Here is a 72,089-nt window from a genome sequence, read left to right on the forward strand (position 1 = left end):
AAATAAATTTAGATTAATTAACAAACTATAATTACACAAAATTGAATTCTCGCCCTCTCTTCCGAAATTAATTGATTAAATTTGATTATTTTTTTTGATAAATTAACAGTATTAAATAAAGAATTTAAAATGTCGCGTCACATGTGACTTTCCGAAATTAATTGATTAAATTTGATTTTTTTTATAAATTAATAGTATTAAATAAAGAATTTAAAATATCACGTCACAGGAGATTCGAACCCAAGACCTTTGACCTTAGATATTAATTCCTTACCGCTTGGCTAACACACGCACACAATTTGAATGTTTTTTGAGATTTGAATTTTTTATTCTAATTTTAAAAATTTAGGTAGTTATATTTAACGAGTATTATTATACTGTGACTAGTTGTAATATTGATTTAGTAGCCCCAATACAAAACTTCCAAGAAACTTCTAAGAAACTGACGATCACATGTAAAGTGAAAGTTCAATATCCAAAAAGTCTTAACTTTGACCAACTTTAGCTCTCCATCTCCACTGACCCCTTCCACCGGCTTAAACGAAAAATTCATAGATGTATACTACATTTAAAAGGGAGTTCTAAATTTGAAATTAATTTGAATGACAATTTTATAAATTATGAAGAAATTATAATAATAATTTATAAAAAATATATTTGTTAACCGTTCATTGTTAGTGGCCACAACCATAAACTTTCTTACACGATTACACATTTACACTATTCATATAATTTTAAGTTCCTTACACACACCCTTCATATAATTTTATATAAGTATAACTTAAAATTTTTAAAATATAATTTTTTTTTCGTGCATCGCATGAATGACAAATCTAGTATTCTTGTAATAATTAGTATATACTTAATAAATTACTGTATAACTCGTCTAATAATTACTTTAACAGTCTTTATAGTTATAATAGTAATAAAAAAAATCTTTAATCGAAAACGATACATTCAAATTTAATATATAAATTACATTTTAAATTTATAAATATAATTTTTCATAGTAATTGACTATAATCATTTTGTCTAATTTAGATTTGAGGTTAAGATTGGAAATATTGTTCAAACATAAAAATTGTGATATATATTTAAAGAAAATTATAATATTAAATCATACTTATTTGAACAGTTATCTTGTTTTTCTTTCACTAAGTCCTAAAATTCCATAAATCAACTAATTACATGTATATAATGTGTTAAAAACTATATTGTGTAAAATAAGAGATGTGAGAAAAATATTTTATTTTGAAATTTCTAATTTGTATAACTTTCCTATTTTAAATGTATTATTAAATTAAAGTTCTTGTCATGATCTTTAATTTGATATATATACTAATGCACGCGTTTTTAAGAAAAAAGAAATATAAAAATGAGAGAAAAAAAATAAAGAAAATATTACCAATTATGAAAATTTTCTATAGGACCATGAATGCGTTCAATTTTGGCAAATATACCATTAATGAATATTCTTGTATATCTCTTTCTTATGTTTAATAAATCTATAATTTTGACAAATATGAGTATTTATTTTTATCATAAATTAATAGACTATTAATATGTTATCGATTCAAAGATTATCTATATATTTTATAATATATAGTAAAATAAATCATGACTTTTCAGAAACAGCAACTGTGATTATTTAGCCCATTTGAAAATTTTTATTTTTGAAAATTAATTTTACTGTTATTTCTATTTTTTGCAGTACAACTATGAATTTTATAGAAATAAACATTTTAAAACTTATATTATTATGTCATATTTTTTCTATATTAATTATACATACATATATTTATTTTTATGTTTTTGAATGGCATATATATTTAATTTAACTATAACTATTATGGTGTATAAGCAATAAACATAAGTAACCAGTATAGAAAATTATAAAGATACTATTGAAATCAAAATCGTAACCGTGTCACGAATTTTGACGCATGATTCAGTGAGTTGAAAATCAGCTTCTGGAGTGGTCGTCGCCAAGTCTATTTAACTGAAAACAATTTTAAGAATCCATCTCCATTCAAAACTCAAAGGGGAGTTTGGTTTATGAGCGAAAATGTCGGATTCACAGTCGCAGTCGAACCTGACGACGGCGAAGAACATGCTCTCCGCCGTGGGGTCGGTGGCGGCCACCATAATGGTGGTGCGCGGCGTGGCCCAAGAGTTCCTCCCCGCGGAATTCTATGACTACATCTTCTCCGGCGTCCGCGGCTTCTTGAGCCGCTTCTCGAACCAGCTGACTATGGTGATCGAGGAGTTCGAGGGGCTCGACGCCAACGAAATCTACGCCGCCGCGGATGCGTATCTGGGCCCCAAAGTGAGCCCTAATACCCGGCGGCTGAAGATCAGCAAGCCGGAAAAGGAGAAACACTTGAACATGAGCATGGAGCGCGACGAGGAGGTGGTGGACTTGTACAAGGGCCACAAATTCAAATGGGTGTGGGTTTGCCGACGAATCGAATCCCACGGTTTCTACAACCCCAGAGACATGAACTCCACGCTAAGATCGGAGGTCAGATCCTTCGAGCTCACCTTCCACAAGAGAAACAGAGAAATGGTGATCCACTCCTACCTTCCCCACATCGCAAACGAGGCCAAGATGAGGAAACAAGAAAACAAAACCATCAAGATCTTCACGGTGGATTACGAGAATATGTACAACATCAACGATATGTGGAAGCCCGTGACGCTGGATCACCCTGCTACATTCGCCACTCTGGCCATGGATGCCCATCAGAAAGATGTGATTTTGAAGGATGTGGACAGATTTCTGCAGCGGAGGGACTATTATCGCAAGGTCGGCAAGGCCTGGAAGAGAGGCTATCTGCTCTATGGCCCGCCGGGGACTGGCAAATCCAGCTTCATTGCCGCCATGGCCAATTATTTGAACTTTGATGTCTACGATTTGGAGCTCACGGAGCTGCGCCAGAACTCTGATCTGCGGAAGCTGCTGCTCGCCACCGCCAATAAGTCCATTTTGGTGGTCGAGGATATCGATTGCACCATTGATTTGCAGGACAAGCTTGCCACCAGGGATCAAACTTCTTTTCCCGGATTCAATAACCAGGAACAAAATAAGGTAACAATTGTCCTAGTTTGTTTTGGCACGGGAATTTAGGTCACTGTGATTAAAGAGTAAAAAAATAAAAAGTGGTTGTTATGGGATGGAGGGACTATTTAATTTCATTATTAGTTTATGTCATTTCTTGGAATGCTGTTATCTTTCTGGAATTTTTATCACATAAACACTCTAATAAGGATTAGAATGTAAGAAAGAAAATGATAAACGTATATTTGGACTATATTTGTATGAAAGCGTCATCATCCATTGATCAACTTCTCTAGTGGAGGAAAGAATTTTGACAAAACCAAAAGAGCAAATTAAGATTTGGAAATTCGTAGATTGAGACTTGTTACAAAAGGCCATTAATTCGTTTATTCTTTCCAATCTTTTAGTGCTGAGAAAACTTTTGGTTTTTTTTAAGCATGGACTAATGAAACACATGTAGAAATCAAGAATCTGATGTTGGCATTTTCCATCACCTGCATCAGATTCCAAACCTTAACCTTCTCACTATTCGCATGCATTCTTTAAACGACAAACCTTAATATCTGTATATGTGTTTGTATGAATATAGGTGACACTTTCTGGTCTGCTCAATTTCGTGGATGGCTTATGGTCAAGCTGTGGCGACGAGAGGATCATAATCTTCACGACAAACCACATAGAAAAGCTCGATCCAGCACTGCTCCGACCAGGCCGAATGGACGTGCACATCAACATGTCATACTGCACCCCTTGTGGATTCAGACTGCTGGCTTCTAACTATCTGGAGATTAAGGAGCATCCCATGTTTGAAGAGATCGAAGACTTACTCCAAAATGCGAAAGCAACGCCAGCTGAAGTGGCGGAGCAGCTGCTCAAGGAGGATGAACCTCATGATTCTCTGCAAGGCTTGATCGATTTCCTGCACAAGAAGATGAGAGAGAACGAGGAGGGCGAGGCAGAAAAGGCAAAAGCCGCAGCAGAGAAGCAAGAGGAGGAGAAGAAGGAAGAATGAAAACATCTTTACTAATATAGTATCACAAAATTAATTCACATGTATAAGAGTTGCAGACAATATGGAAAATATCAAACATGAGAATAGAATCTCATATATTACTCTGTAACTCAAACAAATACTTGTATTAACACACAGAAATGTTAGAATGCATTGTTTTGTCTCTCGGATTCTGACTATGGCTTTGAGCTGGGAGGGGATGAATACTCCTTATTTGCATGCCAGCTATGTCATGAGCCACTCTCAAATCTTGCAAAATTTGAACATAATTTGTGAGTAATCATAATCATGCCATTCTCCATCTGCTCAATAGTAAACGCCATTTCCTTTCTGCTACATCAATACAAATATTAATAGAGCCAAGGGTTCCTAATGGTCTTTTCTATCACCTTACATTCTATGCTATGTGTAATTCTCTTTCCATGAATTGAAAATTTGCATTTTCTCTATAATAAAAAATAAAGCTAAGTTACCCTCAAATTGATATCTATTAAGTGGTCGTGTGTGGTTCGAGTAGAGGAAAGGAAAGAGAATGGAATCAAATAAAGAGATGGAATGATAACAATAAGCATTACTTTTATTGAGTGCTTGATTTAACAATAAAAATGAATCATTAGTAAGGGATTCCCTTCTATTTTGAGGGGTAATAAATTGGGTGATTGGATTACCCCTAAGTAAGGGTAATGATTATCTTATTATCCAAATCAAACAATGAGTAATGAATTCAATTAATTGATTTCATTTCCAACCTCCAAAAACACCCAACCAAATATGGGCTAAAAGTATAGAGGCTCGTTAACAAATGAGCTTATCATTGATTCATCATCTTTAATTTCAGAGTTGATATCTTAATCAAACCACCTTTCCGTTTCCGTTACGGCTATAGGCAGTGGCGGATCAGGGGGGCTAGGGGGCTGAAGCCCACTCCCAAATTTGAGTTTTTTTTTTTAAATTGTATTATTCATGGTAAATATTAAATTACTCATTCTCATAACATCATATCAACAAAAATTTATGTTTGGGGCATGAAATTACAACCATGTACAATTTCGTGTTCTAGATTAAGAGCATCTGCAATGGGCTTATTTGATAGTGGGGGACCACATTGAATAAGTTGTGCTGCATTGGGGTTACTTGATAACCTACTTGATTTTTTTAGTTTTGATTTTTATGCTTTTCATTTAAATTAATTTTACTCAAATTTAAATAACACATTTTTCTAATAATTAAAAACTCCATTAAATTAAAAATCCTACAAATTACATAAAAATAAAAACCATCTAAAAACATCATTAAAATTACATAAATTCGAAATTTTCATTTTTTTTTTAAATTCAAGCGCGTGCAAAGCACGCGCCAATTCTCTCCCTCGCTCGTGTATACTCGAAGACTCGAGCAGGCCTCGAGTAAGCCCTCCCTGCCAATGTTTTAAAAAACGAAAAAAAACGCCGCTTAAACGCCGTTTCAAAGCGGTTCGGCAGAATCCCGTTCCTCAAGCGCCGTTTATCCCCCTCCCCCCTGAACGTGCGCCTCCATCTCGCCGAGGCGGTCCGAGGCGGTGAGGCGGCTCCTCACACCGCGAGGCGTGCGCCTCTACACTTTGTCAAATTTATGAGTTTTCTTACCTAATTGAGTATGTATGGGCTGCGAAAATTCATGGGCTTCATGAAATTTAGCCCTAAATTGAATGGGCTTTTACAATTTAGGAGTAATTAGTATTTTAATTAGAGAAAAAAGTTATAAAAATAAAAAAAAAACCTAGGATTCTCTACGCTCACGCACGCACGCACCCACCCAAGCTCTCCATCTCCTCCTCTCCTGTCCTCTCCATCTCTTGGCCTTGCCCTTCGCCATCTCAGATTCTCAGTTGAGGAGCAGACAGACGGCAACAACAGAACAAAGCATATAGCAGCAGTTAAGATTTTAAAGATGTATTAGTAGTTAAGATAGCAGAACAAAGACTTTCGACTTTAATAGCAGAACTTATTAGTAGTTAAGATAGCAGAACAAAGCTGAGAGCAGCAGTTAAGATTTTCGACTTTAATTTAAGATTTAAAAAACTTATTAGTAGTTAAGAACTTTTGTGTTTTGGAATAATTGTTATGTTTTTAAGTGTTTTGGAATATTTGTTATGTTTTTATGTGTTTTATGATATTAGGTATGATTTATGTGTGTTTATGAATTCCGTTTTTTTTTTCCGCCTCACCCCGTTTCGAAACTTACGCCTCGTGAGGCAGACGAAAAACGTTTCGCCTCACAAAACGTACTTTAAAACATTGCTCCCTGCAACGCCTTACTCGAGTGCAACGCTCTACTCGAGTAAGCGCTCGAGTAAGAGCGTTGCGGGTGCTCTAATAGCTTGTTAATGTGTTAACGTTTTTTTTTTTTTGATAAAAGTGATGCGTCGTTAAATTACACCAAAAATATCCGACAGTCAGTCGGTATGCCATATGCAGTAGCAAACAAAATCGTCTTCCAAGGGATCAACGAAAATTCTCCTAAAATTCAACATGCAAAGTAACTCAACAAACGAAATTAATGGATTAAATTGAGAAAATACTAAATCTAAAAATAAATAAATAAAATAAAGAATTGCAATGGTACTAATCCTAAAGAATAGATAGAAAATTATAACAATTAATAAAGAATTCCAGCAAGCAATTAAGTCCATCATAGCTTAATTATTCCGATCATTGATACAAATATAACTTTAATTCATACAAGCGAACTAGTTATAGTCACTGAAGACGCTTCTGACGTGATCTTATTTCTCATTAATTATTTGGTAACCAGGAAAACGCTTCACTAATTATGTGATCTTAATTATGTGATCTTATTTCTTCGTAATTATTCGGTAACCAGGAAAACGTATCACTAATTAGTACCCTAATCAACTGACAACAGTAAGAGACGCTCTATAGATTTAATGAGTCGACATCATTAATATCTAAAGAAACCCGATTCAAAATCAATAAATTCTTACACATGGTTATTGAATTAAGACTGTTTTTCTCTTGATCCTAGTGTGTCAATTTAGTACTAATAAAACCTAAACCGCAATTACGTATGACCGATTCAATTGACTATATAATTAATTCAAACCCACTAAATATTTGCAACTAACGAATTAAAATAATTAATAATTAAACATAGAGGATCGCAGTCGCAGATGCAAGCATAAAATAAAGTATAAGAAATAATTAGATTTCATAAAATAATATTGTTAGTGATTTCTTAATTGTTGGTAGAATAAAAAAAATTAGCTAAAACTCATAAATAATTAAATAAAAGAAAAATAAGGAAAAATAACGAGAGAAAGAATGATAAAACTTGATGAATTACTGAAGTTTACGTGCCGTTCCAATACCTAAAGTCTGCGTGCTCTTCCTTCATTTCTAATATGTCATCTCACGTTTTTACATAAACTGAATCAAAAGATAAACCTAATTCTAACGCAAGCAAAGCCTTAAGAAACAATTCCTCAAAAAAAAAAAGCCTTAAGAAACAACTTAAAGCCCAACCATGATAAGCCCACTAAGAAAAACAATAAAAGAAATTCAGCCCACGATAAAATCCCTAAGTCAACTTCTGTTCGGATTACATCCGACGGAATGGGCATACCGCTCAGCATCACGTGCACAACTTTTTCCTTTACAACTCAGGACTTCAAACTCTTCCTAAATTGAGTTTCTTCTCCAAAATCTATCAAAAACCATCAAAAATCATTTAACATATAAAATCATACCAAAAAAATTATAGGGTTAAGGTGCAGATAGGCCCCTGAAGTGTGAGCCCTTAGAGCGATTTGCTCCCTTTACTAACTGTGTGTGCAACTTACCCCCTAAACTACCAAAAATCGCACATTTAACCCCCTCCGCCCTAACTCCGTCAGTCCACCGTTAGTCAAACTTTTTTTTTTTTAATTCAATCCCTTCCTCCGGTGAGGCCAGCACCCTTTCTCCGGCGTCCGATGTCCCTCGAGAACGGCCAAGCAGCAGAACCGGTCGTCGAAGCTGCGCTGCCAGAATTCGGCCGTCGAAGCCGCGACACCAGGAGCAGCAGCTACTGTGACTCCCAAACCAACAGCAACATACAATCCAACCTCTCTCTCCTCACCCTCTCCTCCATCTCCCAAACCGGCCGCCGAAGCCGCGCTGCCAAAATTCGGCCGTCGAAGCCGTGACACCAGGAGCAGCAGCTACTCTGACTCCCAAACCAACAGCAACATGCCAACATACAATCCAACCTCTCTCTCCTCACCCGCCCCTCCATCTGCCTTCGTTTTCTCAGTTGGATTTGCAGCGGACTGGTTTGGAGATTCTTGCTCACCAGTTCTTGAATCTTGAGAGGGCAGATTGGATCTTAGTCCCAGTCCCCCATTGGCGTCATCTGCCTCTCCGACGCCCTCCTCCGCCGCATCATCTCCCTCCCCACCCCGCGCCCATTCCACGCCCTAATCTTCTTCGACGTGCACCAGCTCTACTCCAAACCCGAGCTCTCCTTCCCCACAATCAAATCTGAATTCGCCCTTTCCAATCTAATAACCCTGATTTCAAATCCAAACTCTTCTTCTTCGAAATCGATTTCCAGGAATCTCAATCTTCCTTCGCCCTATTCGGCGTCAACTCCCTTCCCCACATCCGCCTCATCCCGTTGTCCGCATCCGACGCCAAGACGGATTCCGTTCAAATGGACGCCGCCGATTACTCGAGACTGGCCGACTCCATGGTCGAATTCATCAAATCCATAGCTAAGCTCACCGTCAGCCCCATTTTTGAAATTAAAATAAATTTCTATTAAAAAAAAAGTTAGACTAATGGTGGACTAACGGAGTTAGGGCGGAGGGGGTTAAATGTGCGATTTTTGGTAGTTTAGGGGGTAAGTTGCACACACAGTTAGTAAAGGGAGCAAATCGCTCTAAGGGCTCACACTTCAGGGGCCTATCTGCACCTTAACCCAAAATTATATATAGCACTAATCAAGCATAAAATTTATACCAAAACACCAAAAATATATGCGTATAAATATGCCTAATCAAACTCCCCCACATTTAGATAATGCTCGCCTTGAGCATAAGAAAAACAAAAGGACAAGACTCTAAACAAAACAAGACAAGACTAAACTCACAAACTAGCAACGACTAGACATGGCAACAATCATAACAAGAAAATTTCAAAGTTAGGACAAGATACAATCATCATATTCCTCAAACCATTCTTGGAATCAACAATCATGTGCATTCACCCTTCATTCGAGTCAAAAGTGTGCAAATCAATCCAATCTCACCAAGTTCGGTCCAATCTCTCAATATCAAAAGGTAAGGTAAATTCACACACATATATATGCAACTCTACACTATCCATTATAAGTTTGCTACTATGTCAATATCTTCAATTCGAAAACTGAATTCATTCATGAATCAATAGGTCTATCCACAAGGTTGTAATGAGTCTAGGGTGCATAGGTATGATAACAAAACTGGATAAACAAAGCTAATAAAACCAACAAAATGCAAATAGCTCACCACATTCGAATTCCAAAATCAAACTGAATCAAATCAACCATCATTCCCAATACATAGACATTCAAACTCCAATATTCTCTTCTCATTCTCTCTCACTCTTTTTTGTTTTTTTTTTTGCAGATGGTACTGTTTACGTTTTTTTTTCTCTCACACACATTTAAAACATCATAACATCAACTAATTCTTAAACAACCACTTTTGTCAATTTCATTCATCAATCATTCTAACCAAAGCATCTTATCTCAATCAGCCTTATTCCTCCAACAATATAATATCACAAAATAAAACTACTTTGCATCATGTTGGAAAGGGACAAAATGAGGAAGGCTAATGGCTAAAAAATTTTAGACTTTCATCATATAAACAATAAAAATGGTCAAGGCTTCAAAATGACTCATTAGTGAATATTGAAAGGTAAGGCATTTTAAGGCTAATGAGGTTCATTCCTAATGCCTAAATCACTTTCACATATGAGTCCAATTAAAAAAAAATGATTATGACAACATGGCAAACCAAATATCAAAAAGTCAAACATGCATAACACTCATTAAAAAAAACAAAACAAAAAAAAACAGAGGCGTTTTGGGGGCATAAAGCAACCAAAATTGAAGACCAAAATTCTGAAGTGAAATAGTACCGCGCGAGATCCAGTAGCATTGGACGGAAGATCCGGGGCAGAAGACGACACAACAGACGAATGCAGTAGGATTGACGTGTAGGCGCTTGATCAGGTCAGAAGGTGATGATCATCCATGAAGAGGCCAATAGGTTAAACCTCTACCCTATCCACAAGAATTCGAATATCCAAGATTAGGTCCGAAGATATGGATGAATCGCGAGACTCCTCGCTCCAGCCGACTCTCTATGGGCTGGGTCTTCTCGAGCCCAAATCGCGCCTATAAATACCTGAAGGCTTCTCACTTGATGGTACAATTTAGTGACCATAAATGTGTTGTGCTGTAATTTGAAAATTACCGAGGAAAGCAAACATCGCTCGTCTGTGGGCATAAGTATTTTATTTTTAGTTGATGTTTTGAGCGATACTTTTGGTTGTAAGGACTCTTTTATTTTAAGTAAATTTTATTTTCGTTTTAGCATAATTTCTTTTATGTCTTTTGCGTTGTTTATTTTATTTATGTCTAGCTAAGTTTATTAACATCATGGTGGGAGGTTTTTGACAAACATGGTTTTCGGACCTCAATTCCACATGATTTGTTGTCAATTCTCTTCATGTTTTGCTTGTGAATGCTTGTTTGTGCCCTAATGTTTAGTTTTATGAAAATTTGATGCATTGGTGTAGTTTTGGAGTAATTTCAGGGAAAATCAAGGATCAATTGGAGGATTTTGAAGACATGAGATTGAAGTACAGCTCGAGAGGAATCCGTGAACGCAAACGACGACCAAATCGAAGTTCAGAGGAGGGAGAATGGAGCCGAGCAAGCGAACTATGCACAGAGCCCAGGACCCCGCGGTCCCGGTAGCGGCCGCGGGCATGACCGCAGGCCTCTGCTCCAAAATCGTCCAGAATGCACGAACGCACCCGCAGTCCGTGCCGCGGCCGCGGGCCCGACCGCAGGCCTCTCCAACAGCTCCCCCACGGTCACGGCCGTGACCGCGGGAGAAACACGGAATTGATGCTTTCGATGGGGCCCAGACGTGATTTTCAGCCCTTAACCCCTTTTTTCCTCTCATTTTTCACATCATCCACCACAAATCACCTCTCCAAACCCTAGCCTCCATTTTTTCTCCTCCAACCCATCATTTTCTTCTGCCATGTTCTCTCTTCCACACATTAGAACCAACATCAAAGAAAGAAGAGGAAGACTTGTAAAGAAGCTCATCAAGACTACATGATTGAAGATCAAGATTATAGGATTTGTCTATGAATCTCTATCTCTTTATATCTTTGTTTATGTTTTCTTATGACTTGGGATTTATTTTTATTATGAATATGCTTGGCTAAAATCCCTTATCTTAGGGATTAGATTAGATGGATTTGTAATATATTGATTTCTTTATTTAATATATATCTTGATTGTGCTTATTGTTATCTTTTCAAGCCCCTAGATTTATCTCTTGTATGATTGATTGGCCACCTTTTGTGCATTTCTAATTTGTGATTTGAATCGGGAGAGAATAATTACAATAGATTAAGAGTTTGATACATATCATCTCAATAAATCGGGAGGTTGAGAGTTGGGTGAGGGCTTGCTGATCTTTTGTGCTCTTGGGAGTTATAGGTTAGAAATTGACCGGGGACGGCAATTATGACCCGTAATCTACTGTTTTAGTCGTCCGGGAGGGGGCTAAAATTAGTGGGGAGATCGCCCTAGATAAGTAAGGTATATCAAGATTAATATTACTTTAGATTGAAATTCATGGCGATCCATTCAAATCTAGTCCCTAGGACAACTTTCCGTTGAGTCTTTTCCCAATTTATTAACTAAGTTTATGTTATTGCTATTTAGTTTACTTGTTTTAATTTAGCTTTGTTTTTGTTATCAACATCTCTTCATCTTTTGTTGTCTAAATAGGTTGAAAACAACTTATTAATGGTACTTAGAAGTTTAAATTCACCAATATTCCTTGTGGGATACGACCTTACTTCCACTTATAGCAACTACACCGTACACTTGCGGCGTAGCGAAAATAAATAGCGAACAGTTTTTCGCATGAAACATGAGAGAGAGAGAGAGAGAGAGAGAGTTTTGTAATACTCTCTTCGTCCCCCAAACATCTTCCTAAGGGAGAGTGTCACCAGTTTTAATGAAAGTTAGTTGTGTATTTAATGAGTGGAGAATGGTCCCAAAAAAAGTGAAGATTGTAAGAGTAATAGTGAATACAATATTTCCAAAAGAAGGTTAGAAAGATGTTTTGGGGACAACCCAAAATAAAAAGAGAGGAAGATGTTTGAGGGACGGAGAGAGTAATTATGTCTATAACTTCAATGAGGGAGTTGGTGGGAAAGAATAAATTCAGTCAAATATATGTGTACTTAAAAGGGGCATACAATTTGAAGAAAACATGTATGCTTCTGACAAATCAATTAAATATTTAAATGAGTATAGGATGTTGACAATTTAAAAAGTGGATGTTGAAGAAAACATGTATGCTTCAGAATTTTGAAATAGAAGTGTAGAATTGAGGATTTTGTGGAAAGGAGATTTAAGCACCAACTTAAAATTAATAAAGGGTTAGTTTTGTCTTTAAACCCTTTTACAGATTTCTAAGATTGTGTATCAAGCATAAAAATAATGTATCTATCAAGAGTGTCAAACACAATTTTGCTTACAATTTACAATCATAAAAGTTTTTAATAGTGAATGAACCATATTTTGTCTATATTTCAAAACTAGGAAATTTCTTAGTTGTGAATCAAGGCTAATTCTCATGTGAATTAAGGGAAAAACTATATTTTAAACCAAATATAATTGTTTTTTTTTTTTTGTTTTTTTTTGTTTTTTTTTTATTTTTTTATCTTTATAGCTATTTTTATTATCAATATAATGTCATAGCTTGAATTTTCCTGTTTTTGCATGGACTGCTGGAATGTGACATGTAATCACATGATGGAATTAAGAAAATGATGTGGAATTGACGAATTGTATACCTGTCAAGTATGCGGCCACCGTCGTTTTTCTTCATCCACTTTTTAATACATTAACTTTAAAAGAATTTTTAATTTCTTTATTTTCATTTTAGCTCTTCAATATTTTTAGAAAGGTGGTCCCAAGAAAAGATATTCGAGCCTAGAGAGAAAGACACAAACCCCATCGAAAACTCCCGGGGGAAAAAGTAGGAGCCTCATATCCTTAAACTTTATTTTTTATGTACTCATTAAATTGTCCTTTCATGTTTGTAATAAGTTTGAAAGTGAAATTAGATAAGAAAATGAAGGAAAAAAAAAAAAAAAACGAGAGAAGAAGATGAAAAAATAGGAGAAGAATGAAATGTTTGATGTAGAAAATGAGGATAGAATAATGGTACTTATAGAGGAGGAATTGAATAAAAAAAATCAAAAAAGGGTCGCTGCATGCAAAGGTCAAAATTTTAAAATAATAATAATAATAACTAAAATTGGATTTTCAAAATATCCACCATTTTTTAAAATATATATATATATATATATATATATATATATATATATATAAAGTGGACGTGTGTATAACATGCACCTCACTTTTCGGCCTTCGCACCCGGCTCTCTCCCTCGGCCCCGCTTCGAACTCCCCCGATGCCCCCAATGGGCGGCCGACTTAGACGCACGGCTCGAACCGGCGCTAGAGTCGGCCATTGAAGATGCTCTTACAACTTAAATCCTAAAAAATTAATATTATTAAAATGTATTTTGTTAGTTCTAATTCAATAAACGATCAAAAGGTTTGAGCACAAATATTAACAAATAGATAGTTTATATTAATTAGAAATAAAATAAGATCAAAAAAATAATTTTTTTAGAGACTATTTGTGAAGAAAAAAAAATAGGAGAGAGAAATGAATTATTCTTTTTAAAGTGAAAAGAGAGATAATTATTTGTGGGCAACAATGACATTTTGTATAAGTAACGAGTTATGTGGAGTGTTTATTATGCATTAATTTTTTTATTTTAGAAAGTAACTTATTGAAATGACGTCAACATAAAGAATGTGGCATAATAAATTATAACCGAGTGAGTAAATATCTACACATTTGAAATGTTTTGTTAAATTAAATGTAGTATACAATTTTTAATACTTCATCCGTCCCAATTAACTTGATCAATATTCTTTTTGGATCGTCCCAATTAAGTTGATCAATTTTCTTACATGAAATAAATATAAGTTAAAAAATATCTAAATCACTTATTTATTTTATTAGCAAACACATCTAAAATACATTTTTTTTTAATTTTGTGCCGAAAAAAATTGATTTAACTTAATTGAAATTTAATTGGGACGAGGGGAGTAATTAAACCATGGGAACAAGACATATAATTAAGAATATAATGGTGACTGTTTAATTGGTCAGTGACGCTTTGTTGGAAAGATTCATTAAATCAGAAAATCATAGAAATAAGGGTTAATTGCATCAAAATACCTGACATTTTTCCAAAATCTGGTTTTTTGACAATCTTTTTAATTGTAGCAAAAATTTCAACGAGCTTTCAATTTATTGCAATGTCCGTCCGGGGAAAATTTCCGGCCAAATTAAATCTGAGTTGGCATTTTTAATGCCAACGTGGTATCAAAAATGCCAAATCACACCCTTCTCCCCCTCCCACGTCACCCCCACGTCGCCATCTCTCTCTCTTCCCCCTCCTCCTCCCACGTCACCTTCTCTCTCTCCCTCTCTAGCTCTTCCCCATCCCCCTTCCCAGTTCCCCCTCTCCCTGTCGGCTCTCACCCTCTCTCTCACTTCCTCCAGATCTGCCACAACCGCCACACCATCGGCTCTCTCACCTCCGTCGGACGCTTCCCCTTCCCCCATCTCCCACCGAGAGAAAAAGAAATCGAGCGGCGGCTGCGAGTTCGCCTCAGCCAAGAGATCCCCTCTCTCTCACTTCCTCCACCGCCCTCACTGCGTACACTCCGCCGTCGGAAAACCTCGCGCGGTGAAGGTCCCATAAAAGGTCGGTCCTCGCTCGCCGGCAGTAGGGGATGGGGGAAGGGGAAGCGAGCAGACGGAGGTCCCAGAAAAGGGGATCTAGGGTTTCGTAGGAGGAATGGGGATGAAGTCTGCGGTGGTTTTGGGTTGTTTGCCGTTGAGTCAGAGAGAGAGAGGCCGAGAGAGAGAAGCAACGGAGGCTTCACCCGACCACTGTAGTCGCCGGATTTTAGATTGCAGCGGTGAGAGAGGTTGTGTTTGGGCGAGGAGTTCTTACTGTGTGTGTGTGCTGTGAGATGGTGAGATGTAGAGAGAGATGAGTCGGAGGAAGATGGTGGCGGTGGTTGCTGCCGCTGAAAAGGTGGGGTGCTTTGGAATTTTTTATGGTGGCGGTGGTTGCTGCCGCCGAGAGAGATGGGGGAAGAGAGAGAGAGAGAAGGTGACGTGGGAGGAGGAGGGGGAAGAGAGAGAAATGACGACGTGGGGGTGACATGGGAGGGGGAGAGGGTGTGATTTGCATTTCTGATGCTACATTGGCATTCTGGCTGCCAATTTAGATTTAATTTGACCAAATTTTTTTCCCGAACGGACATTGTAATAAATTAAAAGCTCATTGAAATTTTTATTACAATTAAAAATATTGTCAAAAAATTAAAATTTGGAAAAATGTCAAGTATTTTGATGCAATTAACCCAAGAAGTAATGATCTTTAATTATTCCACGTCCTAATCTCGCTGTCATATTTAGTGGAGCCAAATTTGAAATTGATCATTGAAGACTGAAGAGTACTATCTGCTGCAGTAACCAATTGTATTTCTCTTGCATTAGTTGTACTCTTCATTTAATGTTTTTTTTTTGTCATTAAATAAATAATTTTAAATTATCGGCTTCATGCATGAATTACACTATTATTAAACTAAAATGTGCACACATTTCATTCCATGTTATTGTACTATAACTTCAATTTTTATTTTATTTTTATAAATTACATAAGTAAACAAAGAAATTTAAAGACTGTGCGACGGAAAACTCGAATTCAGGACCTTAGATCTTGAACATTAACATTCTACCGTTAGACCAACACACGCACACTATAACTTAAAATTTTTGTTTGGGTTAATGGTTGTTTTTACCATTTCTCAAAAAGGAAAAAGAAAAAATAAAAAATAAACTAACTAATATTATAAAAGAAATAAAACAACAAATAAGAAGTTAAAGAAAAGGAAAATAAAAGGAAAAACAGAGTTGAAATATAAACTTTCAATTTTATTATAATTACAAAATTGACACTCAATTTTAAAATTGATTTCAAATTAGAAGTTGTCTTTTTAATATAGTATAGATATAGTAGATTTTAAAATGAACTCGTCGTATAATCAAAGAGATTAATTTCTTTTAATTGTAAAACTACAAAAAGCGGCAAACCGCTTTAGTAAAAAAGTAGTCGAGCGGTAAATGTTGGAGTTTCTTGAAAAGGGATAAACTATTATCTTAAAAAGAAAGGGGTTTTTGTAAATAAAATCACGAACAATTTTGAATTTGCAATTTTAACGCAACTTTTGAAGTGTGGCGAATTAAATCATAACTTTTTCAATTTTTGCAATTTCGTCCCCTCAATTTTTTCCGGCCACCGGAATGATGAGTTGGAGCTTATGTGGATTATTTTTTTTCCACGTAATTAATTTCTGACTATGATTAAAATAAAATCAAAACCTAATTCTTTTATTTTTCTTCTTTTTCGTCGAACTTATTTCAGTATCCCCCATTTTCCTTAAACTAGTACACCCTCTCGTACGATGCACGGCCACGATATATTTATTTATTTTTAAAATTTGAAATTATGTAAAAATATTATTATTTATGAATCAAATTAATTAATAACAAAAAAATATTAATTTAAATATTAGTATTTGATTTAAAATAGTGTATAGTAATAATTTTATCAACTTAATGAGTAGGAGTATAATATTAAGTTCAATGAGTATCGTATAATAATAATTAAATTTACCGAAAGTTTTTTGTTATTGATTATTATTTTTTATTAAAATTAAAATTAATAAATACTTTTATAATATTGTCTCGATTTTTGTTGATAATTGTGCATTATATTTTTTAATTAATATTTTAAATTTAAATATTTTTATGTATGCTTTGATAAAATAATTCAACAAATAAATATTATGTTTTTTTAATCAAAAGAGAAGAGAAGATATATAAATTTTGTAGGAGAAAGAGATACAAATAAAAATAATATAATAACAAAATAAGGAGAAAGGGGAAAAAATAAAGAATATTGTAAAAGAGATAGGAGGGAGAAAAACAATCACTTTAAAGTTTTAAATTATAATAAATTATTTATTTCAAATTCATATTTAATGAATTTTAAATCAAATTGAAGATCTTGTCATAATCTTTAACTTAAGATACACATAAAATATATTTTTATAAAAGACGAAAAAGAAGTAAAATAAAAGAATTAGGTTTTGATTTTGTTTTAATCTTAGTCAGCAATTTAATCTTAGTTAGAAATTAATTACGTGGAAAAAAATAATCCACATAAGCTCCAACTCATCACTCTGGTGGCCGGAAAAAATTAAGGGGACGAAATTGCAAAAATTGAAAAGGTTATGATTTAATTTGCCACACTTCAAAAGTCACATTAAAATTACAAATTTAAAATTGTTCGTGATTTTATTTGCAAAAATCCCTAAAAGAAACTTTGAAGTTAGAAATGTTGGAGTTTCTTGAAAAGGGGTAAGCTATTATCTTTAAAAAAAAAAAAAAACTTTAAAGTTAAAACGTATATAAGAGAATAGGTTTCATGTAAAAAAAATAGGTTTAGCAAAAGTGGGGAATTTAAGTAAGAAATGTGCAATAAAAACATATAGTGAAACATAAAACGAAATGGAGAAGCTAGAAGCCAAATATCTCAAATAGAAAATGATGATTTGCAATTTTTATTTTGAAACTCAGTAAGAGTAGGGGGCTCATGATTGATCTAAGTGGAGCCTTCTATTATGTTGGTATATATTTGCCTCCTTATGTTTGATGGAATGAATAGCTTCCGATAATAATTCGGAATGATCAATCATACAACTACCAGGGCCATGATCCAACTCCTTCGATTGATCGATGTTTCTTCATGCTTTTGTTTTTTTGAATTGTAATAATCTCGTCTTGCAACCACTCATAGAAATAATCTTTTTTTTAATAAAAAAAACGAATCATAGAGATAATCTCACTCGACAAGCCCCATGCCTATTCTGAAGCCAATTTCTGCCATGAACTCAAATAGGGTGAGTCATCTCTTGACACATCTACCCTTGTCTTAATCCCACAATTAAAAGACACAATTACACCTCCTCGAACATAGCAAAACCACAAGTAGAATGTGATTAGTTTGGTAAAAGGATTGCAATATCAAAACAAGTATCGACACCTATGCAAAGAGGGCCCCTTTGGCATTGTTGGATGAAGTGAAATTCCCCCATGTGAAAGTCCCACAAAAATCCATTTTTTTTTAAGGTAAAAGGGGTATTTTTCTTACAAAATACCCCCATTGGCCAATCAATCCTTTCTGCAGAAAAAGTTCATGGGACTGTCCCTCATTTCTCTTTATAGTAATCAAAGTAAAAGAAAAAATAAACTAGAAAATCTTTTGATTGCTGATTCTCATTGCACAAATCCTTGCTACACTCCAAATCCCAATTTGGACCACCTCACCACTCTCCCTTATTACAAACCCAATGTTTATCTAGCTTGCTTAGGACAAGTGTCGCCTCACATTGCAGATCACCACCATCCAACGCCCCACAATCAACCAGCACACCTAATGTCTAAACTCAATTTTAAAAAATAAAAAATTAATGCTTTCCTTGTACCATTGGGTTTTCTTGAAATATATGTTGGTTGACATCAAAAGGGGGTGAGGAAAAGAGGGAAATTGCTGGCTGTATTTTTCACATACAACTTTGTTAAAATAATGAAGGACGACAAAATACCTTTTTGCTCTCTTCCTTTGCTTCTTTTCAGAATTGCCCACTTTGGAATTTGGATTAGGACGTTCATACCACTCCCCCATGAATCAGTCTCTATCCAACACATACTTATGTGTGAAACTGTGTTTCAAGTCCTTTTTTTGTTGCTACTTCACGTTGGAAAGCAAATTTATGTTAGTGGCATCCTTGCTTTCCAATGTAATAGCAATCGCCAATCGTGACATAATCCAATTCAATTCAATATACTATTTTTTTACTTTTTCAAGGTTTTTTTGTGATGTTTGTGGAATAGCAACATGAGGTTTCCAAAATGTTTCAATTTGGAAATAGAGTAGACATCACACTCCAATTTACTTTAGTTTATCAATTATTGAGTCACTAGATCTTTCTCTCAAATCCTCACCCTTTCCCTCCCATATATGCACAAGCATTTATCAAATTCTCAAAAGAAATTAAATAAAATAATGCTGTTTCAGCATGTTATTATTTTCTTCTAACACCTTAAATTGTGTCTTACTTCTTAGTAAAGTTGTCATATACTCTTTTTTGAGTTACATGAGGAGATAACAAAACAACAATTGAACCTGAAGTCTATCTCCTTTTACACAAAAAAATACTTTCGTATTACATAATCATATTATATATTTTATGGTAAATGTCACTTTCTGTCCCATCGTTTGGCCGAATTATCGATTGTGTCACAACCTTTCGATAATATCTAATTAGTACCCAACCTATCAACATTTTTTTATTTGTGTCCCGTAAAAATTTTCCGGCGCTCGGGAGTTGACGTGGAACGTCGGAAATTTATTACGTAGAATTATTAACAGACGTGGCAGTGCCAGCATTATAATTCTTTTAAAAAAAATCATAAGTCTTATGTGGCACAAAAATCTGAAATGAATTAACAAAATTGATCAAGAGGGACTCTGCTCCTCCCCCTCGGAACAGTCTTCTTCATGCTCAAACTCACCACTTTTTACACCTTCTTCACTCTGGTAAATCATCACTTCTCTCCCATCTATATATCTTGCATGCCTCATACTTGTCAACTCATTGCAGACAGACGAAAATGGCCAGAATCCAGCATGAGAGTTGATAGGATACCGTGAACAAATCGAAAGTGTCTCGACAAAGGCATCGTGGAGACCGAGAACAAGATGGGTTCGAAATCACCCGACCTTATTTGCGGCAACTATAATTTTCACGAACAAGATGGGTTCAAAATCAGGCGACCTTATTTGCAGCAACCGCCGATTGCTTCGAATTTCACCTCATTTGGGTTCTTCGAATTTTACTAGGGTTCTTCAAGCTTTCGACTGGAGGGAGAGAAATAATGTCTTGTTCTTTCGACTTGAGGGAGAGAAAGAATGCAGATTTCGTTAATTCATTTCAGATTTTTGTGCCACATGAGAATTATGATTTTTTTTAAAGAATTATAATGTTGGCACTGCCACGTCGGTTAATAATTCAACGTAATAAATTTCTGGAATTCCACGTCAACTCCCGGACGCCAGAAAATTTTTACGGGACATAATTAAAAAAATGTTGATAGGTTGGGTACCAATTAGATATTATCAAAAGGTTGGGACATAATCGATAATTCGACCAAATGATGGGACATAAAGTGACATTTACCCTATATTTTATTGTACTATATAGCTAAGTGTCGTATTATAATCTAACAAAATTGATTAAATATGTGAAAACCACTAGACTACACTTTCATATTCATAAAAGTGAGGAAAAATAGAATTTTTAGCTGTCGTCCTTAATTTGAAATTTAAAGCATGCAATATCTAATACGATTATAAAAGTATGCATGCGTCATTACAAATTTTGGTAGATCTATATTATATCTGCGCTTAGTTTAATTTCTAATAGTAATGCGGCAATAATTACATGTTATTAGTTAATTTTTTATATGATCAATAATCCTCTTGTATATATTCTTTTAAGATTATAATAAAACTTATCTATATATATATATATATATACATATAAACAAGAATGATATGCTACATCCCCTCAAGAAGAAGACGAAGAAGAAGAAGAAGAATGATATGTTGCATATCTAACGTGAATATCTAACGTGAACACTTTTCACAGCATTATTCATGTTTAGTCTACGTTAGCATTTGTTTACTTCTCTTTTTTTTTTTTTCATGCCTCATAAATTGTTATTAACAACATTAATTTCACTAAAGCACATAAAACTAAAGTTTGATTTGTTTTATTTATTTATTTATTTCGAGTTAAATAGAAAATGAGCAAATTGAGTTTTGATTTTTATGTAATTTGTAATATTATAAGTATGTAAATAATAATTTATGAGATATTGTGAATATATATATAATACAAAAAATAAATGAAAATATCGATTTAAATGTGAGTAGTGCTTAGAAAATGTGTTCATAGTAGAAATGTTGCATATCATTCCTTTATATATAAATATTATTTGAATCACACTTTTTTATGAAAGAACAAGTAATTTTAAATATTAATGTGTGAGGATGAACTCAGACCTTGATACTTTTTCATATTTTTGACATAAGATATTAATCACTCTACTACTTCTACTACTGGTGATGACTGATGAGATTGACATAATTAATTTTACAAAAGTTAAAGTTTGATTTATTTATTTAAAAATCAAGTGATGGTAACTCTACTATGAAATTTAACCCAACACACCCATAGAAATCGTTGTAACAACTTGTATGTAAGGTACAGGTCATCAATATATTAAGAAGTAGAATAAAATTGATGTACTATTAAAGATGTCGACCGCCATAATAATTCATAAATGATGAGAAAGCAAGAGTCAAAAAGTCTTGGAATATGAATATCTAGTCTCCTAAGTCCCGAGTCCTCCCCTCCCCACGCACGTAATAACTACTTCCCGATCTCTAGCATAAAGATAAGAGTTAACCTCTCTCTCTCTCTCTCTCTCTCTCTCTATAAAATAAAACAAGTGAAAAAAGTAAAAGGGCAGCCATGGCCGTGTCGATGTCGAGCATGCCGGCGGCGTCTTCGATCTTCGCCATGTACGCCTCCATCTCCGCCTTCATCATGCTGGTGCAGACGATGCTGAACCAGCTCCTCCCCCGGCAGGCCCAGCACTTCCTGGTGGAGCTGGTCCGGCGCTACTTCTCGCCCCGGCCGACCCAGGCGACGGTGGTGATCGAGGAGCGCGACGGCATGTCCGCCAACGAAATCTACTCGGCCGCCGAGACGTACCTGTGCAGCCACGTGCGGCCCGACATCCAGCGGCTGAAGATCAGCAAGCGGTACAAGGAGCCGGCCCTCTCCATCCGCTTCGCCAAGTGCGAGAAGATCCTCGACTCCCACCACGGCGTGGCCCTGGAGTGGCGCTTCGTCAACGAAGAGCGCAAGAAGAGCTCCAAAGTCATCGACGAGGACTCCGACAACGTCCTCATCGAGTCCGAGAAGAAGTACTTCGAGCTGAGCTTCGACAAGAAATTCAGAGACACCGTGCTCGATTCCTACATCCCCTCCGTGCTCGACCGGGCCAAGATCATCCGAGCTCAGAAGAAAGTCGTCAAGCTCCACACCCTCGCCTGCGCCGCTTCCTACTCTTCTTCCTTTGTTTGGGATTCCATCAACCTCGAGCACCCTTCCACTTTCGACACCCTTGCAATGGAGCCCGACCTCAAGAAGAGAATCAAGGACGATTTGGACCGCTTTGTCAGGAGAAAAGATTTCTACAGGCGAGTTGGGAGGGCCTGGAAGAGAGGCTATTTGCTCTATGGCCCCCCCGGAACTGGCAAATCCAGCTTGATTGCTGCAATGGCCAACTACCTCAAGTTTGATATCTACGATTTGGAGCTTACTAATGTCAAGCGTGATTCCGATTTGAGGAAGCTGCTGCTCAGGACTGCCAACAGATCCATTCTTGTCATCGAAGACATTGATTGCACCGTCGACCTGCCCGACAGGAAGCCCGCCGACGCCGGGAACCACCGCCCGCGTGATCATCGGGTTTCTTTCTTTTCAACCTATATATGCTCTGTTTTCAACAAACAGAGATTTGTTTAATGCATGAATGTGTTTTTTGTCAATATTTTTCTCACATGTCAAGAAAAGCAACAGTGGAAATTTTCAGGTTGAAAGAGACGGAGTACATATTTTTCTTAGGAACATTTTAATACTATAATCACTTAGAGATCTTATATCTCACTCACTTTTTTATCTTCAATTTCATTTTCTTGCTTTTTAGTTTTAATTTTGCAAATGTTAGGTAGAGTGTCGCATTAATTATGATTTATAATAAATGAATTGGGGCATTTAAGATTGATGGTTTTGGTGCATGTACGTAGATACTAACAAAGTAAAATTTGATTTGATTTCAGTTCACACTATCAGGGTTGCTGAACTTCATCGACGGGCTATGGTCGAGCTGCGGCGACGAGCGAATCATTATATTCACGACCAACAACAAAGGCAAGCTAGATCCCGCATTGCTCCGGCCCGGCCGCATGGACATGCACATTCACATGTCGTACCTGACGCCCGATGGCTTCAGGCTCTTGGCGTCCACTTATCTGGAAGTCCACGCCCACCACCCGCGCGTCTCCGAGATCGCCCATCTCATCAACCTCAAGAATGTCACTCCCGCTGAAGTCGCCGAAGAGCTCATGAAATGTGACGACGTTGATTTATCCCTCGATGAGCTGCTCAATTTTCTCAACACCAAAACTATTACTACCGATATTAAAGGCCTCCAACAAGTGGATCAAGGCACTGCCACTCCGCCTCCTGATTGTGACCTTCAAATATGACCCAGATTAAGATCACTACTAAATTAAATATTGCTGCCTTATCTTTCATCACATGTTGCATGCTTTTGCTCTTTTAATTATTCAACTTTAATTTCTCATCCCCTAAATTCAAATGAAATCATCTTAGTGTTGTGTTCAATTTTAATTTCATCCATTAATAGATCGAGCTATTACGAAAACAATAATTGCGAAATATATATCTCCACATATTCTCTCTACTTAATCATTGAGTCTCTATCATCTCCAACTTTTAAATGAATCTTTCAAATCAAGACCTAATTTAAGGGACCAAATTAAGTTCGACCTAAAGTTTCTCCATCTCATAGAGCTCAAAATTCGAATATTGAGTGGAGCACTAACAATTATACTGACTTTGGCTATTCATCAATATAGTCAAATCAACAAGACAAATTTAGTAAAATTTGAAGCACGGATAAAAATGAACAACTTTAATAAAAAGAAAAATCTTGTAGATTTCTTGGTTTTGAACTTTCTCCATGACACCAACTTCTTTATTTCTTTCTTATTCATCCACTTTCCTTTTCCTGATATATATACTTTATTGATATGTGCAAGTATAACTTACTGATAAGTTTCACTAAACTATATCATAATACAAAAACGCCAGAAATATATCAAAATTTACACCTTCAATTAATGCACCGTTCTATTTTCGTGCCCCACGGCGGCCGCAATAAAATAAAATAAACACTAATTTGTCTATTACTATGTATATATATCCACCAACCAAGCTTATTTTATTGCCGTACTAGTACACTCGCTCGTGCGATGCACGACGAATATAGCTTTGCATCAAAATTAAACGATGTAGTGTGTGTACCGACTAAGCGATTAGAGGTTAATGTCTAAAACCGAAGGTCTTGGGTTTGAGCCCTTGTGGTGCGACCTTTAAATTTTTTTATTTAATCATGTTAATTTATATATAAAAAAATTAAATGATGTATCAAATAAATAAATAAAATATTAAATATAGTTAGAATATAAGTAAATGTATATTATTTTTTCTTAAAAAATAAAATAATCTACATCAATTAGTCAGTAAAGATCCTTAATTTTATTTTATAATTTTCAAAAGTATCATTTTTAATTTTTCACCTATTTGATGGAAAACTTTGTTTTCTTCCCTAAAATTATAGAATAAACACATCATTCAAATTAAAAGAAACGAAGAAATAATTAAAAAAAGTATTCACATCAAAATATGGAGTATATTTTTAAAACATGAGCTAATCATGCATAAGATTATTTTTTCTAAGTGAGCTCATTACCTATGTCATCTTATTAGAAAAGCTTCAATTGATGAGTAGGAAAATAAATTATATCATTAGAATTTTTTAGAATACTAATAAAAGAATTGAATAATTATTTGATGCCAAAAAACAAATCCCAATAAAACTTAAATATATCATTTTGCTTTGGCTTTCTCCTTCAAACATACTTATTTAAATACATTTCTAAAATCATTTTTTTGCTAAAAATGTATAATTTCAAAGTTTATAAAATTTTATTGATTATAATTTTGAACATGGTATATAAACGTATATTTATAATTATTTGTAAACTATTTAAATTATTTATAATGGCAATTGATATCACACATTATTATTATATAGTAATTAAATACCTTCATTCCTATTTTCGTTTTCTCCTAATACTTATATCTAATCAAATTTGTTGCAGCAAAAAGAGTTTCTATCTATTACTTTGATTTCTTGAATTACTTCTTGTCATTTTCTCTCATCAGCTTCATTCATCTCACTTTCTCTCAATTTAATACTTCGATTCTTAATTTATTTAGTTAGATGCTAATTTTAAACGTAAATGACATTGTTTTAATATGCCCAAATTAACATTGTATTTTTTATTTTTATTTTACTTGAATTGACATTGTATTAGTAATCGATAAATATGGTACGGGATTTCATATAGTATTTCAGCACAAAATTTGACCAAAAAATAAGCGAAGTATGGTACGTAGGATTTCATATAGTACTTCAGCACAAAATTTGACCAAAAAATAAGTGAATATGCAAAATAAAATATATATAATAATTGGATAATTTTAATATATATTTCAAAATTGATGTGCAAAGGCCGCTAAATTTATATACAGTAGTAAACCAAAGAGAAAAAGTAAACGTTTGTTTGTATTAAGGAGATGCGATATTTTCACAAAAGAATTAAAGGTATCCTTATGTTATGCTTAATAAAATAATTCAATATATAAATATAATGTTTCAATGATAATTCTTTTTTTTATCAAAAGAGAAGAGAGTAGAAACAAAATTTTGTAGTAGAGAAGGAGAGAGAAAAAATAGATAATAACGACAACCTTAAAACAACCATATAAATAATAAAAGACAAAAATATGAAAAATTGATTTAAAAAAAAAGAGAAAAAAAATAAACATCTTAAAATTTTAAAGTATAATAATTTATTTATTTTAAATTCATATTTGATAATTTTTATACCAAATTAAAGATCTTGCATTTATCTTTAATTTAAGATATATATACTGAACATTTTTTTTAAATAAAATTTTGATTTTTTTAAAAAGAATCACAAAAATATGAAAAAGAGAATATGAGAGAGAGAGAGAGAGTATGTATGGAAAAATGTGAGAGAGATAGAGAGTATGTATGGAAAAGTGAAAGAAACCGTGTGATGAAAGAGGAGAGAGGTGAGAGGATAGAGAAAATATATGGAATTTGTTGAATTTTGTAAATACCCTTAACATCATTCTTTAATTACCATTTTGTCACAAACTGTGTTTTCATATAATAAATAGATTTTGTATAGAACTAATCATTGACATGTTATATCATTCACTAAATATTCTCATATTCATATATATTAGGTCACTTTGTACGTATTAATCTAGATAATTGATTAAGTCGAATTAAGCGCTTCAGATTTATTCACGTGAATTCAGATTTAAAAAAAAAAAAAAAAACATGAGGAGATATTATTATAAGTAGGAAGAGATCAGATCCAGAAAAATAAAAAATCACGCAAAGTCGATATTATGCTCTTTTGTGTTTAATATTATATATTTTTATATTTAACAATATGCATTCTCAAAAAAAATATTTAACAATATGCACTTGTGTATTTAATATTATGCATATCGACATCACATAAGATAAAATTTGGACTTTTGAAGGTGACAGTGGAAAAAATTGGCAGATAAATCGTCGTTCATATCATTCTACAGTATTGTACTGCGGGATGGCAGTGGATTTTGGACCCGGTCCAGATCCGTGGATCCAGATCCGTTTTTACGGATCTGGATCTCAATTTTTTGGACCCAATGGATCTGGATCTCAATTTTGAAAACGGATCTGGATCTGGATCTTGAAATTTTAGATCCGGATCCGGCCCAGATCTGACCCGTGGATCCGTTTTATTATATATATATATATATATATATATATATATTATATTTTATATTTAGTTTACTAATAATATTAACTAAATTAAAAATAATAAATAAATTATATTCAAAATAATAAAAACGAAAAGTAATTAGATAAAAGTATTTTGTGTTATATTTTTCATGATGGAAATTAGATGTTGTTGATTTTGTGAATTTTTTTTAATTTAATTTAAAAATAATAGATCCATGGATCTGGACCCGTGGACCCGCGGATCTGACGGATCTGGATCTGGATCCAAAATTTTCAGATCCACGGATTTGGATCTGGATCTGGATCTGGTATATGAAAACGGATCTGGATCTGGTATTGGCCAGACCCGGTCCAGATCCGGCCCGTTGCCATCCCTAATTGTACATGAGATTTTCGGTCTCCTATGGCTGCGGTTCAATTTTGGATCCTTATTCGAGGTAGAAAATCATCGCCCTCGTTCCACGAATCGATGTTGCAATCAAACACTTATTGCTCCTTTTAGGAATGTCAATGCAACCCGAAATTCGTGGGCTGACCCGATTAACCCGTCAATTCGAGAGGGTTAGGGTGCCGATAAAAATTACAATCGGTCGACTAGCCTGTAACCGAATAGTTCGGCACCCGATAGGATCGGCCCGACTAACTCAATGGGCTAGCTCAAAACCTGAATACATAACATAAAATATTTAGACATAAAAATTAAAAAATAACAAAATATTATAAAGTCTTATTATTTCACTTTTCTGTATTTCTGAGATTCTTTGATTCTATAAGTTCAAACTATTGTTGGATATTTTATTATTTTTTCTTTAACAAAGTTGAACATTTTATTGTTACCAACTTATTTTATATCTTATGTAATCTTGATTTTTTTTCTTCAATATCTTATATTTTTGCATTTTATGCTTGCTATATAATTTATATATTTGATTTGTATGTATATTTTATACATTATACATTAGATCATTAAGAATAACAAAACAAAAATGATTATTTTATTTTTAAGCGTTTAACCCAATTATCCCGATGGGCTAGCCCGAAACCCTAACGTTTAGGGTTAGGGTTGGAAATTTATAACCTGACAAAATCGTCGACCCGATTAGCCCGAAATCCGATGGCTAACCCGATTGACATCCCTAGCTTCTTTTATTCTATTAAAGATAAGTAGATCCAATTAGGATCTTATAAAGAAAAAGAGATACTCTCTCATTCACAGCTAAATTGATCAACTTCTTTTCAACACAAAATTTAAAAAATTAATGTTTTTAGTGTGTTTGGTAATAAAGTGAATAAATAATTAAATGTTTCCTTACTTATATTTATTCCATATAAAAAAATTAATCAAATCAATTGGGACGATAAAAAAAAAATAATACTATTAATCAAGTTAGTTGGAATGGATGAAGTATTTCTCAATCAACATCTTTAAGAAATATGGATATACTGTTGGAAATTGGTTTTATGTATATTTACACTTAAACTAATTTATGGTCGTTGTTTATTTAATTATTTAAAGAATTAAATAAAGTATGACTATTCTATTTTTTTTGTGATAATCATAGTATTTTATTGTCTCAAAATTATTTTTTGGTGAGTGAAATAATGATATGTTAAAATTATGTACTACACACATGAAATCTTTCAGTTATTGTAACTGTTAAAAATTTTGGCCTTTCAGCTAGGGATGTCAAAAAAGACCGAAACCGACGGGTCGACCCAAATAGACCGATAAAAAAGGTGGGTTATGGCTGAAAATTTTTAGCTCGAAAAAAATTTAGCCCGAATGGCCCGAACCGAAAATAGCTCGAGCCCGATAGGGTTGGCCCGAAAACCGAGTGGGTTGGCCCGATCAACCGAACACATTCTTAATAATTGATTTTTAAACATTAATACTTTACTTTTTAATTCAATAATAACATTTTGATGCTTGTAGAATATGTTTTGATTTTTTTCAACGGTTAATAACAAACATCTATGATATAAAAGTCAAAGAAAGATAGTCATTTATATTAAATCTATATACAATTTTTATCAAAACAAAATTAAAGTTATATATTATGTAAACTTATGTTAAAAAAATACTAATTTTTGTATCTAAAATAAAGCGAATTGTCTTGATTTAAAAAACACGACATATTTTTATTAAAAGAATATGATTATTTATATATAAAAAAAAACATATAAAAAAATCGTAAAACTTCGGGCTCGAACGAGCCAGCCCAAAATCGAGTGGGTTAGAGCTAGGGTCGAAAAATTTTAGCCCGAAAAATAAAAAAACCGACTAGCCCGAACCGAAAATAACCCGAAACCGAATGTGTTGGCCCGAAACCGAGTGGGCTGGCCCGATTGACATTCCTACTTTCAATTACTATACCCGCAAAAGCTTAATGGATAGTCATGAAGGATTAATCCTTTCACCCCCATGACCTGGTTATATAAGACCTTATTTATAGGAGGAGAATAACACACCAATCATAAGCTTATCTTCTTTTCTCTCAATCACATATCATTATCTTAGTTGCATTTGTAGGAGCATATGGCTCAATTCTAAAGCTCTATCAAGTTCACTGGAGCCGCTTGATTTTTTGTGCTAATATAGAGCAGACAGCAAGTCATTTTTTCTTTGGGGATAATACGTTCTGTGAGCACTAGTTGAAGCGTTTTTGGTCTTGCGGATAGAGGGCTACCTCGACTCAACTTAAAATGTTTTATCTTGTTCATTTTATTTAAGTTATTTTGTAGCTTTGTTTTTGTGTTTCCTTGTTTAGTTTCACTTTTTAATTCAAATCAAGTGTAATCCTCTGTATTGTTTCAACATGTACTCTGATTTGACGATGAATCTAGTCAAAATTGAACAAGACCAATTCCAAATAATCATAAAAATTTTGAACTTATATATGCACTTTTGTGTCCAGTATTATCCATTTTTGTATTCAACACTATGCATTTTTGTGTTTAGTGCAAACCTTATAAAAGAAGATACAATTATACACTTGTTACATTAAAAATGCGTTAATTTTTTTTTTTTTAAAACTATAGAAAATTTTCAACCATCATATAAGCAAGATGTGTAAATCCCAATACAAGAAAAATATTGATAGAAATCGATTTTTAACCAGTTTTCGTAACCTGCAAAACACCAATTTCATAGCCAGTGGTGTTGTAGGGGTCTTGCAAAAAATGCCAATAGAAATCGGTTAAAACCTGATGTCGTAGGTATCTAAGACACCAATTTTTAATCGGTTTCTATCATCGCCCTTTATCGGTGAGTTTTGTGCTAATAAGCACCAATTAAAAATTGATTTCACAATTACATACAACACCAGTTTTAAATCAATTTCGTAGATTATTAAGTGAGAAAAAAAAATGGGTGTCATATATACATACAACACCGATTTTTAAACGGTTTAGTAGATTATTAAGTGAAAAAATTAATTAATTTTGTAGATATATTTGACAATGCTTTTTTACTATTTGGAGCCCCCATGGCAACAACTTTTTAAAATAAAATCTAATTGATAACAAAAACAATAATCAACATATATCAAATTACACATTACTAATTATCATTAACATTCATTACAATAGTCTATAATGTCTTGCATTATCTATTTTTTTCATGATATATATATATATATATATATATATATATATATATATATATAGGGTGCGGTTATAGTGAGAACCACAATTATAGTGAGAACATAAGAACCAATAAAATTATTGCATCTGCTATACAAATTAATGCATCCGCTATTAAATTTAATGCATCCGAAAAAAATAATTTTTTTGATCCCTTCAGGATTCGAACCCAGCACCTGCATCCATCCACCAAGATGATGCATCCACCGTAGATCTTGATGATCGAATGGCTTAAAATGGTTCTCCGTTCTTATTTTATTAGAGGTTCTTATTTGAACCTCTCCCTATATATATATATATATATATATATATATATATATATATATATATACGATGGAGAGACCACCAAGATTTCAAAGAACGAAGACCAAATCATGTACGTCGATTCTGGGCAATCTAACGGTGGATATTGGCGTTGATCAACCTTTTATGATTTCCGTTCATTTTACCATTGAGGATAGCTATGTAATTTCGGTCTCAGCATATCCGTTTATTTCATAATTTAGATACAATCCAATCATTTATTTATGGAAGAGTAATAAGTGGGATATGGTTGATCCGTGAATAACGCTTATTTTCCAACGTGTTGTATTTTTTCCTTGTTCATCGTTAATTGCAGTTCAACAGTTCAGAAAGAGTAGTCTTTTTCGAATTTATGCCATGGAATCTCAAGGTATTTTCGATGAGTGTCTTTGCATATTCGTATACACTGCACATAATAGACGCCGAGTTGGAAAAAGTGGCAGCGCATGCTTAAAAGCTGGCGACTTTTTCTTGGAGGGGCCGATATTTTTGACCGACTCCCACCGGAGCCGGCGCCGCTTCCCTCAACCGGTGAAGCACAGCAAAGTGCTCGCTGCCCAGGTGCCTTCCTCCCAGCAGCAACACAGGCAGACCAGCAGCGCGGCGTCGTCCTCCAGCTTGCTGCAGCGTCGTCCCGCTCACGATCCAGCAGCAGCAGCAGCGCGGGCGCGGCGACCGGTGCAGGCAGACCAGCAGCAGCAGCGCGGCGAACCCACCGGTCCGGCCGTCCACCTGTCTCGGACCTCCCTAGCCGCCACCGGACTGGAACCTCGTACTGCTGCTCCGGCAGTCCAATGACTACCTCGCCGGCCGGAGCTCATGATAAGGGAGCTTCAAGAACTCCTCCCTCAAGCTTTTATTCGATTACTCATTCGGCTGCTCGGGCCACCTCGTCGGCCGAAAATCAGGATAAGGGATTCCTAAATCTTCCCTCTGTTTCTGCGAATTTTGAACACCCTCAAGCTCGATCTTCTTCCGCTCGGTCTATATCTGCCACGGTTGGTAACAGCGAGGTGAAGACTACTGAGGCCCAGGATGCCACTGGGAAGACATCGGCCACAAATCCTTGTGTTGCCGATTGCACGGCAGTTGATAGGAATTCTGTAAATCCTAGCGTGGCAGATAACGCTAGGATTTCTTATGCTAGTGCTACTGTTAAGCGACCTGTTAAACGGCAAGATTTAGCTGCTCATGTTTTTCATGATTTGCGTCCAACGAAAGAAGGAGATCAATTCTCTCTCAAAATTCCTAAGGCTTTATATTTAAAGGAGGTCCAAGCTTTTGAGCATGCACTAACAGGACGACTACTGTTGGGGAAAGGCGATAAGCCACGTTCAACTATGGAGTTGAAGTCGGAACTTCAACAGATTTGGGGTATAAATTCTGACTGGCAACTGATTCCGCTGGGAAAGGGATTTTACACGCTCCGTTTTACTATAGTGACTGATAAAGCTACGGCAAAGGCGAAGGTGATCTGGGAGCTGTCAAAGGGTCTTCTTCGGCTCCGAGAGTGGACTCGCAACTTTGATCCGTTCAAAGAAAACTCTCCCTTGGCGAATGTTTGGGTTCGAATTCATTATCTTCCTATCGAGTATTGGAATCCACAAGTTCTCTCTGGAATTGGACGTTACTTGGGCCATCCTCTAAAGATCGATGGTGCTTCGGCAGGTAGAGATTTTGGACATTTCGCCCGTATTCTTGTTGAAATAGATATGTCTCACCCTCTTCCTAATACTCTTCTTATTGATATGGAGGATTTTTCTTTTCATATTGAGTTTGTTTTCGAAAATCTCCCTCTTTATTGTGGTCGTTGCAAGATTACGGGACACTCCCCCGATAGATGCCGCAAGTCGAAGTTTGGGGGGATGGGTGAGCAGAATGACACTGTGAATGACAAGGCTAAGCTTACGCAAGTTCACAATGGGCCGCATTGGCAGGCGGCGATTACCTCGAACGAACAGGCTGCAAACCCGGCGCAGTCAGAGTTTGGGCAGCAGGAGGCTGCCCCTTTGAAGAAGCAACAGCAGGTTGCTCATGCTAAACCTGCTGCGGCTTGGTCAAAGGTCGCCGAACAGGCGGTAAAAAAACAAATTGTTGTTCCGGTTCTTCAGAAAGAGACTGTCGAGACGCGAAATGCAATTCAGGCTTTGGACTTGGAGAATAATGCGGAGAATTGTTTGGAAACGGGCGTGGATCCTATTTCTGGACCGTCTTTCGGGGTTCATTTATCTGAGCCGGATTTGTTGGACAAAATACTGGTTCCGATTCAGGGGGATAAAGATGTGATTAAAGATAGTGACTTGGTCATTAACGAGGAGGACTCGGATGTGGAGGAAACTTTGGAGATGGAGGCTCCGGATGGCACGGGTTTGAACACACCGCTTATTGACGACACAACTGTTGCTCTCGAACGTGACCAAACTTTGGACAAAAGCGGGGGTGTTTCGCATGAAGGTAACAAGGATTTGTCAACTCTTGGCCCGGACAATATTACTAGTCGCATTAGTCGGTTAGAGGAGCAGGTTAGTCAGGGAATGCAATTACTCTCGGACAAGACGACCAAGCGGGGACGTAGCCGCCCAAAGGGCACGGGAAAGGGCATGGGAAGTGAGCCGATGCAAGCAGTTCCAGAAGGTAGCATAAAAGGTCGCCTCAGGAATGCGGAGGATATGGGCTACAAGCCGAGGAACTTTGTGGTTGATTATAGCAATAGTGATAGCATGAATGCAATGAATAATATAGTTCATAGACGTTGGTCAGATGAGATGGACGACTATCCTGATTTATGGGATCGTTAGTGTCTTCAGGTTTCTTTGTTTAACGATCTCTTTTCGAGTTTCGTGCCCTTAGTCTGCGTTTTGTGCTCTCAAGGGATTTTTTTACTTTTTCTTTTATAAAAAACCTCAATTAATAATAATACACTGCACATAATATTAATACCCCACTGGATTTCCGGCGATTGTCTTGTTTCAATTGTCTTCAACAGTTATTTAATATTTTTGGAATTGTCTTGTTTCGATTTGTTGATCATGTTGGTTTGGTGTAATTTTTCTGTTAATTCGTTTTTAATCGAAGGAAGAGAATTATTAGATTCATAATTATAGTTAGAATGATTTCAACAAATTGATTGCTCAACAGATTCCTACAATATCTTTGTCATCATGTAGCCCTCATTTTCACTCTCAATTTCACATAACTTAGTTTTCCCAGATCCCCCAATACAAATTTGATAAATGGATTTTAGAATGGTTATAAGTCAGATTCCCGAAACAGCATTAACGAACTTTAAAACGAACGTAGAAAATACATTATCGACGCAACTTTAAACTGCAGCATTATGATAAATATTAAAATTGTATTGTTCATTCGTTAAGTCGTATCATGTGTGTCAATGTATATATCATGTAGCTATGCACACACATAATAAATGAACATAAGCTGTTCATATTGTATGTTCAGGGATTGTCATTATTTTTGTGACGTCAATGCAACATGGTATAATTACTATGAAATAATTCAGATGGAAACAATATATTTTGACTAGCAGCAAGGCTATATAATATACATTTGTAAGGCACACGCTGTATATATTAATTACTATGTTGTTCTTAACTGCAAATAACATCCAAGATAACATCCAACTAAGAACACCAGACGGACAATTGTGTTATCCTCGATGCCCAGATTCATTCAAACCATATCCTGGGATGATATTTCAGTCATTGCCCGAAGCTGTGAAGTTTTACAAGGACTATGCAGAAGCATGTGGTTTTGAGGCTCGCATGAGCACTAACAGAAAAGCAAAAGACGCTACAATCACCAGACAATATGTTGTGTGTAACAGAGAAAGAGTATGGGGAAAGGCAAAAGAACCACTCATCCACAGCAATGATTCAACGTCTAAGAAACGAAAGACAACATCTTGCAAGGTTGACTATAAAGCCAAAGTAATATTTAAGCTTACGATGGGAACATGTTACAAGATTACTGAAATTTTTGAGGGACATACGCATTCTATGGTTCCTTTACCAGCACGAGATCTCATGCCAAGTAATAGGAATCTGGACGAATTCCATCAAAGATTCATACTCTCTGGTATCAAGGCTAACATTGGTCCAATGCGTTCATTCAGAATGTTCAGAGAGATTATGGGAAGTTATGAAGGAATTGGATGCACGGGAAATGACTTCAAAGAATTTTATCAGGGACTTAAATGTGCACTCCAAAGGATCTGATGCACATATGCTGTTGGAGACATTTACGAATAAGCAAGAACTTGGAAATGGATTTAAGTTCTTCCATGATGTCGACGAAGCCAATAAATTGTGTCGAATTATTTGGGCTGATGAGACGTCGGTCAAGAATTTCAGCATGTTTGGAGAGGCCGTCTCATTTGATGCTACCTATAATACAAACAGGTGTTTTACAGATTACATACAACGATACATGTTGATAAATATTAAGTCACAGTTCAACTATTTGATAAGTTATTATATTTATTGTATTAACTTAGTAATGTATGCTTTTTGATTGGAATACATATGCAGGTACAAGTTGATTTTCACCCCATTCACCAGCAAAGATAATCATGGTAAATGTGTATCCTTTGGAGCAACGCTAATATCTCATGAAGACACTGAGTCATATACTTGGGTGTTGGATAGGTTTGTTGAAATCATGGGAAATGAACCTCGGATTCTAATAACAGACCAAGACCCAGGTCTCAAAAAAGCGGTTGCGTCTTGTTGGAAAGAAACACACCACAGATTTTGCATGTGGCACATAAATATCAAAGTTGCTGAGAAATTGCCACCAAGACTGAGAGAGAATAGCGCTTTCAAAACAACCTATGATAGTATTGATTGGACTAACGATGATGATGCAGATGTTTTTTAGGGTAAATGGAATAACATGATTCAGGAGTTTGATCTCTCTTCCAACAAGTGGTTCACTGACATGTTTAAATATTCATCAATGTGGATACCTGCGTATTTTAGACATATACCCATGAGCGGCTTATTTCGTACCACTTCACATAAGACGTTGTAGTTGGAACCAACAAGATGTTTGTTCACCTCGATAGAAGTGTCTATGATGAAAATCACCTCCTTCGGCAGGTCAAAACATAGAACATATGGCTGGTTGTCGGGAAAAACAGGTGGTAAAGCATAAATGAACGGTGATCATTTGTTTTGTGAATTATCGGTGAATCGTGGATTTTACCTAGAAATTGATCGGAAAAGTGAGAGAAGATTGTGAGATTGCTGAGTGCACGAGAAAAAGCTGTCGTAGTATTGAGAGTAAAGATAGCGTAAATTTACAAGATACATGCTAAGGGCTATTTATAGATTACACGTTGAGGGTAGAATAGTGAATAGTAAATTTAGTGCTTGAAACATGCGCCTCGCGTGGTCGAGGTCATAATGGTAAATTTGCCCTTAGGCGGGAGATTTTCCCGCTCCCCTGGTGATTTCCCGAATGAAGGTCATTTCTCTGGCGAGAATGGATTCTCTGGTGAAGACTGTTCCTCTGGTAAGGCCCATTTCTCTGACTTTTCTACGAGAGTCTGTTTCTTTGATGAATCCCGCTCCTCTGACAAGCCCGTTCCTCTGGCTAAGACCACTTCTCTGCTCTGCACGTATTACTCCTCATCAACAGGGAAAAAGAACTGGAGAGCAAATCAACCAAAATAAGAATTTATTGAAAAATAACATAAAGAATTCTTACAAAATCATTACCATATCAATAGAGCCAAGTGCATTCGTTTGATACAAGCGCATCTCACGATCCAATGCATCGAAAAATATGCTCTGCCGTGACACATACGACATTCCAGGCTGGGATATGCAATCAATTTGTCACTCAATATAAAAATAAAATAAAAATCATCCATCCACATCCCAGCCAAATAAATTAAGATTTAACCACGAATACTTACATATATGTCTGTAGAGGCAAAGAAACGAATTGATTTTTTTGAAGAGTCAGTTATAAAAACGTGGTTTAAGATCGTAGACCATGCATTAATTATCGATGGTTGCACTACACTGCCTATTCGGAGAAAGACCAAATCCAATCTACATAACTCTATGTCCTTGAACATGAAAATAACCTTCCCTCTGAATACATGGCTAAACAAACAAATTAGATGTATAACAGATAACTAGAAATAATAGCTTAATATTAATTGTATTATGAAAGTAATGAAAGTATGTACTCAGCAAGACAATCAATGTGCATACAACACATGGCAATGACTTTTTCTCTAATGCTTAGTGGTGTCCTACAACATACAATATTATCGATATCGTTTGCTCTGTAATGCAATTTCCTTACAGGAAAGTCCTTCCTCACACACCCATAGATTGGTGATTCTCCTCATGTGACCTTGATATTCATTATAAAAAAAATTCAGCAACTAAATTATTCGCATGATATGAAAACATAAATCACATTCTAGGTAACTTGATTTTAGGAAATGAATTATCGATTTTATACGAAAACATACATCAGATGGTAGCTCACTAGAATTCTCGTCCACTAGAAGAAGAGCTGTACGAAACCTATTTCCATATATTGTCTGCTGGTAAAAATTAAACATTATCATTAAAATGTAACGCTTTCAATTGATCTTAAAAATGCGTATAAAAGGACATAAATGGCTACTACCGTTTTAGATGGCGTACAACACACTTGGTTCTCTTTGGTTGCTATCTTAGCAACATTGATCACCTGATTCACATTCAACATAATGTTTAATTGCAAATGTTATTCTACTAGATATATTTAATTATACACCAAACCAACCCCACTATAATTGTAATTGGGTAATACATACAATATTATAACTATACAACTCATAGCACATAAAATCTACAATAATATTAGACGAAAATATACATGTTCAGCACTTTGCTTACTCGATGAGGGGGGTGTTTCGAACAAAACTGGCACCTATCAAAAGGAAAAAAATATGACTAAGTTCAATCATGCACAAACAACGAGGCTGAATTAATTATTTACGCGTTTTATACCTCACTGGGAATAACAAATTCTTCATCAGCAACACACAGATCGAAGCTTGGGATTTCTACCTCCTTTGGCTTAATGCTCTTTTGCTTGGATAGTGCTTCGGCTGACTTAGCATCCATCCATACGTAGAACTCTTCTGGGTATGTTATATATCTTCCAAATCCATAATAACAAGTGGTTGTTTCACATTTTTCGGCGTATTAATCACTATACGAACTCCAGTCTGTTTAAACACTTCATCCACGCTGTCTTTAAAGATTCTTGATCCTTTCTCCTTCATTGATGCGCTGTTTGCAACTAAGCTCAATTCAGCCATACAATCTGCTATAAACTTAGCATCCTCCCTAAGTTTCTTCGATATACTGTAATCCTCAACAACTCCTATTTGTTCTTCACACTTTTCTGGGTTCTTAATTTTCACACTATACCTAGCTGGCAATGACAGTGGTTCACGTAATCTTCCGATTCCAAATTTTGGTTTGTTCATCTCTATTCGTTGACGTTCACGTAGATCACTGCTTGACCAGTTCATCATAATAGGAAAAACTCTCTTAGAAATAGTGCCGCTAATGTTGATACGATCAACATAAAAAAGCTGCAACAAAAAATTTTAAAACATTATAATGTGATAATAATACTAAATATGATTATTAGCAGCATAATACATATTCGTATACATACTCACCACCAAAAAAATCGATGGCCCTGTATATATCTTGGTCTCATCGCCACCCCACGTCTGTCTATTCTCAATCAGACTTCGCACCATGTATTCTGTGGGGCTTCTAATTTTACATCTACTTTAACTCTCTTAAATACACATGTCCAAAAATTTTGAGTCATGAATATTGGGATGGAGGGAGTATTAATTACTTCATCTGTCCCAGTCTAATAGTCTTGTTTTCCTTTTTGGGACGTCCCACTAGAATAGTCTTGTTTCTATTTTTGCTAATGATTTTACACTATAAATAATGTGGCCCCACACACTTTTACACTCGAAAAATAAATTTCTTAATCTCCATGCCGAAAAAAAAAAACAAGACTATTCTATAGGAGGGAGGGAGTATATATTTTGCAAAGATTGTGACATTGATTTTTCCTTCATATACAAAATTACTAGTGAAATTAATTTTGGAGATATGTTCCAATATGAAATACATACATGTATAAATAATTAGTGTTACGAGAGTATGGGAAGTTTTTTTTTTTTTTTTTGAAGGGAGAGTCTGGGAAGTTGATTAAGAGGAATTTATCTCTCTCCATTCCACCAACTTATCAACAATCTACGTAGATTCGGGAATTTGCTCTTTCTTGATCTCCATCAAAGCAATAAATATCAGCTCAAGATATATTTATCTAATGTTAGTCGTTAGATATTAAAATGTAAATATTTGTCGAACATACAAACATTGGTTAATAAACTAATATTGAACTTAAAACCTTTTTAGGCCAAAACAGTCATAAAGTGGAACAATGACTTGTGACCTGTTTACGTCAAGAGGAATTTTCCACGTGTCTCACAATGAATTTCTTCGTGACACAACCCTAATTAAACAATTCATAACAAAAATTATTGGAAAATTGACATTAGGAAACTCTCGTCAGATTCCCTGATGAATTGTTCACGCTGTAACTGTAAGCGTGGTGGCCAAGCCCAGTTTATATCCCCTGCATCCATCATCTCCACCTTAAAATACGCCCAACAAATCACATACATCTACGTGGCCAAACAAAAGTTATTTACAACCCCACGACTCCTTCCATCCCAAGTTTTGCTAGAGATGGACTCAAATTTTGTGTTTCTATAAATCTCCTTCCAATACTCGTAATCGTAGTAGAGAGAAAAAGCTCAATTTTCATCTCAGAAGAGAAGAATGTATCCTCTATGGGAAATGCGGTCGGTGGCGGGGAACGTGTTCTCGGCCTACGCGTCGGTGGCCACGTCGGTGATGCTGCTCCGATCGCTGGCAAACGACATCGTTCCGGAGCCGGTGAAGTCCTTCTTCCACGCGGCCTTCAGTCGTTTCTTCAAACACCTGGTGGACAGATTCTTCGCGAGGCAGCCGACGCAGATGACGATGGTGGTGGACGAGCAGACCGGCATCACGCGCAACCAAATCTACGACGCCGCCGAGGTCTACCTCCGCACCCGAATCAACCCCGACGCCGAGCGCCTCAAGGTCAACAAGTCGCCCAAGCAGAAGAGCATCACGCTCAGCATGGTCAAGGACCAGGCCGTCGACGATTGCTTCAAAGGCATCGATCTCAGATGGCAGTTCGTGCTCGTCGAGGCCGACGGCCAGCACGGCGGTTTCCGCCCGGAGAGGCGGTGGTTCGAGCTCACCTTCGAGAAATCGAAGAAGCAGATCGTCGTCGACGAGTACCTGCCTTTCCTGCTCTCTAAAGCGCAGGAGATCAGAGACGACGACAGGGCGGTGAAGCTCTTCACTAGGGATTGCCCCTTCGACTGCGACGACGACGACGGCGGCAACGGCGGCGGCGGCTACTGGGGCTGCGTGAACCTCGATCACCCGGCGACGTTCGAGAAGCTCGCCATGGACCCCAATTTAAAGCGCGCCGTGATCGAGGATTTGGACCGGTTTGTGAGGAGGAAAGATTATTACAAGAAAGTAGGCAAGGCTTGGAAACGAGGATACCTTCTGTACGGACCGCCGGGAACCGGAAAATCGAGCTTGGTGGCTGCTATGGCTAACTATTTGAAGTTCAACGTGTATGATTTGGAGCTGAGCAATCTCTACTCCAATTCGGAATTGCGGCGAATGCTGCTCTGCACCAATAACAAGTCGATCATCGTGATCGAGGACATCGATTGCAGCGTGCAGTTGCACGACAGGGATAGGGAGATGGAGTCCGACGCTGCTGACGAGCAGTCCAACACTAAGGTAAGCTTGTTAATTGCGAGCGAGACAAGACAAGTGAAGTAATTTTTATTGGTATTTGTGATTGCAGTTGACTCTATCGGGACTATTGAACTTCATCGATGGATTGTGGTCGACTTGTGGAGACGAGAGGATAGTGATCTTCACAACCAATCACAAGGAGAAGCTTGACCCGGCCCTGTTAAGGCCGGGTCGGATGGATATGCATATTCACATGGGGTACTGCACCCCGGAAGGGTTTGAGGTGTTGGCGCTGAATTATTTGGGGATCCACCATCACCCCACGATGTTCCCGCTCATCAAGGACATGATTCGACAGTTTGAGGTCACCCCGGCCGAGATTGCGGAGCATTTGATGAGGCACGAGGATGTCGACCTCGCTCTTCAGGGAGTGCTTGATTTGCTCCACCAGAAGAAGCCACCCAAAAATGATGAATTATTCCTCCACACCGATGCTATTGCTAGGGATAACAAAATTGGTGGAGATGCTGTTAAGGACAAGGGGAAAAAGGGGAATTTCTGGAAATCTGTCATCAAATTTCCCAGACAACTAGGCAACTAAGTCTTGTTGTCAAAATTTCGGCTAATTTAGTGCGATAAATCAAATTTCCATGAGTTTTCCATTTCCAATCATTCATTCAAAAATTAGAAAATCCTCGAGTGAAAATTGTTCAGGCCGCAGTGTCGGTGGCTAATTCATGCTGTTTATGGTATATACTTTGATTATTTCTCAATCATAGTGAGCATACAAGTAATTTGGTCACGTGATGGACTCAAAAAATAGGGACAAAATGTTGAGTAGCCTTCAACTTGTTCAATTCTCTTGTTGGCCGTATTTTTCACCAAACATTTGGGCCACATAGCAAATCAGCTAAGAAAATCCAAAAATTTGTGATGGCGTCCATCTATTTTTCAAAGTGTTTTTCCTCTCTTTCTCAGATGTGAATGAAAGCAGCTTTACTTTAGATTATGGTATCCAACCTATTAAACATAAAAGGCAGATCATATATTTCTTAATCATGCTCTCGTGTCTTTCTTGCGGGACGTCGCGAAAACGATAGCGTCTAATGATGTGATAGTGTCAAATTTATCGGATTAATTCAATCATTTTCTTTTTTCACAAGTGTCGCCTACTTATTTTCATTTATTATTATGGTTTTGAAAGTCATCCACCAAAAATTAAAACTGAATCGAATTTGTGGCTCACGTCGAATGCCACTATGAAAAAAGGCAACCGCAGATTTTGGGATAAAACTCTGCCCATTTTATTTTCACAATTAATTTGCAAATTTGTTTGGGCTATTAAAAGGAAATAGATTAATAAATTAAAGAAAAATTAAACATTGATCCTAAGTTCATATAAGCACAAATTATAAATAGTGAAACGAAACCCGTCTCATAAAATTATACATCTCTGTTTCTAATGAAAAACAAAATTTGAAAATAGAGAGACGCTAAACTTTACAGCGATTTTGATTGTTGTGTACTACGTTGTTAGTTTTGATATGTAAAAGCCATATTTAAATCAATTTTTGGTACTTCTAAAAAAATCATTTTTGGTAGTTTTCGAATGCAAATTGTGTTGCTTGTGTATTTGTTGAAAAAAATGAAAATTCTGATGAAATATTGAATTGGAACTAGTAAAATATTTAGTTATAGCCCAATATCATAACTATAAAAGAAAAGGTCCAAATAAATTTCAACCAAGCCCAGATAGCCCATACTTAGCTTCAATCTCAGCCCAAGTTTTACTACATTTTTCAAAACGTGATTAAATTTAATTTACTCATCAGATTCAAATACTGAAGAATATGAGTAATTTTTATCAAATTGAAAAGATCAATCATCAAGACCTAGTGAAATTGAATTTCGCAATAATTTTTTTTGTAGATTGTCGAGCTAAATCTTTGTCTCTAAGTTAGTAGATTTGAGAATCCAGATCTTATTGGTAAGTTGGTTCTCTCCCATTGTACACAAATTCGTAATTTTTTCGATTAATTATGGTGTAGCAGTGGTAATATACTTTGATTTCAGCACTGAAATCAGTGAGAAGGAAATGGACCCGGATTCAGTGAAATCGACTCTTTCTAATTTGGCTTTCGGCAATGTAATGGCTGCTGCAGCTCGCGATTACCAAAAGGTTCCACATCTTTTTTTCTTTTTAGTGGGTTTTTTTTCCCCGGTCAATTTACTCTGATGAATGTCATGCCCTGTATTTCTGCTTCGGGAATTCTATGTGCAGCAGTTTTAGTAGAATTGATGAATTAATGGATGCACGTTGAAGACTATTTGCATATGTGAACTGATGTACTTGGGGGTATATTTACATAATTCTACATTTTTTTGGTGATGTTCGGATTTAGTTTCTGGTATTGTCAAATTGTATGTCGTTCTGATGAGGTATCAAGAACGAAAGAAGAAGTTTGAACATTTTTCAACTAGATGCCCATCTCCCCACTTGAATTAGATTAACGGGAGTAAACATTGATGATTGGATTAATTTAGTGAAGGGAAAGTTTTCCTTGTTTTATGGAAAGTGGCAGAAATGTTATAAAGTTCAATTGCCTGATTTCAAATTAGATGCTGCAGTTTGGTAGATTCAACAGTTGAGTGTTGATTTTTGTGGTTTTGATTAAGAAAAAGCATGCATTTTGCTAAATAATTTGTTCTGAGAATTTGTCAATGTTTATGTGGCAATTGGGGATTCGATTCATTTCAAGGTTTCTGAAATGGCTAGAGGCTTTTAGCTTTGAAATGAGCTTTAACTGTGAGCTGGAATGGAGATTTGGTTGAGTAATTTTTGTGAATAACTATCATAAAGAGGATGCAACGATTGTGGATCTCAATTGCCGTAACTTCCACAGGATTTGCTGGCTCAAGGGAAAGCTAATGCATCAAGCTCTGTTAATAACGAAGTGGATCTGGATGAGCTTATGGATGTAAGTGAGTCTTGCATTTTGATTCTGTTGCTTTCTTCTTCTCTTTATATCTCAACCTTTTGCCATCTTTCTGGTACTCGTAGGACCCTGAGCTGGAGAAATTGCATGCTGACAGGATTGCGGCTCTTAAGGTATCAATCTAGGTGGTTTTTTTCTTCTATCCTTTAAGATCATCTGTCTAGGATTTCAAATGAAATGAGGTAGGGGTTGCCTCTTTAAATTTTATTCTTTTGTTAACTTTCCTAACAGAAAGAAGCAGAGAAGCGGCAAAAATTGACAATGCAAGGTCATGGGGAATATAGGGAGATAACAGAAGGAGACTTTTTGGGTGAAGTTACTGGCAGTGAAAAAGTGATTTGTCATTTCTACCACCGAGAGTTCTATCGTTGCAAGTAATGACACATATGATCTCTTATTTGCAATATCGATAAAAAGTGGGAAATATTGAGTTGATATTTTCAATTAGGCATATAATGTTAAGTAAGTGTTGAAGTAATGCTTTACTATATTAGGACTCAATAGAAAAGACAAGATAAAAGCCTAAAAGAAGGATTTATGGTGCCTCTGTCATCATTGCATTTTTTTGCAGTTTGCAGAGGTCTTCTTATGAAGATCTTTCAAAAACATGCATTTGTTAATATCTTTTCTTGTTGCACTTCTCTAGGATTATGGATAAGCACTTGAAGTCCCTTGCTCCTAGACACTTTACTACTAAATTCGTCAAATTGGATGCTGAGGTCAGTATAGAAGAGCTTGCTGCATGTGTGCATTGTACCGAAAGAAGTTATAATTCATGTATGTATCTCATTTTTTGGCAGAATGCTCCTTTCTTTGTTGCTAAGCTTGGAATCAAGACATTGCCATGTGTCATACTATTTAGGTAATCCTTTTTCACTATTTCTTAAATTCCCAATTATGCATTTTTCCATTTGCAAGAGGGATCATTCCATTGATTTATGAATGGCTAGGAATTGCATATTCATTAAGTTGGGAACAACTATTGTTAGTCCGTTATTTGTTTGAATCTCATCATATTCATTCATCTCTAAGTAACTTCTGTGGTATCCCAATGTTACTTATGTCATTGCTGATGTTGAGTTTTTTAGATTCATACTTCTTTATATCCTTGCTACGACATACTATGCAATGTATTCTGGACACAGGTTGAGAATAAGTGATGGTGATGAAGAAGCTATTTGTAGGTGGTATCATCAAAGTAAAATCAGGCGATGTCATAAAAACCTTAATTTGTTCAACCTATAAATTCTGGGTGATCACTTGAAATTTTTTCCTCATGGCCACTGATTCATTTGGCATGGTATTAGAAAGTTGCATTGCTTATTATTCAAGCTAAAAATCGCATTGTTTATTATTGAAGTTGAAAATCGCATTGCTTAACATCAAATATGAATAACATATATTCATACAGGAATGGAGTAGCATCAGATAGGCTAGTGGGGTTTCAAGACTTGGGGGGCAAAGATGATTTCCCCACAAGGAAGCTGGAACTTTTCCTCTTGAAGAAAGGTAATATTGTTTTCTGAATCCTGCGCTGTAGCTTCATTTATACACCTTGTTGCAGGTTCTAAACCTTTGTTTTCAGGAATTATCGAGGAGAAAAAACGAGATGAAGAGGACGATGATCATCTTGAAGGCAAACGCACATCAGTGAGAACATCGGCAAATACAGATTCGGACTCTGACTGAGAAGAACTCACAAAGCAGTTTGCCACAACTTCTGTGTAGTGCAGTTATTTTCTGCTTTTCTTTATTTACTGTAAAATTGTATTGCACGCATTGATGGCTGTAACTCTTGGTGTATGTGATGTTTTGTCATGTTTGCCTATCGTGTATGGTTTGTGAGCTGGGATTATTGTATTTAGTACTCAAGTGATGATCAGATATCTATCGATTATATGATAGTGGTATACATGCAACTACGGCGTGTTTGGCTAAGATTATTTTAGAGAGTTTATAAGTTTCAACCCCTAATAAAATGTTTCATGAGGGTTTTCAAAATAAAAATAAAAATGTTTCATGAGTTTATAAGATGTAATGTCTCAAGAGCTTACAACATGTCAAAGTATTTGGATAATTGAACTTAAATTATAGAAATGAGGGGAAATCTTAGTTAGAGAGTTAAAATTGAAGAAATATGAATTTCAAAGAGTATATGATGAAAATAACAAATTATAGTTAAGTTATTTTTGTAAAATGGTTGTTACTTATAAGATTATAAAAAAAAAAAAAAAGTGGAAGTTGTGGAACTTATTTTTCATGGAGTTTATAAGCTATTAAAACTTATTTTTATAACTTATAATTTTTTTACTAAATACTTTTTAAGAGCTTATATAAGCTCTTAAACAATTTAAAATGTTGGAGTCTATATATGGTTATGCACGTTAATGAAGTTTTAAGACTATGTTTATCAGCAATTACCCAACCATCCAAAATCTTTAATATTTAATTCATTTATCTATCTTCCACAATTCATAGCATGATCGAATTTTGAGAATTTATTGAAGTTTGGAATATCAGCAAGATTTGGATAATAGTCTTGATGGATTGAAATTTTGAAAATTATAAAAAGAATTATTACCTCGATTCATTGAAAAATAGAGAAATAAATAATAGATGTTCTAAGCAGAGAAAAAAATGAGAGAATTTGGATGTGTGTTGAAATATAGGAAAATTGATTTCTATTTATAAAAAATGAATAAATATAAATTTTGTAATTTTTAATTTAACATTTTATATAAAAGGTACAATAATTGTATCTATATATCTAAATAAAAAAAGACCCAATAAAATGGAGACAAGTCCCTCTCTCATGGCAGAAGGCAGAGGAGAGAGCGAGACCACCTTAATTTCATATACTACTAATACGTTCACCTGTGCGATGCACGGCGAGTATTAAAATTAAACGGTATATTTAAATAAATAAATAAATATAAATATTAAATAGTTACAAAATATAAGCAAATCTATATCTATACATAATATAATTGAGAAAAACAAAATAAAAAGAATATGTTTATGTAAGTAAATATTAAAATTCGTATACAGACAATTAATTATTTATCTACAAATTTATATTAGAATTAATACAAATTGAACTTTTAAGCAGATATTTTAACATTAAAGAGATCTAAATCAAATCAAAATGATTTCCTTCTCTTTAGTTTCGTTAACAACTACTCTCTTCATCCCTAAAAAGTTTGCCATAATTTTCTTTTTGAGGCGACCCTCAAAAGTTTGCTCCAATCTCTTTACTTTCTATTTTTGTACATGGTCTCACCATCAATTTTACAATTACAATCATTTAAAACTCATGCCGCTTCCCTTGGGGCAAATTTTTGAGGGACGGGGGGAGTATTATATATATAGATATCTAACAAAATATAGAAAGTACAATAAAATTAATATAAAAACTAAATAAATAAATAACACAATGTTCAGCATTTATGGAAGAGGAAGAGAGAAAATTTTACTTTTAAACTTATGAATGGTGAAATAATATTTTGTTGGGAGATGATCTTATTTGGTTCTATATATAAAAAAAATTATATTATACTATATTTTTCTTTTCATAAAAAAATATTCAATATACATCTTAAATTAAATACAATGACAAAATCTCTAAATTGGTGTAAAAATAATTTAAAATAAATTATGAACGATTAAGTTATAATTATTTAAAATTTCAAAATAAAATTATTATAAAAAGAAATAAAAGAAAAAAATAATATAGTATATGTTTAACATTAATGAGAGAGGAAAATTGAGATTAAAAAAATATTTACTCTGAAACTTTAAATAATCATAAAAACTTTAAATAATCATAAATTGTTCCAAATCTATTTTCGATTATCTTTTTCTCAAATTAAATATTTTGTCATAAGCTTTAATTAAGATTTGTATTGAAAAAAATTATGAAGCAAATATGACTATTGTTAATAAATAAGTAAAGAGTGAAACAACATTCTTTTGGAAGTTATGATCATTATATTACATATTTTTTTATTCATAAAATAATATTCAATATACATTTTAAATTAAAAATTATGATAAAAATAATTAAAAATAAATTATAACAAATAAGTTATGTTAATTAAATTTTTTAAATATAAAATATTTTATTTTTATTCTCCCTCCTCTCTCCCCCTTTCTCTTTCCTCCCTCTTTTCTCGGTTACTCCCTATATTTGGGCTATAGTGGGATTTAGTTACATTATCTCTCCTCTCCCATTTTTTTTAACTTCTATCATTGCCTTCAATTAATGATTTTATTACAAAATTGTCACAAACTGTGTTCTCATATATAGATATAGATATATTACGGTCGATCACTTATTATTTCATCCTTTTCATGTTTTTTTCTTTTATTTGATTGACTTATGTGGTGATCACTGCTTCAAATTATGACCGATTGTATAATATAGCAGTAAAAGAAATATACGCATATGTCGTTATAAATTTTGACAAGTGATATAGTCCCCAAAAAACTGTGGCAAAATTAATGCTGAAAAAGGAAAAGTGTGGCTGCTGGGATTCGAGCCCAGGTCTCCACGGCCACAACGTGGAATTCTAACTAGGGATGTAAATGAAGCAAATAATTTTGATTCGGTTCGGTATTCGATTCGAATTTTTGATATTCGAATATCAAATTTTATGATTTGAATACGAATACAAATACTTTTTTTTGATTCGTTTAGTTATCAAATACTATTCAAGAATCACGATATTCGATTCGATTTGATTCGGTATTCGAATATATATATATATATATATATATATATATATATATATATATATATATAGGGAGAGGTTCAAGAAAGAACCATAAATAAAAGAAGACCGGAGAACCATTTTCAGCCATTCGATCATCAAGATCTACGGTGGATGCATCATCTTGTTGGATGAATGCAGATTCTGGGTTCGAATCCTGAATGGAGCATTTTTTTAAATTTTTTTAGTGCATTAATTTTAACAGCGAATGCATTAATTTTTACAGTGGATGCATTAGATTTGATGGTTCTCCCGTTCTCACAAATAATGTAGTTCTCTCTAGAACCACACCCTATATATATATATATATATATGTATGTATATATATATATATATATATATGGTGCGGTTATAGTGAGAACCATAATTATCGTGAGAACATAAGAACCATTAAAATTAATGCATCTACTATATAAATTAATGCATTCATTGTTAAATTTAATGCATCCGAAAAAAATAAATTTTTTGTTGCCTTCAGGATTCGAACCCAGGATCTGCATTCATCCATCAAGATGATGCATCCACCGTAGATCTTGATGATCGAATGACTTAAAATGGTTCTCCGTTCTAATTTTAATTAGTGGTTCTTATTTGAACCTCTCCATATATATATATATATATATATATATATATATATATATATATATAGGGGAAGGCTAAAATAAGAACGCTTATTAAAATATAAATTAAGAACCATTTTCAGCCCTTAGATCATCAAGATCTACGGTTGATTCATCACCTTGTTGGATATATTCATGGTCATGAGTTCGAATCCCAAAGGTAGCAAAAAATTATTTTTTCGATATTCATACATTTATACAGTTTATTCATGCGTGTTATACATAAAATTCATGCATTTTTGCTGGTTCGTAATTCTTAAAATAAGGGTGGTTTATTAAATAACCGCCCTATATATATATATATATATATATATATATATATATATATATAAATAATAAAATTTTATTTTTGGAAAATAGAAGAATATATTTTTAGTATATATTAATATATTATTGAGTTTTTTAAGTAAATTTTGAAATATTATTTTACATTTTTTTCTCTATTAAAATCGTGGATTGAATATATTCGAATTAAATTAATAATAGGAATTTTTCGAACCGAATATTCGATTTATATTGTGTTACATACATTTTTAAAAAAAGACAAACGAATATTCGATTCGGTTCGAGTATTCGCGAATAGTATACGAATCGATCGAATACAAATAGCGAAATATGATTCGAAAGGTATTCGAATACCGATTCAAATATGTAATTAATTTTACGAATATGAATCGAATACAATAATATTCGATTCGATTCGATTTGTTTACTTCCCTAATTCTAACCACTAAACTATAGCCACTTTGTTGCCTCACTATTTCTCATGATACTTTAATATGATCACTACCGGGCACAAATTGATCATGACACTTTTTTCGACGAACTCGGACAGTTACTATTTGATTTGTATGATTATGATTACTCATGTATCACCAATTTATATCGGGCACATAAATGCAAGTGTTACGTATCTTTTTCTTTACGAAAAGCTGCTACGAACGTGTTTAAGCTTGTGGAAATTAATTTTTGGTAAATATCATGAAAATCCCTGAAGTTTACTCGCTTTATCAAAAATATTCCGAAACTTTTAAAATGTTTTCTAAACCCTCAAACTATCAGATTTTTATCAAATATATCCTGCATCTATTTTTCGATCACCAAAAATGTGATTTGGCTCACCGGATGTCACAATGTAATTTATATTCTATTTTTTTATAAAATACAATGGCAAAAACGAAGTCGTTTCGTATCATATCATTTAAAAAAATCCACTCTGAAATTTAAAATTCACTTCTACTGTGTTTGAAATTCACGCTAATAACCTAGAATTATGGATAAACACGATAAAATATGGTACGAAACGAAGTCGTTTTTGCCATGTCATTTAAAAAAAATATAATATAAATTATATTTTGGGATTCGGCGAGCCAGATCACATTTCTGGTAACCGGAAAATAGATGCAGGATATATTTGATAAAAACTTGATAGTTTGAGGGTTTAAATAACATTTTGAAAGTTTTAGGGTATTTTTGATAAAATGAGTATAGTTTAGGGGTGAGTTTTCATGATATTTACCCTTTTCACAAGCTTAAGTTTGATTGTATCCATCAAATATTTTTCATGGAAAGAGAAAAGGTGAACAAGTAAGAAGAAGAAAACGATGGAAAAAGGAATCAATATGATCAAGATATAAACGGAACCACATGATTATAATCTAAGATGATCGAGAAAACATTTTCATAATTCAGTCACACGCAAAATCTATTCCCGGATCGGATGCAGTTGAACCGACGTCGATGATGCCGGAGATTCTCTTGTCGTCGGAAACCGAATTAATCTTTCCAGGAAGCTGCAACTTCTCGCGGCTTTTGTATTTAATGATTTAATTGAGCACAAATACAGGAGGTAAAAATGGATCGATTTTACCCCATGAGAAAATTAATGCATATGTTACATTTACCTTATCATTAATGATTTAATTGAGCACAAATACAGGAGGTAAAAATGGATCGATTTTACCCCATGAGAAAATTAATGCATATGTTACATTTACCTTATCATTACATGACAGCCAGATCAAGGATACAAGATGCGCTATGCCCACACTACTTTATTCTTTCAATGTTGAATAACAATGAATAATTAAACCGACAATGCACATAATTTAATCATAATGATTGCCACCATAAAACATTACTTTATTCCCCTTCACTCTGTCTTGTCCGTGTATAAATCTCCACCTCCACCACCACCATAAGCCTCTCCCTCTTTCTCTCTCTCTCTCTCTTTTGAATACCTAGTTTTTCCCCCTCCATCAAATTAATTAAATTAAGTAATCGAAATCCCAGATCGAGAAATTTCATGTGGAAGCGTTGGATCATAGAATCCGAATCATGTCAGCTCTAGTGAGTGAGATCCTCCTCTCTGGATTCACAATAAACTCCTTTCTACGTCGTCGTTCTCATCTCGTCCAATCCTTCTCCGTCGTCTTCCTCTATTGGTTCTACGTTTTTTCATGAAACACAAACCCTAATCCTCCATTAATTCCTATCAACTATAACCCTAATCCATCTACAAACACACGAATATATATATATACCAATACAAGCATGGCTTCTCCAATCTCTTCAGGCTCGAGTTCCCTCCAAAATTGTGAAGAAAATCATGATCAGCTGCAGACAGAGATGAGGAAACGCAAGAGAATGCTGTCGAATCGAGAGTCGGCGAGGCGATCGCGGATGAGGAAGCAGAAGCTGCTGGATGATCTGACCGCTCAGGCGAATCATCTGAGGGCTGAAAACAACCATATTCTCACAAACATAAACCTCATAACGCATCTCTACTTGAACATGGAGTCCGAGAATTCAGTTCTCAGGGCTCAGATGTCTGAACTCAATCACAGGCTTCATGCCTTGAACGAGATCATCACCTGTTTGAGCTCACACCACGAAGCTGCACCTGCTTCTGCTTCTGCTTCTGCTGCTGGATCATTTCAAGGAGATTATATTGATCAGATGATAAGTGGTGGTGGGACTGATGATTTCTTCAACCCATGGACTTTGATCCATGTTAATCAGCCAATCATGGCTTCTCCTAATATTTTCTTGTACTAGATGATGATGATGATGATGATGATGATGATTGAGCTTCTTGATTCTTGGGATTTGATCAATCCGTCACATGTTAATAATGTTTGTTATTGGTGGTGTATGCGTTAGATGATCCGTGGGATTCTTGTGGTGAATATGTGTATAAGTCGAATTCTTGGCTTGGTTCATTCATTTCAAGCGTTAATTAATAATGTAGTAATATATACATGTCAAATTAGAGGCTCACGGCTCAAATCAATATCGAAACTCAGACTTGTCAAATCTGAGAAATACGTTATAAAAAATAACCCTAAAGAAGATAGTGAAATTCACCCATAAAGAGGCAACAAATTAAATCAGTCATAATTAAAAAGTGTGCGTGTGTTGACCTAGCAGTACGTGGTTAATGTTTAGTAAGGCCTGAGATTCTGAATTTGATTCCACTGTTGTGCGATCTTTAAATTTCTTTATTTAGTTGTGTAATTTATCAAAAAAAAAAATCACCTCTAAAGGAGGCAATTAATGAAGTGAGCCCGGAGACATATATCACATTTGACAACCCTAAAAGAAGTCAGTCCCCAAGGGGACACCAAACGGTGCGACCTCCTGTGTGGGAACAGTGAGGTCCCGGGTTCAAACCCCACTGCTCCTCCTTCCCAACTCCCCCAAGTCAAAAAAATAAAAGAAGAATCGTCAACGTTAAAAAATAGAAAATATATGTAATTCGAATTATAAATCTAGATCAAATAATTTTTTTTTCTTAATTGGTATTTTTTTTCCATTAAATTTTCACTATAATGATTTTTATGAGATTTGGGCCAAAGAACCATTGCTAATAGATCTTGATTTTAGGCTTAATTTGTATGCTATAAATAGCGACCTTATGTTCAAAAATCACAAGTGATTCACAATTCTCTACACAAAACAAAAGCTCTTTCTCTCATTAATTCAACGCCTTTTAAATTCAAACTCTTTTAATTTTTTTAGCTCGATTCTTCCCTGTTTTAAAAGTTCGTTGTCAAAATTAAAATTCGACTCAACAATATCCAATCCTACAATTTTTTAATTATGACTTTTAAAACATTGCAATTATAACACACTTTTTGCAATTACAACATCCCAAAAAAAAATAGCAGAATTTGTCTGATGAGCTCCTGAAATTAACGGCATTTCTTGAGTGAAATGACGTGGTTTAATTTATTATTGAAACTAATGGTTGATTCAGTTCTTCAACACCAAATTACAAGTCAAGTTGAAACATTATGTAAAGTTCAAGATTAAAAATAAAAATCTAAGTTTAGATAACTTTTCAAAAATATTTCAAAATTCGAATAATAAAATAAATTATACTTTAACTCTAGCTTTGATATGTATTAATTATGTAAGGAAGATTGAACCGAACAAGATAAGGCTCTTTCTCGACTCCAATAGTTCTCTAGTAATTTGTATTCCTATGGAGAAAATCAAAATGTGTTCCTTCTATTATCCATACATATTAATATTAATGTGCTAAGTAAGCCTCAACCAATATTAGTTGCACATTTGTTTAAGAAAGTGACCTAACATTGTTGGAGGACTCTCTAAAAAAACCATATTTTTATTATTGTTTATCTTGGGGCAGCATGGCTTTTGAACCTTCTAAAAATTGAGCATGACATCAACATTTTGAATAATTGGCTTGCATGAATTGACAACTTGATTGATTTATTTATAACACAAACCCCAAAAAATCACTCATGCAATAATGCAATATTCATTGATTATGGTTTTTGGACGTATAGTTTTTTTTATTAAATAATGATTACATTATATATGTTGGTATCATGGAGTTTTGCCGAAATATGGATATGAATTGTTTTGTCAAGATAAGAAGTACGTATAACTTAATGTTAACTATGTACTAAAGTATATATAGGATATATAAAAAATGATTTGGATAAATCAGCCTAAATACTTAGTGGTGTACGTTTAATTAATTTGCATGATTAATTATATGTATGATTGAGTATTTTTATCCCCAATCACATCATTTCCATGTGATAAGAATATAATCAAGCAAAATTAGCTTGAATGATAGAATAATCAAAGACATTGGAATATCCCAAAATTACAATCCATCAAAGTTCTATCAAGATTAATCCTCTAAAATAAATACCCCCTTCATTTCTTACAAGAAATATTTGCATCATGACTCATTTAAAATTATGGAATTTGAATGGGATCATTATCAAATGGGCAACCCTGAAGGAACAGGTTAAATATTGGTATGTACCATTTTCAAGAAGAAAACCATGTGCATGGCACCAATTGGAATCTTGTATATATAACACTAGTGTTTTTTATTTTTTGGTAATGGATTCCCTATAAATTTTCTTTGAAGATATAAAGAAATCGGTCTTTAATAATTAGAATTGAAGCACCCTTTTGAGTTTTAGCAATTTTAATAACGAACTTTTAATTTATTCTTATTTAATTTAATTCACCCTGTTTTTGTAAAAGTTAAATTAAAATGAACTCTGTGATCCATTGCCATATTGGCGTCTGTTACAAAAAAAAAAAACATATATTAAACGTACGTAGTTGAACACATGACTGCATATTCTGGTTTATATTCTTTGCCACCCTTGCACTAAATATAAATTAGTGTTATTAAATTAATATTAGGTTAAAGTGTGCTAATTGCAAGCAATGTGTTTGAACGTTAGACCCATATCATTATAATGCATTTCATACTAGTTTTTGCACCCAAAATAAATAAATAAATAAGAAAAAGTGGGCATACCACATGCCACCCTCAATCAAAATATATAATTTAAAATTAAAATGGCAGAGATAATTTATTTTCTCATTCTTTATTCAGTTTATTACCTCATCGTTGGAGTGAGTGATTCATGCACTTGCAAGTTGCGAGACAATAATATTAGTTATTAATATCTATTAAATGAAACCCATTTTGTCTCTTTACGTCAACAATTACTTTATTATTCTTTCACCTTCCCAAGAGTGAGACTGTCCCATTTAAGTCGCACTTACGCATTTGTTTGCTAAGAATTAGGTCTGGAACTTTGGTAGTTTCTTTATTATTGAGCACTGTTTTTGTGATAATTTTTGTTCTTTCTTTTTACATATCGAATCAATCAAGCGGTTAGCTAGATTTGACCAAATATAACTCACATGTTTAGGATTATTTATCAAACCTAACTATATATGAAGTGGTTACGTGAAAGATTATAAGATTTTATTTGATTTGTTATTTCTTTCTTGTTTATTGCAGGGCTTGATTCTTTATGGTTTAATTATTACTAAACCCGAATTGTATGTACTGATATACTAATATAATTTGAAACAGCATCCTAATATTAATTATGCGTCCCTTCATCTCTCTCTAGTGACGATATAAACCCTCATATTTTATTAAATCTGATTTTAGAATTTATTAGATGTTCTTGAATTATTAAATTAAATTATATACTGCTTATAATTACAATGATTAAAATTAAAGGAGTTTTCAAAAAAAAATTCCACCGGAAAAGTTGGAGTCTTTTTACTCTTTAAAAGTTATAAGCTTCTAAAATTGGAGGGGAAGAGCTTTCTTTAATAGCTTCCCATGTTAATTGAGTTCATAAAGTCTAAATTAAAAGAATCTTATAGCAATTTCAAGCTCAATATTAGAATGTATACAAAAGGCTTTTCCTTAATTAGTGATAAAGAGTAGCATTTCTCTCTTAAAATTGATAATTTATTTTATTTTTCACTTATTATTTCATTTGTTGTTGCAGAGACCCACAATTTATTAACTAATGACTTTAAAAAAAGAGAGAAATTTTGAGGTAGCCAAAATGAAGCATAAAACATAATTGGCCACTAATTGAAAATACTTAAATTTTGGCCTTTTTTTTCTGATTTCGGACGATTTTAACCTTAAGAGGCAGACCGGGTAGGATTCGGCACGGGGGTCGCGTGCGGGTAGGGTTTAGGGTCGCGGGTTATAGGGTTTCAACAAAACTGATTTTTTACCATTACTCCAAATTTTCACCACCATTTACCCTTATCTCTCAGGCCTTTTACCCTAAACTGCCATCAGCCGCGCCGCCGAAAATCTCGTGGAAAACCGTCGTCAACCACCTTCATCTTCTCCACCTATATATTATCTGTTTCTCCACTCAACTCCACTCCAAAAATGACCAACCGCAAGCGCAAGAGCGCTTCACAATCCGCCTCCAGCTCCACCTTCAAGCGCCATCGCGCTGCAGAATCCGGCGAGGGAAAAGCCGGATCAGGAGTTCCTGGAAACGTCATGGATATTTGCAAAGAAATCAATAGATATGAGAGTTCCGGATCTGAGGAACAATAAACACCGATCCGGAAGGTGACTCTTCCATCCACGGCCGAAGAAGCCGTCGAGGAAGAAGATTCTAGAGAGGAAGAAAACGCTGGAGAGGACGAATCCGCCGAGGAAGAAGACTCCGAAGAGTCCCCCGGTGAAGATGAGGATGATTTGTCAACTACAGTAATTCCTTGAAAACCTTAATTTACTTGATGATTTGCATGTTGGAATTACTCAGTTTTTTGGGATTTCCTTTGGCACTTATGGCACTAAGTGCCAAGAAGACCATTGATTACTTGGTTTATTTTGGATTACTTGGTTTTATTTTGGGATTTTCGTTTGTAGATTTGACGCTCATAACCGTTTAACCTGTCCTCTTAGGCTTTGTTGAAGCTTTTAACATTTTTATATGTTGACATGTTTCATTGTTCGTTTAAATTATGTAATCTTGACCTTTTATAGGTGTTTGTCATTGTTGGAATCTATTATTGTTGGAATCTTGATGATTTGCATGTTGGAATTACTTAGTTTTTTTGGGATTTTCTTTGGCAAATAATGCCATAAGTGCCAAGAGGAACATTGATTACTTGGTTTTATTTTGGATTTCCTTTGGCACTTGTGGCACTATTAGTGCTATAAGTGCCAACTGTGTATTGAAGCTCTCATTATAATACGTTTCATTCATTTTGACATATGCTTTTATTTTCTGAATGAAGGTACAATGGAAATTCCAACGGAAAGACATGCAGAACATAAAACACAAGGTCAATATTAAGGGCAAGGAGAACATCATTGAAATCATAGGCAATGATATAGAGGGTTAAGATGGATACCGTGAGCTGGAAGAGTCCGTTTTCTGTTATTTCCTCAAACTGCCGTCCCGCATATCACGATCAGGCCAATGCCTGCATTACTTGATATCAAGACAAATATCAGGAGTATCAAAATCAGATGAGACCGCATTGTTTTTTTTTTTTTTTTTTTACGTGGATGGCTATGTGACGAGGTTTTCTAGGATTGAGTTTTTTTTTTTTTTTTTAATGACAGGATTGAAATTTGGATCAAGCGACTTTCACCCCTATGCAGATCACATCATACCTGAAAATTCTTTTTATCAGAGAGTTCTTGGCGGTAGGAAAATTTCCCCCAACAAATTGAGGAAGATGTTTATGACCCGGGGTTTGGGTAAGTATAAATCGGACTACATTAAGGCAGCAAAGATGCTAATAGTGATAGATATGATATTTGGCTATGATGGGACGAATTTCAGTATTCCGGATTGGCTCTGGGTGCTATTGGAGGACAAAACAGCATGGGAGGAATTCCCATGGGGCAGCATGTCATTTCAGATGCCAATTCATGCAATCAAGAAGGTGAGATGCGTTCCAGCAGAAAATGCATCATATCATCTAACCGGGAACACTCTTGCCTTCTTGGTAAGTAACATTAAATATTATTCAATTCACACTGTTTTCCAAATAAAACTAAATTACTTCATTTGACTCTGTGTTGTCAGGCTTGGGTGTATTGTGCCCTCCCAAAGCTGGGAAAGAATATCAGAGAAAGAAAACCCTCAAAAGTATTCCCCCGGATGCTGAGGTTCACCTACACTAACAATCGCACGAGACTGGTAGTTGATGGACAAGTAAAAATACTTAATAATTTCTTCTTTTAATATGTATATTTCATAATGATCTGCTCCTCTTGGCACTTATGACACTATTAGTGCCATAAGTGCCAGCAGAACCATTTTACTTGATTTTTTTTGTTTTGGATTTCCTTTGGCACTATTAGTGCCATAAGTGCCAACGAAAATCCAAAATAAAACAAAGCAAAATGATTCTGTTGGCACTTACGGCACTAATAGTGCCATAAGTACCAAAGGAAATCCCAAAAAAATCAAGTAAAATGGTCCTTGTGCAGGTTTATTTTTCACTGAAACCAACAGAAGAGAAAGAGCAACATAAGCATTGGGCATCTATTGAAGAAGAAGGAACGCCATTCATTTTGTAGTTGAGTCCCACTGCGGATAGCAGCAAGAAGAGAGCAAAGAAAATGGCCGCGAGGTATGAGGGGGTTAGAATGATTCAAGAACCAAGGATAGAGAGCGAAGGAGAAGAAAGAAACCAGCAATAGCAACAGCAACAGCAGGGAGAGGCTGTGATCACATTAACAGCCTCGCAAATGAAGCAATTTATTGAAGAAGTGGGAGAAAGTGCAACAAAGAGAGCGCGCATTGAATTCGCTGAACATTTCAAGCGGAAAGAGCTGATAAATGAGATTGCTGACTGTATCGTCAGCAAATTGCGTTAATGACAGCAATATAGGTCACCACAAGAGGTTAAAAATTCTTAGTGCTTAGTATTGTATTACTCGTACTAATCATTATTTTCAAACCAGGTTGCAAGCACAGCAGAATGGATGACGCACTGTGAATCTGAAGAGAGATTATGCCGTCAAATATGGGGAACACCGGCTTCTATGCCAACACCCACACCAATACCCACACCACCAGCAAATGCAGACATTGAAGCCGGAATATCAGCCGCAGCGGCAGCACCAGCAACCGCACAACATGAAGCAGGAACATCTACGGCAGTGGCAGCAGCAGCATCCCCGCCTCAACAATTGGGACAAATCAGACCAACAAGGCTGAGGATGCCATCTGCAGCATGTAAAAGTCCATTCCAGCGTGATGATGTCAGATGAACAGATTTTCATAGGTACCTGAGGAGCAAAGAAGCTGAACAGTAAGTAATTAAATAGCATTGTACAAATTTTGCCTAATGTATGACATAAATGACACTAATATGACCATTAGTGCCAACTGTATCATCATTCCAATTAACATTCTCATATGCATTGATATGTACAGGAGGAATGTGGGATTGCCATATCTGGTGGACAAAAATTGATTTTGTCAGATAAAGAAGACTACCAAAAAGCTAGAGAGTCAGAGCATGGACTCCTACCTTGCCGTGCTAGCAGCAAAATCAGAGTTGGCTGGTTTTGAAGGAATTGAATTCCCTGCAAACATTGCCATCACAGGCACAATGTTCACGGTATGTTAGTTACACGACACTTATGGCACTTTTATTTATAATAATTAAACTATATAACAACTCAAAATTACTTAATAATTTCTTCTTTTAATATGTATATTTCATAATAATCTGCTCCTATTGGCACTTATGGCACTATTAGTGCCATAAGTGCCAAGAGAAACATTGATTACTTGGTTTTATTTTGGATTTCGGTTGGCACTTATGGCACTATTAGTGTCATAAGTAGAGATGTCAATCGGGCCAGCCCTATCGGGTTTCAGGTTAATCGGGTGCGGGCTAATCGGTTGAGGATTTTATCGGGTTATAAATTTTCAACCCTAACCCTAAACGTTCGGGTTCCGGGCTAGCCCATCGGGCTAGTCGGCTTAAATGCGTAAAAAAAATCATTTGTATTTTGTTATTTTTAATGATCTAATGTATAATGTATAAAATATACATATAAATCAAAGATATAGATTATATAGCAAGCATGAAATGCAAAAATATAAGATATTGAAAAAAACATCAAGATTGCATAACATATAAAATAAGTTGGTAACAATAAAATGTTCAACTTTGTTAACGAAAAAATAATAAAATATCCAACAATAGTTTAAATTCATAGAAGTAAAGCATCTCAAAAATACAGAAAAGTGAAATGATGAGACTTTATAATATTTTGTCATTTTTTTATTTTTATATCTAAATATTTAATATTAAGTATTCGGGTTTCGGCCTAGCCCATCGGGTTAGTCGGGCCGGCCCTATCGGGTGCCGGGCTATTCGGTTACGGGCTAATCGGGTTGAAAATATTCAACCCTAACCCTCTCGGGTGGCTGGTTAATCGAGTCAGCCCATGGGTTTCGGGCTAGATTGACATCCCTAGCCATAAGTGTCAACAACACCATTTTACTTGTCCATCTACATAAGACAAGGCAGTGTATGGTCATTAATACAATTTCATGCAGCACAAATATTGTAAATGTGATAAATAAACAAACATACAAACAAGCAAAATAAAAACAAAGTAAACTGGTCCTCTTGGCACTTATGGCACCAATAGTGCCATAAGTGCCTACGGAAATCCAAACTAAAACCAAGTAAAATGGCTCTCTTGGCACTTATGGCACTATTAGTGCCATAAGTGCCAAAGGAAATCCAAAATACAAAAATAACAGCAATAGAATCTAAACCCTAAATGGAACATCTAAAGCTTAATTGGATAATATAAACCCTAAATGAAACATCTAAACCCTAATTGGATAATCTAAACCCTACGGGGAAGTGCTTAAAATGGCCAAATGACTGCACCACCCATTTACATAATATCAGAACACAAAGCATACAAACAAGCAAAATAAAACCAAGTGAAATGGCTCTCTTAGCACTTATGGCACTAATAGTGCCATAAGTGCCAACCCAAATCCAAAATACAGAAATAACAAAAATAGAATCTAAACCCTAAATGGAACATTTAAACCCTAATTGGATAATATAAACCCTAATTGGACAATCTAAATCCTAAATGGATATAATCTAAACCCTACGGGGAAGTGTTTAAAATGGTCAAATGACTGTACCACCCATCTACATAATATCAGAACACAAGTGTATGGCACTAACGACACTAATATGGCCATAAGTACCATTCGTGCACCACTACATTAGACTAGTATATGGCACTAATGATACTAATAGTGCCATAAGTGCCTACATAAGAGAATGCATAATACTAGGGATGTCAATGCAGCCCGAAACCCGTGGGGCGACCCGAATAACCCGACAAAATTAGAGGGTTAGGGTTGAAAAATCGCAACCCGAAAAAATCTCCAGCCCGATTAGCCCGCACCCGACTAACCCGGAACCCGATAGGGCTAGCCCGAAAACTCGATGGGCTGGCCCGGTGGGCTGACGAAATTGTGACTGATGCATCCAGTTACAACTTCTGATATGTTTAGATCTATGGTATTTGCTTAAATATATATATATATATATATATATATATATATATATATATATGTAGCCTCATTAAAAAAAGTGAAATTAATTAGTTAGAATATGTGTGTGTGTGTGTGTGTGTGTGTGTGTGTGTGCAATCTCATTAAAAAAAGTGAAATTAATTACAAATTTTTTGTAGAAATTGATTATTAGTATCTCATTAGTTAGAAATTAATTATTAGTATCTCATTTTAAAGTGAAACCCATTTTTTTTTTCTGTCAATGAGACGTGCATGGCAAATCCACTAATTATTCAGTAATAATCCAGATTGATTCTAGTGCATTGATTCATGTTAAATTTTATTATCTCATTTTAATATAATTTTGTTTATGTAATCTTGAATATCTTATATTTTTGCATTTCATGCTTTGCTATATAATTTATATCTTTAATATCTATGTATATTTTATACCTTATACATTAGATCATTATGAATAATAAAATACAAATGATAATTTTATTTTTAATCCTTTAACCTGATTAGCCCGATGGGCTAGCCCGAAACCCGAAAGTTTAGGGTTAGGGTTGAAGATTTACAACCCGAAAAAATCTCCAACCCGATTAGCCCGCACCCGACTAACCCAGAACCCGATAGGGCTAGCCCGAAAACCCGGTGGGCTGGCCCGATTGACATCCCTACATAATACCATTCACAACAACACATACAAAAATAACAACAATATAATATACGTGCCAAATCTCGTACACAAATACAGAAATCACAAAAATAGAAGAAATCATGATGTGAATAAGATGAAACAGATCAAACAAATAAATAAACAAACAAAAAACAAATAAAATCTCGTACCAAATCTTGCTGGATCACTGCAGATTTGTCGAAAGCAGTTAGAGAGAGGAGGAGAGGATAATCGTCTCTCTAATCTCTTCGTCGGCGCCAACGAGAAAGAGATAGAGGCGGAGAGGAAAATCAGAGAGAGACTGCAGATACGTCAAAGCGGTTAGAGAGGGGAGAAGGAGGAGAGGATAATCGTCTCTCTAGTCTCTTCGTCGGCGCCGGCGAGAGAGATATAGGAAAATCAGAGTGAGAGAGGGGGGGAATTGGCTTCATTCATCATCGTCGCAGGCGAGATAGAGAGAGGGAGAGAGAGAGAGAGGGAGGGAGGATGAAAGCTGAATCACGTGTACTGTGTGCTGCATGGGTTAATCCCTGGGTCCGGGTCCGACTGGTCAAAGGAAGCTGCTGGATTCGCTGGGTTAAAATGATAAATTAGGTATGACGCATAAAAGATGGCCAAATATTGTAATTTTTTATTTTGTGACCAAAATTTAAGTTTCTACTAATAGGGCCATCTGGACCCATTGTTTCTTAAAAAAACTTAAAACTTTGCAACTTTCTTTTTGCAAAAGGTTAGTAAGGGCATTACATAAGACAGAGGCCTGAAGAAGTAATTTTTGGCCCACACGAAAAGTATAATTATTAAGCCCAATTTTTAAGTGGGCCGTTCAACCCAATATACTTTTAAACATGTCGCGTGATAAAACTTATATTACCCGCCAATTTCCCCAACCAGCCCTGCTAAAAATGTTGCCACCTTCATCCGCCGCAAAACCGCCGGGTGCCGCCGCCGCAGCCGACTCTAGCTGCTGGCAGTTTGCATGGGAAGCTCAGTCGCACGCGTCAATCCTTCGACTACTCCTATTCAAAGCAAACACGAAGCCCTCAGCTCTGTGCAGAGACCTCAAACTCAGCTTTCACCCCCAAAAAGCTCTGCTTACGGTGTCGTTTTGGGAAAGCGAGGGCCAAATAGAGACCTCGGTTAGTGTTCCAGTGCCGCGGGTCTTAGTTGACCCGGAATCTCCGCTCAATTCAAGGGTTTTCGATGATCACATTGAGGTTAAGCTGGTTTTGTTACTTCCGGTCGACCACCCGCTTGTTTCTAATTTCGATTCTATCCTTAATGTCGACGACAACAGCGATAAGCTTCTTCCGCTTTCTGTGGATTCTGGTAATTAAAAGATTTCCAATTTGTTCGTGAGACTTTGTTTGGGGAAAAATTAGATTTCTCGAGCTTAAGCTTTTAGACGATCTGGATATTAAGCTAGCATGCTGAGGTAGATAGTAGATAAATTCATTTTGTCTAGCATGTATGCTTCGCATTTGATTTCAACTAATTTATTTAATTGAAGTATGAATTTAATTTATTGTAACCTAGGGCTTGCTGTGTTCATTTCCAAATAATCTTACGTGCTTTTGAATTTCAGATTTAAAGAAGTTGTCTTGTATGGAGGAGGTGCATTTCTACTGCAGAAATTGCTCGTCTAAGTTAACGAAGGGTCTCCGGTAGACATTCGATTTCCTTATGCTTATTCAGTTGTTCAATTTCTTTGTTTGATGATTCGGTCCTCACTCCTTTGTATGCACCTAAACTTAGTGTTTGGATTGGGTTATTGTTGTTGATAGTATTTATCTTCTTAGAGGGTGGCAGGGTGGTTATCAAATCCTTTTGTCCACATATTTTGAAATTGTTGCATCAGTATTGGTTTATCCATATAAATAATCAATAACGCAACTTTGGCTCCTTACCTTGTGGGTGAATGGCAAATTGTTTCTTGATAATGATGAAAGTTTGATTTTGCCCCACATACTTTCTAGAGCCAAAGGGCCAAGCTAAAAATGCATACACCTTAATACTCTGTGACCGTGGACCAGACCTTTTAATTCTTTACTCTTCCTATAAGTGATACTGATATATAGTGAACTCGAACTTGCGTTAATGATTATCTGATTACATTGCAGATGTTTCAAGGAAATGCCTTCAGTTAACTGGAGAGAGGTTGCTGATAATTGGTTTGGAAACTGTTGCTGTTCATTTGGAGGTGTAAGTGAGAAGCTGGTTGCGGAATATGCGAAATCCTATACTTGTGTTCCAGGTGTATGCCTTTTGAATTCAACCTCTGTTGCTTTATGCACGAATGATATTTTGGGGTGGAAATTCCATGACATGCAGAGCAGGCAAAATATTGAGCCTGATGTAAATCCACAAAGCCGTTACTCTTCAGACACAGTTTCACCAAATGAGGTTTGTAAGAAAGTACCAGCAGATTGTTGCAGAAATCATAGTGGTGGGTTGCTGGATATTCAAAGCACGAAAGAAATCGTGTTCCGTGAAGATAAACCTTCAGCAGATGAGGAAAATGAGACTCTGAAGAACGTAGTTGACAGTGATAGTTTGTCATCCACCTTTGCTGCATTACAAATTGAAGAAAACAAAGGATTAATGAATGAAGAAACTCAAAACTGTCATATTAATTGTTGTACTTCAAATATTTCAGAAACCTCTTCTAAGGTGCAAATGAATGAAGAAAATGTTGAACTTCTTGAAAACCAGAAATTGTTTCTCGATGGTTATCTGGGGAATGGTTTTATGGTTCGGTCTTCTGAGCTTTCAAAAGATTTCTGCTGGTTCAACTATTTATGCCCACACTGTTCCTGTCTGCTTGGCGCATATCCTTGCTTTGATGATAATGTACCATTAGATGGCGGAATTCGCTTATTCAAATGCTATATTTCAACTTGCGTGTCTTCCACTGGATCCAGTGATGCATTTGCGTGAGTTACTCTAAATAAAATCTATTCTCTCTTCCTTCTTTTGGTGTGTGGTTGATATCTTTTTGGTTGCCACCTTAGCTCCATGCCTTATGTGCCTAATGTCTTACTTGTGTGCCAAATCACTCTGATTCAGCACAAGGATACATGTCAAGCTAATCTTTTAAGTGATTTGCCAGTTAGGAACTTAGGTTCAATCTTTTCTCCTTTTGGTGTAGGTCTGATCAATTCTCCTGTTGCAGAAATTTGAAAATAAATTCCATTCGCTTGTAGCTCAATATTGTTTAATGCTGAAGGATCACTTTCTGGCTCAAATTGTGATGTTACTTTGCTTTATGCTTCTGTATTTTCTTTGTTTTTGAATTCGGCATTATGGACTGCACAGTTTCTGTGGATGAAGGTGTGGATATACAAGCTGAACGAGCTTTTTGTTATCAAAATTGGAATATTAAGAAAGCATCCAAATGATTACTATATGACTACATTTAATAGAGAAAGTGAAAAATTACAGGAAGGGTTCTAATAAAAGTAACATGACCACTAAAGCTTTGTATATTTTGATGCATAAACACCTGCCAAAGCTTGGAGTACATGCTTTTCTTCATGTTGAGCTTTATGAGTTCTTTAGCATCATGATGTTGAAATGTATGTTCTATGTGCAATAGGTAATTTCCTTCATGAAACTATAATACTAGAGACTGAAATGATACGAAAAATTTGATCCCTTAATGTGTGTAGTTTTCTGTAACTTTTTACTATGGTTTTCTATAGTATTGGATTTATCTCTTTTTTTTTTTCTTTTTTTCTTTTTTTCCTGATAACTCTTTACTCTTTCTCTGGTAAATAAGAGGCGTTAGATTATTCATGATCCTTTAATGTGTGGAATTTTCATCTTCCTATAGGAGTTACTCCCTGGAGAGAATGTTTGCCAGTCAGTTGCTCGAAAATGCAGAAGATGAATTATCGTTCAGGACAATAGTTAGAGACATTGAAACAAAATTGCCTTTGTTGCAAATTGTTATCCTGAATCCAAATTCTTGGGAATGTGCTGGAAGTTTGCGCTCTGCAGAACCAGTTGATAAGTTGGTTTTGCATCCTGTAAGTAGAGTGCTGTTCTCAGCCTCTGGTCATGGCATTGATTCAATGTAAGTTATTTCTCTTAAAATGTTTCTTCCTTTTGGGGTTGGAATAAGGGTTTATAATTGCCCCTTCCAATTAAGTGGAGTATTCTCACAACTGTGCTGGTGGTTGATTTAATTGAGATACGTGGACACGAGAATATCTGGAAATGGTCGACTGTCGATCCTTGTAGAAAACTTTTGTTGTTTTGACTCTTGAAGATTCACTAGCACCTATTCTTACCGAATTAGGTTCTCTTTAGTTTACTTTTTTGGTAGTAGGCTGAGTGGCTGATATGATAACGATGTAACATGTACTCAACGTATTAATCCCTCCATTATCATGATAAGCCGAGCACCTGGTAAATAAAGTGAAAACAATCTGCAGTGTTCCTGTGTGTTTTTTCACTTAGAATCTTTATTCCCGTTGTTTTAGTGATTCTTACTACCTATTTTACATTATAATAATGAAGATGTACCCGGCTAAGGAAACATTTCCTTGTCTGATCTCGTGCCGACCACTTCATTCATGAACTTCCATACCCTTCAAAATGCAGTTCCAATTTGCATTTGTATATTTTAGCTGGTTTGTCTTTGAAAAGAATTGATGAAATCTGGCTTGGTCTTAATGGAACCATCTGGGGATTGTATATTATTCTGTCTCGAATTTTTAACATAATCTATTGAATCTTGTCCTAGTTCATGAGCTGAATATGAATTTCTACTGCTTGAATATCACTCAGGACTTTGGATGAGTGGATGAGAAAGAATCAAGCAGATGAAATTTACATGTTCTCATCTCAAATATCCGAACTAACACAAGTGCTGGAGCTGGCCAACTGTCTAACTCCACCATCATGTAGGTCACTGCAGGGCTTACTTCTATCATCCCTAAGGAGATAACTGGTACCAACATATCGAATTTAAGCTGGTAAATTTCAAGATCAACTTTGAATTTTTTCATCAATCACTTGCACGTGCTGTGTGGCATATATTATTTCTTGAGAGCGTTTTGATCCTAGACTCATCCCCTCCCCATTACCTCTTGAGAAGTCAAACATATCTGCTTTAATATTTTGTGCTTCTTTTTACGAGAGGTCACATGCTTAAAGTATAATACTACGAATATATGATGACATGATTATTTCTTTTTGGTATTCAAAGGGAATCATGTTCTTGATGTGGTCATTGGTCAACTCTATTTGGGAAACCGATTATTATGAGGGGAAAAAATGTTTCCTTTTCTGCAGGAATTTTTCTCCAACAATATTCACAATTGATGGAACCTATTCATATCAATTTCAATGTTGGTTGTACACTTGTGAAAAGGGTAAAACGTTTCATCCAAGTGTCAAGGGTCAGTATGGAATCCAATCTTGTTCTCTTATTGGCTCTATAAATAGAAACCAAGAAACCCTAAGTTTCTATATATCCAGAGTAAGAAGATTGGTCTTACATGAAGATAAAAAAGCCCAGGTTTGATAGCCAAGGATGACTTGCCTGAACCCTCCATTATTGGGGGTTTTCTAGACTTTTACTTCAATATTTTGACACCCAAAATATCCAATTTGGACACCAGGCGGTCTCCTTGGCTAATCTCACTGACTTTTGTTTTTCATGCTAGCCCTAATCTTCTTTTTCCAACTTGACAAAAATATGGAGTTTTTCTCCTCATTGCCTGGTATGTTACCAAATAAGCATTGTGCACATGTTTACAATCGCATTCTATCAATTCCTCCTTTTGTTATTATGGTGCATATTATATATAGTAATTGGTATTCTTTGTTATTACAATTAAAGTTTTGCTTTAACTGAATTTTATACATCCAGCTGGTTTCCGAACCGGTAGGGGAGGGGTTTAAACCCTCAACCAATAAACCTTTTTATTTCTTATAAAGTTATTAAATTCTCTGTATTTTATGCATATCATTACTAAATCATATTCATATCATATGAAAATTTAAAGGGCAATATCACTTTAAATCTCAAACTATTTTTGGCATGGACGTGACGACAATCTTGAGGCTCAGTCCACAAAACTCGCATACCCATTTTATTAGGGCAATCAGATCTTCTCTTGCACCATTGTACCAAATTCTTTCCCTTTGCCACCTTATATGTTGCTGTCTTTCTTAGCAATTTCACCTCTTTTCGTGCAATTCATCGAGCACGACGGCGTCAAACTCAATCCTACCGCTCCTGATGAGATGGTGTCGGGGTTTGGGTGTGGCATAGGAGGCGTTGGCCATGGATGTCGATGATGTGGACGACGCAGTGGAGGAGGAGCTTTCTAACGATGAGTGGGTTGGCGTTGAGGGTGGATTTGGTGGCGTGAGCTTGCAATTATTTGATGGGAGGGAGAGGAGAGTGAGACATTGAAATTTTTTTATTTTTGTAATAACCAGTATGCCAATGCACGGGAAATATTATATACGTGGTAAATTTAATATTTTATTATTAAATACTTCATTCGTCCCACTTCAATAGTCTAATTTTTCTTTTTGGGACGTCCCACTCTAATAGTTCCATTTTTATTTTTGGTAATGATTTTACACTACAAACAATGTGGTCTCACACAACTTTACTCACTTTTACACTCAAAAAGCAAGTTTCTCCGTGCCCAAATGAAATGAGACTATTGGATCGGGACGGAGGGAGTACAAAACAATAATAAACTTATTGGAGTAATAATAAAATGTGAAAATTTTTAAAATAAACATACATTACATATATACTTTATTGGAGCTTTTATATTAAATTTTGATAAACTTTTTCATCTGAACGAACTGTGTGGTTGGATCAAACATGTGCCTGTGCAGGGCCCGACTCGCACGATCCCTATTTTTTCCCGTTTTTGCCCCAACCAATTAGGCAAAGTAGAATTTTTTTGTTATTGAAAATGTTATTTACATACATTATAATTATCATTTATAATGTGTCATTATTTTTTATACAAAGTATTGTTTGCGTTATAAAAATATCATTTTCGCAGTTATTTGAATTTAGAAAAGTATAATTTTTGTTATTATCATTTACATGCATTAAAAGTATAATTTGTAATGTACTATCATTTATTTTTATACGAAGTATTATTTACTTTTATAAAAAATCCCACAAGATTTATCACGATGCCTCATACAATATATATATATATATATATATATATATATATAATATTCAAATTGTAAAATATAGCATCTAATAATGGTTCACGATAATTTATTATTTTAATTATTGTACTATTTGTCGGATAAATAGTTTTAAAAACTTGTATATAGTTTGTAAATGTACTTCAAATTCTATAGCTAAATGACAATGTTTAATAATGTGTGCATCAATAATTAAATATTTAATATTCAACTGGTTTAGTAAAAAGATTATTTAATATTGAATGAGTTAGCTTATTTAGAGAGATAGCAGCACATTGAAAAATTTCAATTACTTAATATTTATATTTATTTTATTTTATTTTTAAAATAGGCAATCTATTATTTTTTTGTTTCCGCGCAAATCATTTAGGATTGTTTTGGCTAATATTGAATTCATTTTTTGGTTAATAATTTTGGAAATTTTTGTAGGAGTTTAACTACCGCTAGTTTTGTTGGAGATGTTCATTATAATATTTTTTTCTTAATTTCCAATTACACCCTTCTAGTTGAATTTATTTACATTTACTTCTCTTTTTATATGTACTAACATTTGCATCCCGTGCAATGTACAGAAAAATATTTATAATTTTTATATTTATATAAAATTAATTTTAATTAAATATATTTGAATTGAATATTGAAAAAATAAAAAAATTCACAATTATAAAATTTAATATTATGAAAATTAAAAACAAAAAAATAATTTTAAAAAATTAAAAATAAAATACTAATTAAAAATATATTTATTCAAAAAAGATGAGAGAGGAGAGAGAAAATTATAAAACATTAATATTTAAACAAATTTAATTTTTATATTTTAAATCAAATATTAATCATAAAATATATCAAATTAAAGCTCTTATCGTGATCTTTAATTTGATATGCATATTAAATATTTTATAATTAATCAAATCTCATAATTTTGGAAAGAAACGTAACAACAAATAAGAAGTTAAAGAAAATGAAAAAAAAAAGAACAATATATAATTTAAACATAAACCTTCAATTTTATTATAAGTACAAAATTACCACTCAATTTTAAAGTTGATTTCAAATTGGAAACTCTCTTTTTAATGTAGTATAGATATAGATATGGCTCCACATTAATTTCATTTTTAAAATATATCTTAATTTATTGTAGAAATTTGGCGAATCAGGTCAATTTTTTAGAGTCATATAATAAATGCGGTGTACTATTGATACAAAACAATATTTCAAAGTTAAAAAAATATTAAAATAATTTAAAATATAGGGAGTATAAGTTAGAATTTAAAATAATATTTATCTAAACTTATTATCTCGGAAGTTGAAAATTTGAAAATTCAGCTCATGTCCAATAAAATAAATATGAAAATAATTTAAAACAATATTATCTAAAATTAAAATCTCGGAACTTGGAAATTTGAAAACTGAGCTCCTGTCCAATAAAATTTTTCTACCTACAGTCGTGCATGGAGAATTGCAATTGTAAAATGAAGAATGATATCTTGGGGTATCATAATAACGCTTATTTTTACCCCTTGAAAAAAAGTATGTAGAATGAGATATTTTGAGGGAAATTTAGAAGGACAGCAGCGGTGACACTTGGGCGTCGATATATGGGAGTGATGCTTTCAATAACCGTGATACGTTCATCTCTATCCAACAGTGATTCAAGGTCGGTCACACGTGTACACCTCTAAATCCACCTTTCCCTCAGGATTGAATTTGATCATGCCAACTCACCCTTCCATTTTATCCCATACCCATCAAATTTAATCCAATATCGTTTTGCCGACACTAAAAATCTGCTACCAGATAGAATACCTACTATCATTTCATGCTCTTGTCCCCTAATATTTTGTCGTTTATCTATATGCATTCTTTGAATTTTGATGATAATGTTTACCTATTTAGAATTCATAAGACTTAAATTCCTCATATTTTCTTTTTTCAAATCACAATTCCTTCTTTCCATCACTAAATCAGCTGCAGACGATATACATGTGCCTTATCATATTTGAGATAAACTTGGATTGACTCTTTTTTAGTTATAAAACAGTGTGGTGGTTTTCACCGTTATTCCTTGATTGTGATGCTTAATTGCAACAATTTAATTATCATTTGCGCTAAAACAGTGTAATTCCTCATTGCAATTGATTGTTTTTTTTTCTTCCTAATTATGGAACGTTAAAAATACAAGAATAGATAGATAGATAGATACAGTAGGTCGCAATTAAAGAAG

General features: G+C 34.9%; 7 protein-coding genes across 10 annotated transcripts in view; all 7 read left to right on the forward strand.

Moving 5' to 3' along the window:
* The first annotated feature begins 1,616 nt into the window (after window positions 1–1,616).
* Window positions 1,617–4,233, forward strand: LOC131004157 (AAA-ATPase At3g50940-like). Its single transcript, XM_057930780.1, has 2 exons — window positions 1,617–3,088; window positions 3,648–4,233. Exons 1-2 carry the CDS (start codon window positions 2,066–2,068, stop codon window positions 4,068–4,070), a joined length of 1,446 nt encoding a protein of 481 aa, XP_057786763.1. The 5' UTR covers window positions 1,617–2,065; the 3' UTR covers window positions 4,071–4,233.
* A 17,687-nt stretch (window positions 4,234–21,920) lies between these two features.
* Window positions 21,921–24,103, forward strand: LOC131004158 (AAA-ATPase At3g50940-like). Its single transcript, XM_057930781.1, has 2 exons — window positions 21,921–23,176; window positions 23,548–24,103. Exons 1-2 carry the CDS (start codon window positions 22,172–22,174, stop codon window positions 23,974–23,976), a joined length of 1,434 nt encoding a protein of 477 aa, XP_057786764.1. The 5' UTR covers window positions 21,921–22,171; the 3' UTR covers window positions 23,977–24,103.
* Window positions 24,104–39,942: 15,839 nt separating this feature from the next.
* Window positions 39,943–42,015, forward strand: LOC131004159 (AAA-ATPase At2g18193-like). The gene is made up of 2 exons (XM_057930782.1): window positions 39,943–41,284; window positions 41,352–42,015. The coding sequence occupies exons 1-2, from the start codon at window positions 40,256–40,258 to the stop codon at window positions 41,841–41,843; spliced, it is 1,521 nt and encodes a 506-aa protein (XP_057786765.1). The 5' UTR covers window positions 39,943–40,255; the 3' UTR covers window positions 41,844–42,015.
* Window positions 42,016–42,999: 984 nt separating this feature from the next.
* On the forward strand, window positions 43,000–46,157 carry LOC131004160 (thioredoxin domain-containing protein PLP3B). Its single transcript, XM_057930783.1, has 9 exons — window positions 43,000–43,229; window positions 43,316–43,421; window positions 44,146–44,220; window positions 44,304–44,351; window positions 44,470–44,612; window positions 44,885–44,957; window positions 45,039–45,100; window positions 45,650–45,747; window positions 45,824–46,157. Exons 2-9 carry the CDS (start codon window positions 43,338–43,340, stop codon window positions 45,925–45,927), a joined length of 687 nt encoding a protein of 228 aa, XP_057786766.1. The 5' UTR covers window positions 43,000–43,229; window positions 43,316–43,337; the 3' UTR covers window positions 45,928–46,157.
* Window positions 46,158–51,415: 5,258 nt separating this feature from the next.
* LOC131004161 (bZIP transcription factor 11-like) lies at window positions 51,416–52,895 on the forward strand. The gene is made up of 2 exons (XM_057930784.1): window positions 51,416–51,476; window positions 51,570–52,895. Exon 2 carries the CDS (start codon window positions 52,181–52,183, stop codon window positions 52,682–52,684), a length of 504 nt encoding a protein of 167 aa, XP_057786767.1. The 5' UTR covers window positions 51,416–51,476; window positions 51,570–52,180; the 3' UTR covers window positions 52,685–52,895.
* Window positions 52,896–63,541: 10,646 nt separating this feature from the next.
* On the forward strand, window positions 63,542–69,180 carry LOC131004162 (uncharacterized). 4 transcript variants are annotated; one of them, XM_057930785.1, is made up of 6 exons: window positions 63,554–63,997; window positions 64,254–64,332; window positions 64,789–65,601; window positions 66,501–66,743; window positions 67,460–67,647; window positions 67,967–69,180. In XM_057930785.1, exons 1-5 carry the CDS (start codon window positions 63,574–63,576, stop codon window positions 67,617–67,619), a joined length of 1,719 nt encoding a protein of 572 aa, XP_057786768.1. In that variant the 5' UTR covers window positions 63,554–63,573; the 3' UTR covers window positions 67,620–67,647; window positions 67,967–69,180. The 4 variants fall into 4 exon arrangements, with proteins under 4 accessions (XP_057786771.1, XP_057786768.1, XP_057786769.1 ...); XM_057930786.1 differs by having other exon boundaries at window positions 68,853–69,180; XM_057930787.1 differs by having other exon boundaries at window positions 68,885–69,180.
* Window positions 69,181–71,704: 2,524 nt separating this feature from the next.
* Window positions 71,705–72,089, forward strand: part of LOC131004164 (dehydrin DHN1) — a 1,416-nt gene continuing 1,031 nt past the window's right edge. The window contains exon 1 of the mRNA XM_057930789.1: window positions 71,705–72,089. This exon is cut by the window's right edge and continues 557 nt beyond it. The gene's annotated coding sequence lies outside the window, so the exon portion shown is untranslated.

This window comes from Salvia miltiorrhiza, unplaced genomic scaffold (genome assembly GCF_028751815.1).
Source record: "Salvia miltiorrhiza cultivar Shanhuang (shh) unplaced genomic scaffold, IMPLAD_Smil_shh original_scaffold_327, whole genome shotgun sequence".
Classification (NCBI taxonomy): domain Eukaryota; kingdom Viridiplantae; phylum Streptophyta; class Magnoliopsida; order Lamiales; family Lamiaceae; genus Salvia; species Salvia miltiorrhiza.

What these genes read in the sequence shown, in the direction of transcription:
- LOC131004157 (XM_057930780.1), top strand. Translation starts at nt 2,066, where the DNA reads ATGTCGGATTCACAGTCGCAGTCGAACCTGACGACGGCGAAGAACATG. An exon ending in ATAACCAGGAACAAAATAAG is followed by an intron (nt 3,089 to 3,647) that starts GTAACAATTGTC and finishes GTATGAATATAG; the next exon opens with GTGACACTTTCTGGTCTGCT.
- LOC131004158 (XM_057930781.1), top strand. Translation starts at nt 22,172, where the DNA reads ATGGCCGTGTCGATGTCGAGCATGCCGGCGGCGTCTTCGATCTTCGCC. An exon ending in ACCGCCCGCGTGATCATCGG is followed by an intron (nt 23,177 to 23,547) that starts GTTTCTTTCTTT and finishes ATTTGATTTCAG; the next exon opens with TTCACACTATCAGGGTTGCT.
- LOC131004159 (XM_057930782.1), top strand. Translation starts at nt 40,256, where the DNA reads ATGTATCCTCTATGGGAAATGCGGTCGGTGGCGGGGAACGTGTTCTCG. An exon ending in ACGAGCAGTCCAACACTAAG is followed by an intron (nt 41,285 to 41,351) that starts GTAAGCTTGTTA and finishes TTGTGATTGCAG; the next exon opens with TTGACTCTATCGGGACTATT.
- LOC131004160 (XM_057930783.1), top strand. Translation starts at nt 43,338, where the DNA reads ATGGACCCGGATTCAGTGAAATCGACTCTTTCTAATTTGGCTTTCGGC. An exon ending in ATCTGGATGAGCTTATGGAT is followed by an intron (nt 44,221 to 44,303) that starts GTAAGTGAGTCT and finishes TGGTACTCGTAG; the next exon opens with GACCCTGAGCTGGAGAAATT. An exon ending in ACAGGATTGCGGCTCTTAAG is followed by an intron (nt 44,352 to 44,469) that starts GTATCAATCTAG and finishes CTTTCCTAACAG; the next exon opens with AAAGAAGCAGAGAAGCGGCA.
- LOC131004161 (XM_057930784.1), top strand. Translation starts at nt 52,181, where the DNA reads ATGGCTTCTCCAATCTCTTCAGGCTCGAGTTCCCTCCAAAATTGTGAA.
- LOC131004162 (XM_057930788.1), top strand. Translation starts at nt 63,574, where the DNA reads ATGTTGCCACCTTCATCCGCCGCAAAACCGCCGGGTGCCGCCGCCGCA. An exon ending in TCCGCTTTCTGTGGATTCTG is followed by an intron (nt 63,998 to 64,253) that starts GTAATTAAAAGA and finishes TTTGAATTTCAG; the next exon opens with ATTTAAAGAAGTTGTCTTGT. An exon ending in GGATCCAGTGATGCATTTGC is followed by an intron (nt 65,602 to 66,500) that starts GTGAGTTACTCT and finishes ATCTTCCTATAG; the next exon opens with GAGTTACTCCCTGGAGAGAA.